Here is a 71,695-nt window from a genome sequence, read left to right on the forward strand (position 1 = left end):
AAAAATAAAAATATATGATAAAAATTTAGCCATAAATATAAATATACTAATTGTAACATTTTTAACATTAAAGGAATATATTTAAAAACAAAAATATTTTATTATTCAAATAATTAATGATAATATATGATAAAAATTTAGCCATAAATATAAATATACTAATTGTAACATTTTTAACATTAAAGGAATATATTTAAAAATAAAAATATTTTATTATTCAAATAATTAATGATGTTATTAATACCCAAGGACCTTGATCAAAAATTGAAAATGAATAGGATTTTAATCAATGAAGTAACAAAAAAAAGGATGTGAACCTAATTTTCCCTTAATACTATTCCAAGTCATGCATGAAACATACACATGTCCCTTCATGCCACCTGATTATAAGCAAACATGCATGAAACCTACACATTTGTCCCTTAATGCCACTTGATTATAAGCAAACATCATGCCTGCACAAGTTATTTACTAATTAGTATTACTACTATTCAGCTATCATGATCGTTTTTTTTTCTGTTACTCATATGCCCAAGACATTGTAAATAATGTTGATTATTCAAAACGAATCAACAACTAGTTACACAGGGTCACAGTCAATGATACTCCCAACTTGATAAAGAAAGAAAAATAAGGAAATCAACTTCCAAACTAAAATAAAATGTATATAAATATAGAAAATTGTTATTAGCACTCCAAAAATCTCATTTGGCACTCCAAACTTTTTATAATTAGAAAGAAAAATACACTTGTGCAAAGTGTAGAATGAGATTATTTGAGCGCTAATAACAGTTCCCTAAATATGTCTTAACAAATATTGTACGTGGCATTGAATTAGACTTTCACGAATAGACTTATAATTTCTAGTATCTAATAAATTTCCAGATTAAAAATATTCATCGATCTACAAAATTTTCTCATAAAGGTACCCATTGTTTTGCCACAGATACCAATATAGAGGCTAAAAGACAATATGATATTAAATTCATAAGTGGTCAAGATATTTATGAATTTAATAATTAAAATGCATAAGCTCAATTATACATTTAAGTTAGATCAATTCCTGGAGTTTTAGTCAACAATAAAACTGCTTACCTATGAGTTCACCTATAAAACGTGCAAAAGCGATATACTTTTTTACCACAGTTCTATGTATTGTGAATTTTTGTCCTCAACTTTTGTGGCATATAGAGGCTAAAAGATACTACGATATTAAATCCATATATGGTCGAAATATTTATCAGTTTAATCATTAAAATGCATAAACTCCATTACACATCCAGTTTAGATCAATTACCGAAGTTTTGCTCCACAATAAAAACTGCTTAGCTATGAGTTCGCCTATAAAACATGCAAAGGCGATATACTTTTTAGCCACAGTTCAATGTAATGTGAATTGTTGTCCGCAACTTTTATATCTAATAAATATCCACGGTTAAAAATATTCATTGATCTAATAAATAAGCTCATACCGATTATTAAGCTAATTAGCGCTCTAGAAATTTAGAGATGTCAAATGATGAAGAAAAGGAAAAGGGAGAGGTTTGGATGACTACAGAGGAGTAGATGGGGGTGCAGAATGACAACCATGGGAGATGGAAGGATTTTTTAAAGAGAGAGAAGGGGATTTGCTCTATGGAAAGATGATGGACTGGGTAGGGTTTTATTTTTTATTTTTAAGTAGATTGAGTTGAGTGTAAAAAGAAGTTTGATTAAGTTAAGTTTTGATAAGTAAGGACGGTTTCGGAAATGATGTTGGGTGTAAATAGATAGAAAAATCAAATACAATGTGGATATAAAAAGTAAGTTGGATGTTGAGATACAAAATATGGGTTCAAATAAAATTTCCCTTTCAACAACTAGTTTCTTAAAAAAAGAACAGTAATGCTATTCTTACCATGTTTTTATATCACATTTATATATCACCTTATATGGCATTTGATGTGGACAACCACATCATTTAAATTAGAATTTAATTTAAATTAAAAATCATTTAATAAATCAATAATTAAAATAAAAGCTAGAATTAAATGGTGATTATGGCATACGAGGAGTCTTCTCATTCCTTTCCCATTCAATCATGCTTCTTCTCCCGTTTCTTCTTCAACACCCGTTCTTTCACGTCATAATTTTTTCGCTCCCCTATCTGGATTATTAGTACGCATCTATCATTTTTTTTTTCAATGAATTTAATTTTTTTGTCTGTTTATTTCTTCTTCTTTCTCTCAATCTCCATTGTGTAGCAAGATAAATTCTTCTTCGGGTCTTGATCAGAGTCGACGTTAATGGTGTCGTGGTGAGGGATGTAGGTTTCTTGACGATACGTACTTGAGATTCCTTTAATTTGATTATAAGTAGGAACAAGATGGAGTCCTTAATGATTCAAAGTGTTAAATCTTCAACCCCCAGTGTCATTTTTCTATGAACAAAAAGGTTTAGGTAAATAGTCCAATGGAGATCGAGAGAAAGAAGAAGAATAAACTGACTACAAAAATGTAAATTCATTGAAAAATAATGGTAAATGCTTACCAATAATCCAAATAGGGGAGCGTTGATGAACCTTTGCCGTATGTATGAGAATTAGTTGAGATTGTAGTAGTCCACACTAACGTAAAAAAAACTGGAGCGAAAAAATATGGCATGAAAGAACTGGCAGAAGAAGAAACGGGAGAAGAAGCATGATTGAATGGGGAAGGAAGGAGAAGATTCCTCATATACCACAATCACCATTTAATTCCAGCTTTTGTTTTAATTATTGATTATAAAAACATGGTAAGAAACTCCGCCTATGTAAGTTTATCTTACATTGCCGGTCCCAAGCCCGGATAAAGGAGAAGGGGGAGGGCGTCTGGTAGTCGACAGCCGGCACTCCACAGTTACGTCGAATCCTTATGACAATGAATCCAGAACGAAATCGCGCTAAAGCTAGGACGTCACCCATAAGTGGCGCGCTGTGTGGCCCGAGCACAGTGATAAGTGAGCAAGGGTCGCTGTATCTCCATCGGCACCCGGATGCAGTGTTAAATGAGCAAGGGGGCCATAGAAACTTCTTTTCGAACGACTCCACTCAAAGTTGTTTGGGAGCATATGCTTCTATCAACTTTACACAGGACACACAAAAGAAGTACTTTGATCCTATTAGACGGGGGATGGTGAAGAAGCTAGGACAGAAGGGTAGAGTTCAAGAGAGTAGAATGCGTTTAGGAACGTGGAATATAGGAACCTTAACGGGAAAATCTATGGAAGTAGTGGAAGTTATGGTGAGGAGAAGGATAAATATTATGTGCTTACAAGAAACTAAGTGGGTTGGTCTTAAGGCAAAGGATCTAGAAAACTCAGGGTTTAAGCTTTGGTATTCGGGCACAAATAGAACGAGAAACGGTGTTGGCATCATTGTGGACAAGACCTTGACACAAGATGTTGTAGATGTCAAGAGGGTAGGAGATAGAATCATGGCAATCAAGATTGTAATAGGACAAGAACTCATCAATGTGATTAGTGCGTACGCACCTCAAGTAGGGTTGGATACGAGTTCGAAGGAGAAATTTTGGGAAGACCTTGGAGACTTGGTGCAAGGAATTGCTCAGACGAAGAAGTTATTTATAGGAGGAGATTTAAATGGACACGTGGGCAGGGAGACAGGCAACTATGGAGGTTTTCATGGTGGCCATGGTTTTGGGGAGAGAAATGAGGATGGGGAAGCTATCTTGGATTTTGCAATGGCATATGATCTCTTCTTAGCCAACACCTTCTTTAAGAAGAGAGAAGAACATGTGATCACCTACAAGAGTGGGTCGTCAAAAACACAAATAGATTTTCTTCTAATGAGGAAAGGGGATCGTATAACTTGTAAGGATTGCAAAGTTATACCGGGGGAGAGCTTGGCTAATCATCGCTTGTTGGTGATGGATGTACATATCAAAAGAGTGAGAAAAAAGAACAAGACTTGGAAATGCCCAAAGACTAGATGGTGGAATCTAAAAGGAGAAAAACAAGTCATTTTCAAAGAGCAAGTAATCACCCAGTGTGTGTGGGATAGAGAGGGGGAAGCTAGCCAAATGTGGGATTCCATGGCTAGCTGTATCCGAAAAGTAGCAAAAGAGGTATTAGGAGAGTCCAAGGGCTTTGCTCCACACCAAAAGGAATTTTGGTGGTGGAATGAGGAGGTACAAACAAAGGTGAAGGCTAAGAAGGAATGTTGTAAAGCCTTATACAAGGATAGGACTGATGAAAATGGTGAAAGGTATAGAAGAGCGAAGCAAGAGGCGAAGAAAGCTGTGAGAGAAGCTAAGTTAGCAGCTTACGACGATATGTATAAGCGACTAGATACCAAAGAAGGAGAGTTGGATATCTATAAACTAGCTAGAGCAAGGGAAAAGAAGACAAGGGACCTAAACCAAGTGAGGTGCATCAAGGATGAGGATGGAAAGGTTCTTGCTCAGAGAACGCGGTCAAAGACAGATGGAGAGGTTTTTTTCATAATCTTTTCAATGAAGGACATGAAAGGAGTACTCCTTTAGGGGAGTTGAATAACTCAGAAGAGTGTAGAAACTACTCCTTTTATCGTCGAATCAGGAAGGAAGAAGTGGTTGTAGCTTTGAAGAAGATGAAGCATAGAAAAACAGTGGGCCCAGACGATATACCGATTGAAGTGTGGAAAGCCTTGGGAGAGACAGGTATAGCATGGCTCACTGACCTTTTCAATAGGATTTTGAAAACGAAGAAGATGCCAAACGAGTGGCGAAAGAGCACCTTGGTGCCTATTTACAAGAATAAGGGCGACGTACAAAATTGCATGAACTATAGGGGTATTAAGCTAATGAGTCATACAATGAAGCTCTGGGAGAGAGTCATTGAGCATAGATTGAGGCAAGAGACACGGGTTTCGGACAACCAATTCGGGTTCATGCCAGGGCGCTCAACCATGGAGGCAATCTATCTTTTACGAAGATGGATGGAAAGATATAGAGATGGGAAAAAGGATTTACACATGGTCTTTATAGATTTGGAAAAAGCGTATGATAGGGTCCCAAGAGACATTCTTTGGAGGATTTTAGAGAAGAAAGGAGTACGAGTAGCATATATCCAAGCTATAAAGGATATGTATGAAGGAGCAAAGACTGCCGTAAGAACTCATGAAGGACAAACCGAAAGCTTCCCCATAACTATAGGATTACATCAAGGCTCATCCTTAAGTCCTTACCTTTTTACGTTGGTAATGGATGAGTTAACAGGACATATTCAAGATGATATTCCTTGGTGTATGCTTTTCGCAGACGATATAGTGTTGATAGATGAAACTCAGGAATGGGTAAATGCGAAGCTTAACCTTTGGAGAGAAGTGTTGGAATCTAAAGGTCTTCGCCTAAGCCGATCAAAGACAGAATATATGGAGTGCAAGTTCAGTGCAAATGGAGGCCAAAATAAGTTAGGGGTGAGGATCGGAGATCAGGAAATACCAAAAAGTGACCGTTTTCGCTACCTAGGATCTATCTTGCAAAAGAACGGAGAATTAGATGGAGATCTCAACCATAGAATACAAGCTGGATGGATGAAGTAGAAGAGTGCATCCGGCGTGTTGTGTGATCGTCGTATGCCACTGAAGCTTAAGGGAAAATTTTATAGGACGGCAATAAGGCCGGCGATGCTGTATAGCACAGAATGTTGGGCGGTAAAGCACCAACACGTACACAAAATGGGTGTAGCGGAGATGAGGATGCTTCGTTGGATGTGTGGGCACACGAGAAAGGATAAGATTAGGAATGAGGATATCCGAGGTAAAGTAGGAGTAGCCGAAATTGAAGGAAAACTGAGAGAAAATCGGTTACGGTGGTTTGGACATGTACAAAGAAGGCCTACTGACGCTCCGGTTAGAAGATGCGACTACGGGACAGAGGTTCAGGGCCGAAGGGGTAGAGGAAGACCTAAGAAAACTTTTGAAGAGACTCTAAGAAAAGACTTAGAGTACTTGGATCTAACGGAGGACATGACACAAGATCGAGCACAATGGTGTTCTAAGATTCATATAGCCGACCCGACTCAATGACTTGGATTTTTCAAGTCTCCAATCGAGAAGTTTTCCCCACTCGGGAAATTAAGGGAACACTAGCTCAACCTACATGCTCCACTCACAAAGCTTTAACATACAAGCTTCAACAAAAGAAAAATTCAAAGAACTTAGTGAAGAAGGCTTTGATGTATTTAACACCATACGTTGAAATGAAACAAAGCTTATTTATTGATATCTCTAAGAAGTTACAAATATGTACATATACACGAGTCAAAATAAACAAACAAGAGGGAGCTTTCACAAAGGTTGCTTAGGAGAAGTCTCAGCAGTCGGCAGAGCCCTAGAAAGAGAAGGCACCGGAGAGGGATCATTCGGAGCCTCAGTACTGGACAGCACCCTAGAAGGATGAGGCATCGGAGGTTGATCATTTGGAGCTTCATTACGCGGTACAGCCCCAGAAGACGAAGGCAATAAATGCCTTTGGAACAAACCCACAAACCTCTGATGATCATGTAAAATCTGACCATCAGATTCCTTCATCTGGTCAAGCTTCCTCTTCATGTTTGTAGCATAGTCATGAGCGAGCCGGTGCAACTGTTTATTCTCATGCTTGAGCCCTCTAATCTCCTGTTTGAGACTCATCACTTCAGCCGCCAATGATTCAACTTGGCGGGTTCGAGCAAATAGGCGTTGAACCATATTAGACACAGAACCTGCACACTGAACACTGAGAGCCAGAGAATCCTTAACAGCCAACTCATCAGACCGTTTGGAAAGTAGCCTGTTATCTTTGGGAGTGAGAAGGTTCCTGGCCACCACCGCAGCGGTCATATCATTCTTCATCACGGAATCCCCAACGGTAAGAGGACCAGTAGGGGATAAGAAAGATGGGCGCCATATGTTGTCTGGAGAAGGCGTGGCTGCCTCTTCAACAAGGTTCAAGTCAAAACGACGGTCGGAGGGGCCACACATTTTCAAAGGTGTTGAAGAGAAAAGAGGTCGGACAAATCAAGATCTTAGAAATGCAAGAAGGGAGCTTCTACTGGTGGAGATTCAAGTGTGCTTTGGAACTTAATACCAGCCTCTATAAAAATCCGCACTCGATGGAGCTTCAGAAATCGAAGAGGCGCCTGCTCAGAAATCGAAAAGGCGTTTGCTTTCTCAAAAGCTGGGCTGCTAAGAGACCACGAGGCCGATCTCAGGAATCGAAGAGGCGTTTGCTTTCTCAAAAGCTGGGCTGCTCAAAGACCACGAAGGTCGATGGCAGAAATCGAAGAGGCGCTTGCTTTCTCAAAAGCTGGGCTGCTCAGAGACCACGAGGGCCGATCTCAGAAATCGAAGAGGCACCTGCTTTTTCAGCCTTGTCAGCACCTGTCACATGCACACTCAACTTTACGGAAATTATGGGCATTCTGTCGAAGATTTCTAGTGAAGTAGAAAGCACGTGAATGTTACTGTTTAATCATTCACTTTCCACACGCAACATCAACTCACGGGTACCACAGATAACTTTGCCAAAAATCTCTGACAAAGTTAGACACGTGAAGCTTGCAGCTCCCATTACATCGCTATGACCAAGAAGGGTAAAAGAATAGCAAAGAAACAGCACTAACAAAGTTTAGACACATAAATTTTGAAGGTCTAGCTACCATATTATTACCCACAAGGGTAAAGGAACAGGACCATTGCTGGATAATTGGAAAGTCCCTGTGAGTCAACCTCTGTGCTCCGTGGCAAGGTAGACTAGCAAACAGGCCTAACCTTTACTCACATTCGAGAATACACTCCCAACAAGATTGCTTGCTTCAAGATCGAAGAGGCACCGTCCTCCGAATCTCGAGAGCCAGACTCCCAACATGATTACTTTCTCAAAAAACAACGAGACACTGCTATCCGAATCTTGAGAGCCAGACTCCTAGCAGGATTGCTTTCTCAAAAATCGAAGAGGCACCGTTCTCTGAATCTCGAGAGACAGATCCTCAACAGGATTGCTTGTTCGAAAATCGAAGAGGCACCGCTTTCTCAACTTCGAGAGCCCCTTAAATAAAGCTTGTCTGTAATCCTCACACCGTTTTCCCAACTTCGAGAGCCAGATCTCCTTGGATAAAGCTTGTCTGTAATCTTCACACATAACATCAGCTTTCCAGATACCACATACCACTTTTTCAAAGTGCGCTGACAGAGTTAAAACATGTGAAGCTGGCAGCTCCCACTACCGTGCTATGACCAAACAGGGTAAAAGAATAATATTACTCCTTGTTAGGGAGACTCCTATATATGTCGACCTCCATCCTCAACGGACAGGCAGACTTGCAAAAATGCTCAACCCTTCCTCATATCTGAGAGGGCACTCCCAACGAAGCCTCTCGAAATACTCAGCTTTCTTTCCCCCCGAGAATACCTCTGCAAACAAGCTACACTAGAGCAAGAATATCTCATATCATCAGGGTTAAAAGCAAGAGTATCCCATATCATGCTTTTTCCCTGTCTTTTCCTTTGGCCTTGTTCTTACCTGCAAGACAAGGAGAAAGAGAGCAATCAGTCAGCATTTGGAATCAAGCTTCCAGTCCGGAACTGACTGCCTGGAACCCCATTGCTCTCGAGTACTCATTTTCAACATCTTATGCTTCCCGAGAAGATACCACATCTGCCTGAGGAACAAATAGGGCAAGTGAGAAGGATACAAGGAAGCATGTGGAGACAAGCGCAACAGAACACGTGCCCATACATCCACTACTTTGTCAACAGCAAAAGTATCCCATATCAGCAGGGTCGAACGTACTCTAGATTTGATGGACTTGTTTTGACCCTCAAATTCTTCAGTCGGCCTTATACTCTGACGGAAACAAGAAAACCCTCCAGCCCAGTTCAAGAATAAGCCTGTGGAAAGTTACTTCTTCAAAAGCAAAAGTATCTCATATCACATTTTCTCCTTTTCTTCTCTATATCCTTCATGCTACCTGCAAGATAAGGAGAAGGATAACAATCAGCCGGAACTCGAAATCAAACTTTTGATCTGGGACTGATTGCTTGGAGCTCTGATTGCTTACCTTGTCTGTCACCTCTTTCAGCAGATCCCCTAGCTCGGCGACTTGGGGGACTCCTACTACATGGTTTTTATCGCGCTTGACCAAGCCTGAAACTACAAGTAAGCGTCAGGTGAAATTGATACATTACCTTGTGCATCTCCACCAGTTAAAGATATCACCCCTGGAGGGAGGAAGAGTACTCCCAAAGAAGATGCCACATCTACCTATGAGACAGATAAGGCAAGTGAAGACGATACCACACTTCGGTACTTAAAAGTTTCGTGATTACGAGATCATTCTTCCACAATATTTCCTAATGTCATTTATACTAAATCATTCACTTGTACTCACTAAAGGAGAGCTTGAACCTATATACTGTGTAAACCCTTCACAATAAATGAGAACTCCTTTACTCCGTGGACGTAGCCAATCTGGGTGAACCACGTACATCTTGTGTTTGCTTCCTGTCTCTATCCATTTACATACTTATCCACACTAATGACCGGAGCAATCTAGCGAAGATCACAAACTTAATATTTAAGATGATATTCTTTGGTGTATGCTTTTCGCAAACGATATAGTGTTGATAGATGAAACGCAGGAAGGGGTAAACGCGAAGCTTAACCTTTAGAGAGAAGTGTTGGAATCTAAAGGTCCTCGCCTAAGCCGATCAAAGACAGAATATATGGAGTACAAGTTCAGTGCAAACGGAGGCCAAAATGAGTTAGGGGTGAGGATCGGAGATCAGGAAATACCAAAGAGCGACCGTTTTCGCTACCTAGGATCTATCTTGCAAAAGAACAGAAAATTTGATGGAGATCTCACCCATAGAATACAAGCTGGATGGATGAAGTGGAAGAGTGCATCCGGCGTGTTGTGTGACCGTCGTAGGCCACTGAAGCTCAAGGGAAAATTTTATAGGACGACAATAAGGCTGGCAATGCTGTATGGCATAGAATGTTGGGCGGTGAAGCATCAACACGTAGGTGTAGTGGAGATGAGGATGCTTCGTTGGATGTGGGGGCACACGAGAAAGGATAAGATTAGGAATAAGGATATCCGAGGTAAAGTAGGAGTAGCAGAAATTGAAGGAAAGAGGAGAGAAAATCGGTTACGGTGGTTTGGACATGTGCAAAGAAGGCCTAATGACGCTCCGGTTCGAAGATGTGACCACGGGACAGAGGTTCAGGGCCGAAGGGGTAGAGGAAGACCTAGGAAAACTTTGGAAGAGACCCTAAGAAAAGACTTAGAGTACTTGGATCTAACGGAGGACATGACACAAAACCGATCGCAATGGCGTTCTAGGATTCATATAGCCGACCCCACTTAGTGGGAAAAAGCTTTGTTGTTATTGTTGTTGTATAAAAACATATTAAGAGTATCATTACTGAAAAAAAGAAAGAAAATAATCAATAAATTCACTTCAGGTGTAAATACATAGATTCACATCGCTTTATTTATTTGTTTATTTGTATATTCCAAGTTGATTAAGGTAATTAAGTAATCTTTCTTGATTGCCCAATAGTGAGGTCCAATGACAGCTCTCGCCAACTACGGATTTTGAATGAACAACAGCACCAAACTCTATGAAAACTGTTGGGTCGATGCAGGCAAACTTGTGGAAAGACCCACCTCCGTTATGCCATTGTTGGAATTCTGGATGAACGGTCGGAGCATCGCCCTCTCATCTTGAAATACAGAGCAGGTGCAGAAATGGTTAGTGACAAAACAGGTGTAGTCTCAGAGACATTTTCACAAGCACGTTCAGGGCATACCAGACGAAACAGACGACACAAGGGAACTCTATCTATTTCCAAAGCGCAACGGAAGCAAGCTTTGAACGCATTGAGGATGTGGCGAGTAGCCGAATGCCGCTGCAAGTCTTCTCAGAGCGACTGCCATTGACTGAGGACCGGAGGTCCGAGGAGTGACTCGGCGAGGAGGGAAATCCCGTTTGTATTTGAACCTTCGTATCCAGAATCCACCGTGTTTGACCGGAAGGGCTTTTGTAATGGAGGGCATCTTCGTCTCCTAAATTTACGTTGGGCCAACATACATAGGTGTTGGGCTTTGGGCTTGAAAGTCCAAGCCAATAGATTATTGAGAACAAGTGCAAGTTGCATTGGAAATTTCGATTTTGATCAGTTCTGACCAAACTGGTGACGAAAACTTTCAATTTTGGTGCACCCGAATGGAATTTGACATTCAAAATTCTGAAATAATATGGATAGTAACTGGGATGTACATCTAAAAACTTTAATAATCTCAATATATTTTATACGAACGTATTAAAGTTTCAACTTGTGAATCTCAATATACTTTAATATGGATCGTAACTAGGATGACCAAGTTGAAACGTAAGTTCCCAACTTTTCTGAATTTTTTATTGTTTGTTTTTTTTTTAATTTTTTTGTTTACGACAGAATTGAATGAAAATGAAACTCATAATTTCAACTAGATTTTTTTTTTAAAATCAGGCATGCATACATGGAGAGTAGGCTAGGCAATGAAGTTTAATTCTTGTTGTGTGACCTATCGGACATGCTAATCTCGCATGTATATATATATAAATAAATAAACCACAGAAAACATGTGTGACTATTATATTATTTGATGGTTCGTGGAAGTCTCTATTGTCTATTAGTTTTGAGTTATATCTTTCAACTTGTGGCGTCGCATTGACTGAATTAGGGGCAAAACCATGACCAACTGTGAACAATTTCCAGGAAAATACAGCCAGTCGAAGGCTTTGTTTTCTTAGAATTTTTACTGATGTGATGTTAACTAATTTAATTAAACAAGTCTTCCAAGAAACTACCTATCAATTCACAAAAATTCAATGGTGCTCGTCCTCCGAGATTTTTAACCATTTTTCGAGCAGGAAGGAGAAGACTTAAGAGCTATATATAAAATTTCCCTAATCTTTTTCTATGATTAGAGATCAAAACATGGTTAATTTCCCTAGTGCTCCGAAAACAATCTCTCTTTTTTTGCTTTGTTTTCTCATCACCCTCCTTTTTGATCTTGCTTATGCTGATCCTGATCCTCCATACAAGTTGTGCTCAGATGTTCGCGGTTATGTCGAAAATGGTACGTTTCAGAAAAACCTCCAGAGCCTGCTCAATTCATTGCCTTCAAATGCTTCTGTTTCCAAGCTGTACAATACTTCCGCCGGAAATCAACCAGATAGAGTTTATGGCCTTTATATGTGCCTCAATTATTTTACGAATGAGATATGTCACAACTGCATCAACACCGCGCATTTAGACATTGTTAGGATTTGTCCCAACTCAACAGAATCAGTTGTGTGGGAGGAAACGTGCCAACTGCGCTACTCCGACGTGAAGTTCTATGGTGAATTGAATGTGGCAGACAACATTGTGTCCGCTAACAAGAAAAACGTTTCAGACCCAAAAAAGGTCGAGAATACTGTAAAGGAGAAGCTGAGGGAGTTTGCGAAGCAAGCAGCATATGATGCTTCAGCGAAAATGTATGCTACTGGAGATGTACCATTTGAAGATAAAGTGATATATGCTCTTGTGCAGTGCACTAGAGACTTATCTGGAGATGACTGTGACAAATGCCTTCAGCACGCCATAGAAGACGTTTTGAGAAAGTATTATTTCTCCGTTGGCGCGGCTTATGAGCCGGAGTTGCTATCTGAGGTACGAGTTGTATGGCTTCTATAATGGTGCAACTGAAGCTTCTATTTCCAGCTCTCCAAATAACAACAAAGGGGACGGTGAGTACTTTTAAGGTGTATGTCTATTTTGACGCTACAATGTTAAAAATTAACTGCAAATACATAGTTGTTTCCAATGAAGGTGTAGGATGGAGGATCACGATCCTTACGGTTGTGTCAGCATGTCTAGCCATACTACTTTTGGGTTCCTGTGTCTATCTTGCAATAAGAAAAAGAAACAAAAAGGGTAATAATAATGCGTTTGGAAATGCTTTAAAGCTGATCATCACTGTAATATATTTTCTGAAAGCAGCTTTTCTTTCGATCTGTTCAGGGAGTAGTGAGATTTTAAGACAACATGTATTGTTCCCGGACCGAAGTTTTCAAGGCAGAAACCAGAAAGCTGAGGAGTACCCCTATATCAGTTTGGCATCTATACATGCAGCTACGGATAAATTTTCTGATTCAAATAAGCTCGGAGAAGGTGGTTTTGGGCCTGTTTACAAGGTATAAAGTAAAAGAAAATTGTTTCTTGAGCAAACCATGGACAAAAAGTTCACATATGCGAAGATTAAATCGATATTTGTATTACTATCTTCCACTTGGTTAGTATTTCCTGTGGTTTGATTTAAAATCTGGTTTTTCGCAGGGTGTACTGAGTGACGGTAAAGAAGTGGCGATCAAGAGGCTTTCAAGCTGTTCTGAGCAAGGCTCAGAGGAATTCACAAATGAAGTTCGGCTGCTAATGAAACTTCAACATAAAAATCTTGTTAGGCTTTTGGGTTTTTGTGTTGAGGGAAAGGAAAAACTGCTTGTCTATGAATACCTGCCAAACAGCAGCCTAAATGTCTTCCTCTTTGGTATGTTTTCTCTTGATCTCTCAAAAATTTCTGTATGTGGGATTTAACTTCAACTGTTTCATACTATTGCTAAGATTTTCTTGTCAGAAATATTTTAGTCTGTAAATTCTCCTCCAATGATGCTTAGATTCAGAGAAACGAGCGCAGCTTGATTGGAGCAGACGTGTAAACATTATAAGTGGAATTGCACGGGGAATTCTTTATTTACACGAGGACTCTCGACTTCAAATCATCCATAGAGACTTCAAATCATCCATTAGTAATGCTCATTGATTTGAATTCACTGTTAAGATGGCTGTAATTATAATAACTTCAACCGTTAGATCAAATTTTAACGACACGAATTTCCTGATTTAATGAATTAGAAGGAAATGATCCTGATTATATCCTATCTTCCTATAGCACTCATCACGTCGTTAACCTCACCTCCAATTTTTTCTGCCAAATTATGCATATATTAAAATCCAGTTGTCTGATACTGTTTATTACAAGTGAAAGGACGAAAATACCCTTGATTTCTTCTTTGCTCTGCATACTGTTCCATTTTTCTACAGTGGAAAGTCGGCTATGCCCTTCCCAGCCGCACGTCTTTCATCTTTTGTTTCTCTGCTTCGACCGCATCTTTTTCGCTTTTACCCTTCCTCTTCGTTTTTCACCTTCATTAGTTTGCGATTTTCTCCCTCTTCGTCAGCCCGTCTTTTGCCCTCAATTCCTTTCTTTTTCTTTCGCATTTATGGCGCGTTTACGTAACGGTAATGAAAATATGAGAAATTGAATTGAGGAGGAGTTGGAATGAGGAGAAGTCAGAATCGGATTCTTGTTAAAGTTGTTTACTTAAATGTTCTGGAATCGAAATAGAATTTCATAAAGCTGTTTACTAATTCAGCAGAATCGGAATATAAACATGTATGATTACTAAAATGCCCTTGTCCCAAATCAAATATTTTATATACTTTAATGGGTTTATAAAGGATAGTCTTGGAAATAGAAAAAGTAAGTGAGGGCATAAAGGAAACAAAAGTATCATTCCGATTACCCAAACAATAAGGAATTGGATTACCACCTATATCTAGGGAATCCAATTCCACCAACACAAGGAATTGAATTCCAAAATTTGTGTGGGTCCACTGCTTTTTTGATTCCTCCATGTTTAGTAAACACCGGAATACTCCGTAATCAGAATTTAATTCCACATTCTCATTCCGATTACGGATACGTAAACACGCCCTTAGTTTCCAGTCTCTCCCGGTATTGAATCATTTGTTATTCGGCGTTTTGTTCTCATCTTGCGATCGTCGGGGCAAGAACTTTAAGGTTAGTTTGTTCTCAATGTTTTATCCTTATTTTGCTATCTCTAGGCCGATAAATTTAAGGTCTTTGTTTTTGTTTTTGCTGCGGATCTGCAGGTTGGGACAATTTTTTTATGAAATTGGTGACTAATCGCATGCTGCCTCTTCAGATTATTGACAAAGAAATTATATTGAACTTGGGTAAGTTTTATAACAACTACGTGTAATTTTCGATTCTCAGTTTGTATTTGTTTGAAAGAAACCCTGAAAATTGGTTTTCTTTCTGTGTTCTCAATTGATTCAATGCGTAGCATTAGAAAAAACATGTAATTATTGGGGGTTTTTGTTTTTGGTGGATTTAGAGTTTTGTTAAAGTTTGATTATATTGGAGTTGAATTTGGTTGCTCCTTGGCTGTGGGGAGAGAGGTCGGGTTCGTCATTTGGTGAAGAAGGGTTGAGGAAAGAGACAGGGGGTGTAAGTGTGGTTGCAGATGAGAACTATCAAATTTTCTATCTTTTCAATTTCTGCAGAGCACCCGTTTCCTTCCTGCAAATGGGTCTTACAAACTTTCACTCGGTTCTATCAATTTTGTTAGAATCAACAATTCTGCGGAGCATTTTTGCATTGAATTTCAGCGACCCATTTGCCTAATTAGTTTGCAATTATATGGTATTTTAAAAAAGTTCAAAAATTAACTCACACATTCTCCACAAGCACCTGATTCTTCAAAATTTTCCAAAAATGGAGAACTGAATCACCCAATTTTCTTAATTAAAGAAAAAAAAAAATCAGTTTTCTTTTTGGTCAAATTTGAATACCCAAAGAAGAAGTAAGTGAATTTTCTCAGAGGGGGGAGAGAGAGAGAGCGCAGCGGGGGACTGACCTCTAAACAGCAAAAGCAGAAACGAATCACTTGATTTTTAAACTGCAATGATCAGGGATCTTAAAAACTTAGCAGTTTTTCTGAATTTGTTTTCTTTATCTTTTGGTTAAAAAACATATTAAAATTATATCTTTGTTAATCAATGTTATGAGGGTTATCCACTGAGTGGTGTAATGTGTTTATATCTTTTTTTTTCATTACTTTTGCCTATTCTTTTTCACTTTCTTTGTATCACTTAATTTTTAAGGTGTATTGATCAGGAAGGAAAAAAACTTTAACATTTTTTGTTGCTGTATTCTTTCGTTTTGATTAAGAGATATATCTCTGTTTATCAATGTTATTGCCATGGGGTAATGGTTTTGCTGTTATAAATTCTTGAAACTGTAATTCCCTCTGTCTTTGTCGTGTTAAAACTATATATTGTGATTGCAGGTTTTTAAAAACTTGACCTTTGCAGATTGTTCAAACAAACAATGAACCTATAATAAGTGGGACTTGGATTGTCTGCCCTCCTAGTTGTGGTGCCCTTCCATGCCCTCCTATTTTGTACGGTCACGGTTAAGCCACGTCAATATTTTATATTAATTTTTTAATAAGATAATAAAACAAAAAATAATAAAAATATAAAATATTGACGTAGCTTAACCGTGACCGCACAAAATAGAAGGGCATGGAAGAGCACCACAACTAGGAGGGCAGAGAATCCAAATCCTAATAAGTGAGGGATAACTCACTTCGACCCTACCACTATTATTTGTCTAGCATATTCTCATCTCAAAAGAATAATAATTACAGTTACATAATTATCAGATTAAAGTTTTCAACACTTTTCTCACTAAATGAGGTCGCTATCAGATTAAAGTTTAAGATGAAGAATTCCACTTTACTCAGAATCCGACAATTGTTTCTTCCACGACACCCAACTTTAAAAGTCTTAGTGTGAATTGTCTAACTTTTGATTTTGAGATAAGATTCCTTCTTAAAAGATAATAATTGTTCAAAAAGTGAGTGTGAGATTTTAAAAGTCTGTGTGAATTGTCTATCTAACTTATGATTTTGAGATAAGATTCCTACTACAGATATACCCTCTCCACATGCCATAATGAGCCAAAGTACACCTTAATGATACAGAAAAGAAGAAAGTTTTTATCTATGCTTTTAGATATCCATCTTAAACTTCTCAATAAACAGTTGAATACTTGATTATGTATATAGAGCAACCCAAAAGAAGAAAGTTTTTATCTATTTATTGGTAACAACCAATTCCTCTGAAGAAAAAAAAAGATGAAAATGATGACATCTGAAATGCTTGATCAAATTACATCTCTATATTTTGCAGAGAAACCAAACCAAAGATATCTGATCCATCTTTAGCACGTATTATATCCCATTCTTATATGGAAACTTTTTTCAGATTAATCACTCCACAAATTTTAGACAAATTTATATTCACAATTTCCAATTTGACAAAATACTTTATTGCCCTGTGTTATCTTTTGTGATAAACATATGAATGCACAAAAACAACCACACATGCCTTACCCATTTAGATAGCCATTTGTATCCATGTTTATACATCTATCTTAAATGCTCAATAAACTTGGCTTGACTTTGCACACTCCCCTCGCTTATTGACCAATGACTCAGTACCAAGTCTTTTTTTTTTTTTTGGTCATAACTCAGTACTAAGTGAGATCGATATTTTCTTGTGCTCGTCCTGGAAACAAACCGGACAAAGCCTAATGGTGGCCTAAAACAATAACAGACAAATCAGCCAAGATGAGGAACACAAAATATGCAACCATGCGTTCTAATCCCCTCCTTTTATATTAATTCCTAGAGAAGGCCAACCATGCTCAAGGCAACGCGTATCGACTAATGACCAATACTAAGTCAGGTGGATGTTTTCTTGTGCATTTCCTGGAAATAAATGGGACAAAGCCTAATTGTGGACTACAACAATAACAGACAATTAAGAGTAGGGACACATTTTCCCCCAACCCAAAATATTCCACCACGCCTTTTAATCCCTTCCATATATATATATATATATATATATATATATATATATATATTCCTACGGAAGGCCAACCTTCTTAATTAGCAGTTCCTTAATTTCTTGGATCCATCACCTGCTTGGATTTTATTCTCTGCTACTGCTAGGATCTGCTCGACCCCTTTCAGTTAATACTATATGGCGTTACTTAGGAGGATGCATATTTTGCATCTCTCTTTAGTAATGGTGGTGGTAGTTACAATTTTACTAGGAATTCCAACTCCAACCACAGCTCAATCTCTCCTTCCGCCTCAGGCACTGCCTGGCTGCCCTGACCATTGTGGTAATCTCACAATTCCATACCCATTTGGCATAGGCGATGGTTGCTACCTCAACGACCGGTTTAACATCACTTATAACATTTCCACTCAACCGCCAACAGCATTTATGATGACGAGCAATCTCGAAATTACCAACATTTCTCTTTATGACGGTGAGCTCCAAATACTACAGTTCACATCCAGTGATTGTTATGATGCCCAAGGCAACAGGACCCGACGGAACCGTCCCAAGCTCTGGGTGCCTCCTCCTTACACCATCTCCAAAACCAAAAACGTGTTCGTTGCAGTTGGATGCGACACATATGCGTTTTTTATAGGTTACCGGGGTGAAGAAAAGTACACAACTGGGTGTATGTCCATATGTGACAATCTTGGCAAAGCTATCGATCAGCGGGATACTTGCTCTGGCTTTGGATGTTGCCAAACTAAAATCCCCGGTGGGCTGCAAAATCAGACTGTGACCTTGGGAAGTTTAGACAATTATACGGATGTGCAGGACTCCCACCGATGCAGCTACGCGTTCCTTGTGCAAGAAGGCGAGTTCAACTTTACCAGCACGAGTTTTCGAGAACTAAACGAAACAACCAAGCTTCCGGCAATTATTGATTGGGTAATTGGGAATAAGTCATGTGATATTGCAGCTAAAAACGAGAGCACTTTTGCATGCAAGGCAAATAGCTCCTGCCATACTCGGTCTTCAGGCTACATATGCCGGTGCTGGTCAGGTTACGAAGGGAACCCATACCTCCCAGGTGGTTGCCAAGGTAAATAAATCTAGACAGCATTTGACCATTTGATTATTATCATAAAAAAAATTGCGTTCATCAATATGTATACGTGCATGTATGTATGTATGTAGGTCTACTTTTTTTTTATTATGGTTAAACAAATAAATTTCCAATTTGCTCGACTTTTTTGCATATATAATGTAATAGAAGCAGGAGTTAAATCCCTTAAATAGTGTGCTAGGAACCTCAATCAAAATATTTAAATAAACAAGGTTTTAATATAACAATTAGGTTGACTAGAGACCAGAATCAAAATGACCCTTATCATTAAAATAACATGTAAGCTTAGCTGACGATGCCAAAGTAGCCACCAATTAGCCACGGATTATCAAATCTGTGGGTTCATGAACTGTCTCCTTCAGCATTTTTTTAGTAGCAAGTTGTTAACAAAAAGTCTCAAAAGTGGGAATTAATTTTTACCTATTGTTCATGGATTTAATTCATTCTCTTTCTGTTCAGATATTGATGAGTGCAAGGCTCCAAACCCCTGCAGTATGGGAACCTGCATAAATACACCGGGAAATTATACTTGCAAATGTCCAAAAGGGTACAAAAATGACGATCCGGATAAAATAAGATGCATCAAGGCCAACAGTCGGGCAAAGCTCAGTCTCCTGCTTATTATCTCACTAGGTATGCATATGTTAGTTTTATTTTACTTTTTCTTTAGGCGCGTGTTTTTGCATATACAATGGATATTGGGTGAAGGGAAAAGTTGAACTCGGGTCTTGTGTGCGAACTTAGTTACAAATCTCTTACTTGGATTGTTAGTTTATTACTAGAATCAGTGTCAATTTATCCATGTTATAGCAATACCTCATAACAAATCGTCGGCAAACAAAATCAGTTTTAAGTTTTTTGAATTAAAAAAGCCAAAACACATTTTCAGAGAGTCCATTAGCCAGACAAAATCATAATAGCCAACCACAGACAAATCCAGAAAAACATAGAAACAAAATAGAATCATTTAAATTTTGTAGGCTGTTAGTTTCTCAAGTAACCTATACATATTCATTCAAATTATGCATGTATTGGGGCGCTTTAAGCAGAATGGTAGTGTAGTATTCAAAATTTATTTTCAAATGATCACAAATGAATCTCCCACTATTCTACTCAAAACTTAGTGAAAATTGCATTGTTTTTATAAAAACATTGAAAAACATATGAACTCATGCCCAACTTTGATTAATCCATAATTAATAGCTGACTATTTCAATACTAAAAGTTGATAAGAGAACATTGGAAAACATATGAACATGCCCACCTATTATCATATCTGACATTGCAGTTGATTAATCTCACATAAATCCACATCAAAAGAACCCAGAAATTTAATGAAGAATTTTCCAAAACCCACAATTTAAACTAAAACCCACAAATTTAAACGAAAAACTCTATAAAATCATGAAAAATTTAATAAAATCCAAGTATATTAATCACAAATTCGATCATACAAATCTTCACATCCAATAAGTCTAGAAGGTACCTAGCTTCCTTGCAAAATCGTATCTCTACAGGCCAAGGCTCAAATTTCCTTGCAGCTGCCTTGATTCGATAAGTCCTGATTCAAGCAGTCACACACACACATATATATATATATATATATTTAAGTTGATGGGTTCAACGGGCATATACACTTATCAGAAATTATGATACCGATTGAACACGTTAGAGTAATGTCCGTGATTAAACAATGAGCATGAAAATGACTAACCGGGTAACACAAACTGCTCAAATTTGGGGGGCTTGAATTTGAAGAACCCAGATGGAATTTACACACAATCTGAAAAGAATGAAAGCAACTGTATTATATAGGAAGAGTTGTTACAATCAAGAAAATATAAGATATTGCGTCGTTGCACTATATGATCTCGGGATCCAAACAAAAAATAAGTAAACAGAGAGAGAACTATTGGAAAGCAATTACCTTTCAGAATCTTCTCAGTTCTCTTCTAGAGCGAGGAGACAGAAGTTTTCTAAAACAATCAAAACCTTGCTTTGTGTTAACTAATGAATGGTCTGAATTGTGAAAAAAAAAAATCGAATTCAAATCCTCCTTCAGCAACCTAATAATTAAGCCTATAAAAATTTAAAAACTCTAAAATGAGAAGAATAATAAAACAATGTGTATTCAAATCACAGGAAATAAATCAAAATATAAACCATCAGAAACAAAGCTTCGATCCATTCAAACTCCATATTAAATTTTGTTATCAAATATAAGAAACTATCATGAATCCCTGCACTTCATTATATAAAAACCCATCATAAGAAACGCTGCTATTTTGTCAACCGTGGACTGGAAGCATACCAAATCATACACCCACAATCAAAACCCAAAAAAAAAAAAATGTTCAACAAAAAATTCAATACGAAAAACAAAAATTATATACCTTGATCACAAAGGGCTTGCACACAAAAACCCCAATATTCGAAGACCAACGTTTCCTGACAGAAAAAATCAAACCAGATCAGACAGCCACACGCAAATCACCAAAAAAATTTAAATCAGGAACACTAAAAAAGCCGCAAAACTCACCAGAAAACGTTAGGTTATGTGGGTTAAAAACGGATTCCAATCGAATTCAAAAAGGCACGAAAAACTCACCAGGAAACCCTAGCTTTTTTGGGTAAAAAAGTTCCTTCAAATCAACCTGAAAAACTGAAGAAGCATTCTTGAGTTCAATAAAAATCGAAATTTAAGCAAGCTTTCTGACCTGAAAAGGTTGGATTAGATCAGCCCAGAACAAATTCTATTCGGATTAAAAATGGGTAGAAGCTTCTAACCCCTTATTGATTTTCAAGAAATCAACTTTGATAACCAATTCGCGAACAACAAAACAAGAGGCTGATTAATTTGAACAACCAAAAAGATGAAGCGGTACGGGTAGAGAAAACAAATCGGAGACGGAAGGAAGGAACTCCATGTATGCGCGAGAGGAAAGTGAAAAGCTAAAAGAAAGGTCCAGAACGACTAAAGCCAAACCGTGCACCGATGACGGACAGGTGGAATAAAAGGGCATAACCGTCATAAAACGCTGACAGAAAAAATTTGGAGGGTATTTTCCCCTGTTTGTGTGGTTAGGGTTAAGTCATATCAATATTTTATATTAATTTTTTAATAAAGATAATAAAATAAAAAACAATAATAATATAAAATATTGACTTGGTTTAACCGTAACCACATAAATAGGAGAGGATGGAAGTGTATGGGAAGTGGAAGAGTAGAAAATCCATCTCCTTTTTGCCACTCCACTGTTAGTGAACAGTAACCAAGAGTTTGGGTTTTAGGGAGGAGGATTCTCTCTCTCTCTCTCCCCCCCCCCATCTCTTTCCCCTTTCCTCCCCTCCTATTTGAACTGTCACGGTTAAGCCACGTCAACATCTTATATTAACTAATCTCTCTCCCCTTCCCTCCCCTCCTATTTGAATGGTCACGGTTAAGTCACGCCAACATCTTAGTATAATAAGACAAAAAACAATGTGTAAGAGGAGGAGAGGGAAGATGATGAGAATAGGATGGGAGAGAATCCTAATCCAGATTTTAGTATAGAAATAATTTACATATGTCACATCATACAGTCCTAGTCTAAAATTCTAAACTTGCTAATTTTCCTTTGAACAATTGCACTCAAATTTTACCCACTTTCAGAACCAAAACTTTCAAACATATATCAGAAATGCTCTTTGGAAGACAGGTTTTCAAATCAATATTATCAAGAATGTAACAATCGAAAATGGTACGTACACTTTGTTATTGACATGATATTAAAACTGATATCGGCACATTGTCAATAACATATATATGAAGAGTTTGTCTTGCCCAAAGAATGATTAATACTTACATATATGTGGCTTAGAAAGATCCATGCATGTACATAATGATTAAATATTCTCATTGTGTAGCATATGTCATTTTTTGTTACAAATTATCACTTTGCTCTAAAACAAGAAAAGTACTCACCAGACGACAAAAACAAGATTAATACATTGATGATTTGCTATGTATAATTTCTTGTAATTCATGTAATCATCTTTGCAGGTGCCAGTGGAGGCTTCTTGCTTTTACTAAGTGGATCTTGGATATATTGGGGAATGCAGAGAAGAAAGTTCCTCAAACTCAAAGAAAAATACTTTAAAGAAAATGGTGGCTTATTGTTACAACAAAAAATCGCTAGTCAAGGAGGCTCTATGGAGACAACAAAAATTTTCACGGCAGAAGAACTTGAGAAGGCAACAAACAATTACCATGAAAGTGGAATCCTTGGTGAAGGAGGCTATGGAATAGTTTACAAAGGAATATTAGCAGCAAATAACAATAAAGTGGTTGCCATAAAAAAGTCTAAAATTTGTGTCCTAACGCAGAAGGAGCAGTTTGTCAACGAGTTGCTTGTTCTTTCTCAAATCAACCATAGAAATGTGGTGAGGTTATTGGGTTGTTGTTTGGAGTTAGAAGTTCCTCTACTAGTTTACGAGTTTGTCGCTCACGGCACTCTCTTTGAGCACATACATGGCAAAAAGAGGAAAGGATCATCATTTTCATTGGAATTACGACTCAAGATAGCAGCTGAAATTGCTGGAGCACTAGCATACTTACACTCCTCAGCTATGATGCAAATCATACATCGAGATGTGAAACTGACAAATATACTGTTAGATGAAAATTACACGGCAAAAGTGTCAGACTTTGGAGCTTCACGATTGATTCCTCTTGATCAAGCCCAACTTGCAACTTTAGTGCAAGGAATAGTCGGATACTTAGACCCTGAATACTTCCTCACGAGTCAACTAACAGATAAGAGTGACGTCTATAGCTTTGGAGTTGTCCTTATGGAGCTACTAACAAGTAAACTGGCACTTGATTCTGACAGGCCTGGGGCAGATAGAAGCCTAGCAAGGTTCTTTGTTTGTTTAATGGAGGAGGATCGCCTGAATGAAATTCTCGATGATGACATGCTCAACGAGAGAAACATCGAGACACTAAAAACAGTGGCCAATCTAGCAAAAAGATGTGTAAGGGTAAAAGGGAAGGACAGGCCAACAATGAAAGAAGTTGCCATGGAGCTGGAAGGGATGAGAATTACAGAAAAGCATCCATGGGGAAAAGCTGAAACTTGTTCAAAAGAGATTGAGTGCTTACTTGGGCCAGGTAACTCAGATGCTTATCATATGGATGTTAGAGCTGATTGTGGTCCTAGTACTGGTACAACTATTGGGTATGACAGCATGCATATCCAGTTTACTCCATATGATGATGGACGATAATTCATTGCATGAAATAATCAACTCAACAATGTTTATCATTCTAGCCATAGTGAAGGATGTACCAACATCAAGTAGAAGCCGCTGCTAGTTGGAAATAACTCAACATCTATATACAACGTTCTAAAGTTTAAGTATGTTTTATCACAGTCGTCAGTGTGATCACATTTGCCATAGCGGATGTGCTTCCTCTATACACTCGAGTTTGAATTTTTCTTTTGTTGTAGTTTAGATTTAGTTGAAAGTAAAGTATCGCTTGTATAAAATAAAATCTCTTTTTCATCATTTTGAAAACGTTTTTATTTAGGGTATGTATCAGAACATTAGGTGGTGGAGATCCCAACCTTGCATGTAAGAAGTGGCCCAACACCACAAACTATAGCTAATTTCTTCTTCAAAATAAGTATGAGTTTGGAAGATCCTGAGTTATGTGTACTAGCCTCCCCTATTTAATTAGTGTGTATGATTATTAATTGTTAATATGTTAGTGAGAAATATTTCATAAATAAGGTTGTAGAAAGAAAAAAAATCCCCTTATATTATATATATACTAAAACTTAAGCAAAAAGCACTATTCACCAGTAGTGAACCGCCGAAAATGTCCTTGGATTCCCTTGTTACTAGCCATTTTTTCCAACTTGGCACAGCAAAAAGACGCATTTGCCCTCATTCGTGTGCTTTTTGGTTCCATCCTCTTATACACGTGTTGCTCACCGTTCCCCTTTTAGGCTACCAAAAACTTTGATTGTTCCTAAAAATAATTTTCAAATAACATCACTTAAAAACAATTTTCTTTTAAATCTCAAAATTTCAAAAATTTGTTTGGTTGAGTTTTTAAAAATAAATTTTTTAGTTTGAATTCAAACTACTTTGAGCAAAAATTGAAGAAGAGAGACAATTGGGAAAGAGGAGAGAGGAAATAGTTGGCGAGGAGGTGAGGGAGAGAGCAAAAAATTACGGTGAGAAGATGAGGAGTGAGAAGAAAGAGAGGGTGATGAGACAAAGGCTGAGGAGAGAAAGAAGACATGTGTGACGTGAGGAGAGAGGAAAGAGAGGGTTAGGAGAGAAAAAAAGAAAGAATTAGGAGAGAGGGGGAAAAAAAGATGTTGAGAAGAAAGCAGAAAAAACTCTAAAAATTCACTTGGTGTATTCAATTGAGAATTTGAGAGACTTTAATAAATTTATAAATTCATGGATTTTTATAGAGTTTAATTGATTTGTAGAGATTTCATATAAAATTTAGATTCAATTCCCTTGAAATCTCATGAGAAGATGGGAGATTTGTGGATGCTTAAAATACACTACGAAATCTCTCAAATTCCCTTTAATTCCTCAACTTTCTCAAATTCTTTAAAATTAATTTTTAATTTAATACACCTGGAATGTTATAAACTTCTTTAAAATCCTAATTGAATACAGCCGAATTTCCAATGATTTTAATAAAATATCTTAAAATTATAATTGACTACACCTTGAATTTCATATAATCACTTAAAATCTTGATTGAATACCCCTAGATTCATTAAAAGAATTAAAATCCCTCAAAATCCCAATTGAATACACCCCATGTGTTTTTAAGAAATTGATATGTTTTTAAGTTAGTTTTGAATCCAATTTAAAAAAAAAAGGTCATACCAAACAAGAATTCAACTCCTAAAACTCATAAAGTGTTTTTCAGTTAAAAAAGTTGAACTCAAGTAGAATACCAAACAAGCCCTTAATTGTTTTGATTTCTTTTGAATTTGGCTTTTATTTTATTTTCAAGCTTTGAGCCTTTGAAATTGTTTCTAATTTCTCCATTAGTAAACTAAGGATGAAATTTATTCTTTCTTAACATTATTTGACTGCAGATTCTAGGTTCCAACCTCCAGTTACGCAACATACTTGATTCCAATTCTTAGTAAGGGAGATGATGCAAAACCCAGAATTTCTTCGTCAGTTGGCTTCTCCCGAGACTATGCTGGTATATTTATTTAGGATGCCTAAGGTTTTGAGTTTTGATGTTTGTGTTTGACTAATTGAGCATTGATATAGCCGTCATATATGACACCGCTAAGATTCTCAATTCTTAGTCATTCATATTTACAATTTGATTTGTGGTCTTTTGACCTCTCTACTGCCTTACCAAGCACAGCTCGACAATCCCCAGCATTAGCAACTATCAGGGTCCTGCAAAAAGTACAAAGTATGTATGACTAAGACATGAAACCTAATTAAGATTCACAAATTCTAAATACTTTGTATTTAGAAAGCAATTCCAGGCAAACTCAATGCTCATCATTCATTTTCTGTCTCTTTCATAATTTAACTTTTGCTTCTTATTGCCTTTGTTTTTTCTTTTCTATCTTACCGATGCTCTTAACTTTGCAGCAATCACTTCTGTCTCAACTTGGTCGGCAACAGTAACAGTCAGCCCAGTAAGAAGTGACATAATTTTTTCTTTGATATGTCTGATAGAAATAGCCTGAATTATTTCTCCCTTAGATCCCTGCGGAATCCATATTGATCACTATGGATTAATTATGCAACTCGATTGAAGTTTGAAGGTAATTTCATAATGTTAAAAGCCTTTAAATGGATGATAAAATATTGTTAAACTCCTCAAACTTTATTCGAGCTCTACTTTCAATTTAATTTCATATCAGTGAGAGAATATAATTTTACTTGAAAGCTTGGAAAAAACTAATAATTTTTGGTAAAATGTCTTTACGTCATAGACAAGCAAACATTATCAAAACTATGTGTTTGAGTTGCAAAGATATGTGTGCAAAAGAATAGGTGACCTCTGTATTCTATATTTCTAACATTTTTTTTTCCAAAATCCATGATGAGCAATTTATGTTTCTCTTTCTTTTAACATTTTTTCCTTCAATTTTGCTGGCTTAATAATTTGACTGACACCTACTTTTCAGAATTAGAATAGAATATGGTTATAATTTTATGCAATTGTGGGGTAATTGGCAAACCTTGAGTCCCTTTTATGCGTGTTTGAAGGAACAAACAGAGTTTGTAAACCCCTACCTTGCTCATACATGTTTTACTCTTTTATTGTCGTCTAATTTATTTTCCTGTTTTGGTTTAGGCTTTTAGTTTTGTTAATCTGGTAAGAATTACGTTTTGTCTGATAGCTTGGATTTAGAATTTGACTAGGAAATAAGCCCGCACGTTGTTGCGGGAACCAACTGTTTCAGGTGTAGCTGCATGAAGAAGACATATTTCAAGCGTAACTGCATGAATAAGACACAAAGTCAGTAAGTAAAGCTCATATTCTTAACAGTGTTATTTTAACAACAATTTTGAGTCTTACTGCATTTTATGTCCAATAGGAATTTAATTGTCTTTCTATACCATGGAGTGGTGCCAAAAGATTATTTTATGGAGTTATTGATGAAAGATCTGGAAAATACTCAGTGGTGTTTTTTGCAACAGGCGTGCAGCAGCCAAAAGTAAGGTTATATTTCTATCTATTTAAATGGCTGCCATATTGTTGTTTTTATACATGTCTACATTTCTTTTCACTATTTCTAGTTCCTTGATGGGTTTCGTTCCTTCATGTTCTGTATTTCCAATTGCCTTAAGCTACGGCGGGATGGATGATGATTACAACACGTTTAAGTTGATGTCTTCTCATATTCGTGTAGAAGAATAATATTTGCAACATCGTTTGTCATTCTTGAAGAAAGAGGAAAATATTAGTTTTAAAAAAGGGAAAATTTCTAGTGCTCAGAGTTATATGTTGATGGGAACCACTGATCCAACAGGGACTCTAGAAAAGAATAAAGTTTGTGTTCTTCTGTATGTACAATTTCTGCCATTTTTTTAATCCCTCCTGTTACACAATTAGTAGGATGAAACTGAATGTTCAAGTACTTGTTTAAGTAGCTAACTTCCGAAGCACAAATGTTCAAAGCAAAAAATATGCAAAAAGGTTGTTCCCATAAGAAACTGAAGAAACAAAAACAACAACATGCAGTTAACACTTTGTTTGCTTTTGCAGTTAAGATGGTTAAATATATGTGTTGCAAGCTAGCCAATTGTTTTAGCATTAAGAAAAAACATTTCCGAAGCACAAATGTTAAAAGAAAAAAAAAATGCAAAAGGATTGTTCCCATAAGAAACTGAAGAAACAAAAGCAATATGTAGTTGACAGTTCCGCAGTTAAGATGGTTAAATATATGTCTTGCAAGCTAGCCACTTGTTTTAGCACTAACAAAAAACATTAAAAAGTGTTTCGTTCTTGTTCCAGCACCTAAGTTTTTAAGCACAAATTTTCAACGCAAAAAACATGTAGCACATCCTGTAGCACTCGATGACGAAGATTGTGGGTGTTCACTTTTTCTGAGATCGGACATCTTCCACACTATAGCAAAAAAACATAAATAATCATTTAACAGACACTGCCATCATTGATATTGTGTAGATGTGGGTGTGAAAAACAAATTATAATTTACCTATCTTTGGTTTTTTTGGCCTGAGTTTTTATCTTGAGTGCGGCTATCGGCACTTTGTCGGCGGGTTCAATTTTGGGGACAACCAGATTGTGGAATTCTCTAGCAATTCTTGTAGAATTGGTTGTGTCTGTTTGCTGGGGGCAAGGTTTTTTGCTGTTAACGAAGGTAAATTTTATAAGGTTAAAGAGAAACATGATAGCCATGGAGAAGAGTGCGAAAGAGTGGTGCAAAAAGTTTTGTAAACAGTTTTTCATGATTGACTAAATTTACACTGAAGATAAGCAAGTATAGTTATTAAGATTGACACATGACAACATTTATCGTCAGGAAAACTTTACCTGTCAGGTTTGTTCGTTTGATCAGGGAACAATACTCTCTTTGAAGTTATGGCGGGTGCAACTGATTTGGGTTGTTGATCTGGTTGTTGGGAAAGTGTCAATGGGGCGGGGGTTGCTTGACTGGTAATTTGTTTGCCTACACTGGTAGCGGGTGTTTGTGGTATGACTGAGGCAATCGTTGGGTTGGAGAGCGGTTGGTCTTCAACCAGTCCATTAACGATGAAGTCTGTTTTTGCAAAGTCGCTGTTTTTCTTTCCAAAAGATAGTTGAAAGGTTTTTGACTTGCCGACCAAATTGTTAAGAATTGGCGGCACCACGAAAGGGTCCTCGTGTCCGTTCTCTATCACCAAAGTGTAGCAAGAAATGCCAAGCCTCTTTTCGGCTTGCCTTCCTATCATGAGGAAGTTGTGTTGGTTCGTGTTATCTTCGACAATCAGATTGATCTTGAACCTGTGCAAGAGGAGGATATTTTGTGTTAGACAATCATACATTCTAAGCGAAAGTTGGTAACCAAAATGGAGAGGTCCTACAATATCCATTTCGTCACTGAACTTATTGAATTCAACATACCAGTTAACTTTAAACTAAAGAAAGTGTGCTACAATATTTAAAAGCGGTCATATGACAATAGCTAAGAAAACAGCCATTCCTCCTAAGCGATGTAAATTTTATTGACTTATTACATCAAAGCAGCATTCACGTATCATCATTATGGTTGTTTTGGAAACTCTTAAGTTTCTTCTTTAAAGGTGGGAAAAAGACTATAGGTGTAGACTATCCTAAACACATTATAGCAGGAATATTTACGATAATGTCACTAATACACTCCCAAGGGTCAAACAGTAGTCAAAGTATAATGGAGATGGAGACCACTGTAAATTTATTTGTATGCACGCATTTTAGATCATGAATCAAAGACCAACATATGCATGAGAGTGAATGCAAAAATATATGCTGGCTGAAGAAAGCTGTGTGCTCGTCACATGTTCTACCTTCTTGTCGCATAAAATATCGTAGATATAAAAGCATTATTATGTGTGAATTTGATAATCATAAGAATTTCAAAAAGGACTCAACAACTTAATATAACCGTTAGACGTAAAATAGATGCAAAAGATTATTACCATGGCTCGGGTAATTTGTTTATCAAACCATGTTCGTTGCACTGAAATGATCCACACATCTTCTTTACAACTTTATGACAGGATGGGCAAGAGTTGTACCACCAACCTCTGGCCAAATCGAAGTCAACAACAGTCGCTTTGCATGTGAAACTTGCATTCTGTTATTGAAACATAGGTTTTAAAATGATCATCGACATTTAATCATCACCTTGGAAACATGGTGTATAAACGAATACACACTCTGTCATACTTTTAATATCTTGGTTATTGGAAGTTATCAACAACATATTTGTGGACTGCTTGTTCACTTTGATTGTTTCTCCTATTCATGTTAGTTATTATTCTAAAGCCTATGTTTACATTAATATTAAGCGTGATAACCATAAAGAAAAGGTATCTAATAGCTTAATGAACTTTACATGTTGCATTTGACTTTTCTTTTGAGATGTCTTAGGGGTATCATATCTTCATTAATCATTTAAGCATCGCCTTGGAAACATGGAGTAAAAACGAATAGGCGCTCTGTCATACTTTTAATATCCTGGGTATTGCAGGTTGGCAACAGCATATTGGTCGACTGCTTGTTCAGTTTGATTGTACTTCCCATTCATGTTAGTTATTATTCTAAAGCCTATGCTTACATAAATATTAAGCATAATAACCATAAAGAAAAGGCATCTAATAGCTTAATGAATTTTACATCTTATATTTGACTTTCCTTTTGAGATATCTTAGGGATATCATATCTTCATTGATCTTGATATTAAATAATTGATTTCATTCCGGGGCATTATAATTATTGGTGCCTTTTTTTTTGTAACAGTTTGAATTTTTTTTAACAGGTTGGTAATGAGAGACTAACCTTGTGCAACGTAGGATCAAGTAAAAGCAACTCGTCTATCGTTTTTGGTTCAGAATCAGCACCAATAACATGCCCCGTATACATGTCAGTTAAGCTGGGCAAGATCCGAATAGGTGATTTTAGATGCTCAAACCTATTTTTTGCATGTTTTGGGTGAGAAAGATTAAACTAAGAAATATAAATGTAAAAGTTCTTAAAGAAGGGTTGTTTATTTACCTGCGCTTGTATTCAGAGAGTTGTGGAATGTCCGGATTGAAAATATAAATGGTTGATCCTGTGCTTCCAAGAACAGGCTTTCCTATAAATAAAAAGAGAATAATGAACAAATTTAAACTTTAAGCAGTTTAATAAAGCATGTCGAGGTATGACCTTGGTATTGTTTAGCTTTGAGGCCTGTCAAAGCAACAAACACGGGTGGCAATAACGATTGTATTCCACTGTCCTCAAAATTTGTCGCAGTCTCTCCCCATAAGGTGATTCTCACTGTTTCACCCCTGTAAATAATTAAGAAGGTGTCAGTCAGTTATACGTTACGCCTACGGTGTCATATGTGAAAATTGTAATCAAAGTTTAACGCATATAGAAATTACCTGATATTTTGGAGGTTAAGATTTCTCTTCTTTGCAATTCTTGTGCGTTGGATGGTTACCTCTTCAATCGGCTGCACAGCCTTCAAGCAACCAAATATATCTATAGACGATGTTCATTAGCGAGAATGAGTGTGCACCAAAGCCAACAAAAAAATTTAAATGATTCTTAAAAAAAAAAAAAAGGCCTATTAGCTCAGCTGGTTAGAGCGTCGTGCTAATAACGCGAAGGTCGCAGGTTCGAGACCTGCATGGGCCATTTCTCCCCTTTTCAAAAGAGTGAGAAAAAAGAACAAGACTTGGAAGTGCCCAAGGACTAGATGGTGGAATCTAAAAGAAGAAAAACAAGCCATTTTCAAAGAGAAAATAATCACTCAGTGTGTGTGGGATAGAGAGGGGGAAGCTAACCAAATGTGGGATTCCATGGCTAGTTGTATCCGAAAAGTAGCAAAAGAGGTATTAGGAGAGTCCAAGGGCTTTGCCCCACACCAAAAGGAATCTTGGTGGTGGAATGAGGAGGTACAAACAAAGGTGAAGGCTAAGAAGGAATGTTGTAAAGCCTTATACAAGGATAGGACCGATGAAAATGGTGAAAGGTATAGAAAAGCGAAGCAAGAGGCGAAGAAAGCTGTGAGAGAAGCTAAGTTAGCGGCTTATGACGATATGTATAAACGACTAGATACCAAAGAAGGAGAGTTGGATATCTATAAACTAGCTAGAGCAAGGGAAAAGAAGACAAGAGACCTAAACCAAGTGAGGTGCATCAAGGATGAGGATGGAAAGGTTCTTGCTACAGAGAACGCGGTTAAAGACAGATGGAAAGGTTATTTTCATAATCTTTTCAATGAAGGACATGAAATGAGTGCTTCTTTAGGGGAGTTGAGTAACTCAGAAGAGTGTAGAAACTACTCTTTTTATCGTAGAATCCGGAAGGAAGAAGTGGTTGTAGCTTTGAAGAAGATGAAGCATAGAAAAACAGTAGGCCCAGACGATATACCAATCGAAGTGTGGAAAGTTTTGGGAGAGACAGGTATAACATGGCTCACTGACCTTTTCAATAGGATTTTGAAAACGAAGAAGATGCCAAATGAGTGGCGAACGAGCACTTTGGTGCCTATCTACAAGAATAAGGGTGATGTACAAAATTGCATGAACTATAGGGGTATTAAGCTAATGAGTCATACAATGAAGCTCTGGGAGAGAGTCATTGAGCATAGATTGAGGCAAGAGACACGGGTTTCGGACAACCAATTCGGGTTCATGCCAGGGCGCTCAACCATGGAGGCAATCTATCTCTTACGAAGATTGATGGAAAGATATAGAGATGGGAAAAAGGATTTACACATGGTCTTTATAGATTTGGAAAAAGCGTATGATAGGGTCCCAAGAGACATTCTTTGGAGGATTTTAGAGAAGAAAGGAGTACGAGTAGCATATATCCAAGCTATACAGGATATGTATGAAGGAGCAAAGACTGCCGTAAGAACTCATGAAGGACAAACCGAAAGCTTTCCCATAACTGTAGGATTACATCAAGGCTCATCCTTAAGTCCTTACCTTTTTGCGTTGGCAATGGATGAGTTAACAGGACATATTCAAGATGATATTCCTTGGTGTATGCTTTTCGCAGACGATATAGTGTTGATAGATGAAACTCAAGAAGGGGTAAATGCAAAGCTTAACCTTTGGAGATAAGTGTTGGAATCTAAAGGTCTTCGCCTAAGCCGATCAAAGATAGAATATATGGAGTGAAAGTTCAGTGCAAATGGAGGCCAAAACGAGTTAGGGGTGAGGATCGGAGATCAAGAAATACCAAAGAGCGACCGTTTTCGTTACCTAGGATCTATCTTGCAAAAGAACGGAGAATTAGATGGAGATCTCAACCATAGAATACAAGCTGGATGGATGAAGTGGAAGAGTGCATCCGGCGTGTTGTGTGACCGCCGTATGCCACTGAAGCTCAAGGAAAAATTTTATAGGACGACAATAAGGCCGGCGATGCTGTATGGCACAGAATGTTGGGCGGTGAAGCATCAACACGTACACAAAATGGGTGTAGCGGAGATGAGGATGCTTCGTTGGATGTGTGGGCACACGAGAAAGGATAAGATTAGGAATGAGGATATCCGGGGTAAAGTAGGAGTAGCCGAAATTGAAGGAAAGATGAGAGAAAATCGGTTACGGTGGTTTGGACATGTGCAAAGAAGGCCTACTGACGCTCCGATTCGAAGATTCGATTATGGGACAGAGGTTCAGGGCCGAAGGGGTAGAGGAAGACCCAGGAAAACTTTGAGAGATACCCTAAGAAAAGACTTAGAGTACTTGGATCTAACGGAGGACATGACACAGGACAGAACACAATGGCGTTCTAAGATTCATATAGCCGATCCCACTCAGTGACTTGGATTTTCCAAGTCTCCAACCGAGAAGTTGTCCTCGCTCGGGAAATTAAGGGAACACTACCTCAACCTACATGCTCCACTCACAAAGCTCCAACATATAAGCTTCAACAAAAGAAAATTCAAAGAACTTAGCGAATAAGGCTTTGGTGATTTAACACAATACGTTGAAATGAAGGAAAGCTTATTTATTGATATCCCCGATAAATTACAAATATGTACATATACTTGAGTCAAAATAAACAAACAAGAGGGAGCCTTCACAAAGGTTGCTTAGGAGAAGTCTCGGCAGTCGGTAGAGCCCCAGAAAGAGAAGGCACCGGAGGGGGATCATTCGGAGCCTCAGTACTGGACAGAACCCTAGAAGGAGGAGGCATCAGAGGTTGATCATTTGGAGCTTCATTACGCGGTACAGCCCCAGAAGACGAAGGCAATAAATGCCTTTGGAACAAACCCACAAATCTCTGATGATCAAGTAAAACCTGACCATCAGATTCCTTCATCTGGTCAAGCTTCCTCTTCATGTTTGTAGCATAGTCATGTGCGAGCCGGTGCAACTGTTTATTCTTATGCTTGAGCCCTCTAATCTCCTGTTTGAGACTCATCACTTCAGCCACCAATGATTCAACTTGGCGGGTTCGAGCAAATAGGCGTTGGGCCATATTAGACACAGAACCTGCACACTGAACACTAAGAGCCAGAGAATCCTTAACAGCCAACTCATTAGACCGTTTGGAAAGTAGTCTGTTATTTTTGGGAGTGAGAAGGTTCCTGGCCACTACCGCAGCGGTCATATCATTCTTCATCACGGAATCCCCAACGGTAAGAGGACCAGTAGGGGAGACGAAGGATGGGCGCCATATGTTGTCTGGAGAAGGCGGGGCTGCCTCTTCAACAAGGTTCAAGTCAAAACGACGGTCGGAAGGGCCAGACATTTTCAAATGTGTAGAAGAGAGAAGAGGTCGGACAAATCAAGATCTTAGAAGTGCAAGAATGGAGCTTCTACTGGTGGATATTCAAGTGTGCTTTGGAACTTAATGTCAGCCTCTGTAAAAATCTGCACTCGACGAAGCTTCAGAAATCGAAGAGGCGTTTGCTTTCTCAAAAGCTGGGCTGCTCAGAGACCACGAGGGTCGATCTCAGAAATCGAAGAGGCATTTGCTTTCTCAAAAGCTGGGCTACTCAAAGACCATGAAGGCCGATCTCAGAAATCGAAGAGGTTTGCTTTCTCAAAAGCTGGGCTGCTCAGAGACCACGAGGGCCGATCTCAGAAATCGAAAAGGTTTGCTTTCTCAAAAGCTGGGCTGCTCAGAGACCACGAGGGCCGATCTCAGAAATCGAAGAGGCACCTACTTTTCCAGCCTTGTCAGCACCTGTCACATGCACACTCAGCTTTGCGGAAATTATGGGCATTCTGTCGAAGATTTCTGGCGAAGTAGAAAGCACATGAATCGTACTGTTCAATCACCCATTTCCCACACGCAACAGTAGCTCATGGGTACCACATATAACTTTGCCAAAGTTCTCTGACAAAGTTGAGACTACTTTTCCAGCCTTGTCAGCACCTGTCACACGCACACTCAGCTTTGCGGAAATTATGAGCATTCTGTCGAAGATTTCTGGCGAAGTAGAAAGCACATGAATCGTACTGTTCAATCACCCACTTCCCACACGCAACAGTAGCTCATGGGTACCATATATAACTTTGCCAAAGTTCTCTGACAAAGTCGAGACACGTGAAGCTTGCAACTCTCACTACATCGCTCTGACCAAGAAGGGTAAAAGAATAGCAAAGAAACAACACTAACAAAGTTTAGACACATAAATTTTGAAGGCCTAGCTACCATATTATTACCCACAAGGGTAAAGGAACAGTACCACTGCTGGATAATTGGAAAGTCCCGGTGTGTCAACCTTTGTGCTTCATGGCAAGGTAGACTAGCAAACATGCCCAACCTTTACTCACATTCGAGAAAACACTCCCAACAAGATTGCTTGCCCCAAAATCGAAGAGGCATCGCCCTCCGAATCTCAAGAGCCAGACTCCCAACATGATTACTTTCTAAAAAATCGAAGAGAGGGTAAAGGAACAGTACCACTGCTGGATAATTTGAAAGTCCCTCTGTGTCAACCTCTGTGCTTCGTGGCAAGGTAGACTAGCAAACATGCCCAACCTTTACTCACATTCGAGAAAACACCCCCAACAAGATTGCTTGCTCCAAAATCGAAGAGGCACCGCCCTCCGAATCTCGAGAGCCAGACTCCTAACATGATTACTTTCTCAAAAATCGAAGAGAGGGTAAAGGAACAGTACCACTGCTGGATAATTGGAAAGTCCCTGTGTGTCAACCTCTGTGCTTCGTGGCAAGGTAGACTAGCAAACATGCCCAACCTTTACTCATATTCGAGAAAACACTCCCAACAAGATTGCTTGCTCCAAAATCGAAGAGGCACCGCCCTCCGAATCTCGAGAGCCAGACTCCCAACATGATTACTTTCTCAAAAATCGAAGACACCGCTATCCGAATCTCGAGAGCCAGACCCCCAACATGATTGCTTTCTCAAAAATCGAAGAGGCATCGTTCTCCGAATCTCGAGAGCCAGATCCCCGACAGGATTGCTTGTTCGAAAACCGAAGAGGCACCACTTTCCCAACTTCAAGAGCCGGATCTCCTTGGATAAAGCTTGTCTGTAATCTTCACACGCAACATCAGCTTTCCAGATACCACAGACCACTTTTTCAAAGTGCTCTGACAGAGTTAAAACTTGTGAAGCTGGCAGCTCTCACTACCGTGCTATGACCAAGCAGGGTAAAGGAATAGCATTATTACTTGATGTTAGGGAGACTCCTATATATATCGACCTCCATCCCCAACGGACAGGCAGACCTGTAAAAATGCTCAACCCTTCCTCTTATCTGAGAGGGCACTCCCAACGAAGCCTTTCGAAATATTCAGCTTTCTTTCCCCCCGATAATACCTCTGTAAACAAGCTATACTAGAGCAAGAATATCTCATATCATCAGGGTTAAAAGCAAGAGTATCCCATATCATGCTTTTTCCCTGTCTTTTCCTTTGGCCTTGTTCTTACCTGCAAGACAAGGAAAAAGAGAGCAATCAGTCAGCACTTGGAATCAAGCTTCCAGCCAGGAACTGACTGCCTAGAACCCCTTACCCTGGCATTGCTCTCGAGTACTCATCTTCAACATCTTATGCTTCCGGGAAGATACCGCATCTTCCTGAGGAACAGATAGGGCAAGTGAGAAGGATACAAGGAAGCATGTGGAGACAAGCGTAACAGCACACGTGCCGATACATCCACTACTCTGTCAAAAGCAAAAGTATCCCATATCAGCAGGGTCGAACGTACTCTAGATTTGATGGACTTGTTTTGACCCTCAAATTCTTCAGTCGGCCTTATACTTTGGAGGAAACCAGAAAACCCTCCAGCCCAGTTCAAGAATAAGCCTGTGGAAAGTTACTTCTTCAAAAGCAAAAGTATCCCATATCATCTCTTCTCATTTTTCTTCTCTTTATCCTTCATGCTGCTTGCAAGATAGGGAGAATGTGAACAATCAGCCGGAGCTCTGATTGCTTACCTTGTCTGTTACCTCTTTCAGCAGATCCCCTAGCTCGGCGACTTGGGGGACTCCTACTACATGGTTTGTATCGCGCTTGACCAAGCCTGAAACTACAAGTAAGCTTCAAGTGACATTGATACATTACCTTGTGCATCTCCACCAGTTACAGATACCACCCCTGGATGGAGGAAGAGTACTTCCAGAGAAGATTCCACATCTACCTATGAGACAGATAAGGAAAGTCAAGACGATACCACACTCCAGTACTTAGAAGTTTCGTGGTTACGAGATCATTCTCCCACAATATTTCCTAATGTCATTTGTACTAAATCATTCACTTGTACTCCCTAAAGGAGAGCTTGAACCTATGTACTTGTGTAAACCCTTCACAATTAATGAGAACTCCTTTATTCCGTGGACGTAGCCAATCTGGGTGAACCACGTACATCTTGTGTTTGCTTTCCTATCTCTATCCATTTATATACTTATCCACACTAATGACCGGAGCAATCTAGCGAAGATCACAAAAAGTGACCGTTTTCGCTACCTAGGATCTATCTTGCAAGAGAACGGAGAATTAGATGGAGATCTCAACCATAGAATACAAGCTGGATGGATGAAGTGTAAGAGTGTATCCGGTGTGTTGTGTGATCGTCGTAGGCCACTGAAGCTCAAGGGAAAATTTTATAGGACGGCAATAAGGCCAACGATGTTGTATGGCACAGAATCTTGGGCGGTGAAGCATCAACACGTACACAAAATGGGTGTAGCGGAGATGAGGATGCTTCGTGGGATGTATGGGCACACGAGAAAGGATAAGATTGGGAATGAAGATATCCAAGGTAAAGTAGGAGTAGCCAAAATTGAAGGAAATATGAAAGAAAATCGGTTCTGGTGGTTTGGACATGTGCAAAGAAGGCCTACTGACGCTCCGGTTCGAAAATGTGACTACGGGACAGAAGTTCAGGGCCGAAGGGGTAGAGGAAGACCTAGGAAAACTTTGGAAGAGACCCTAAGAAAAGACTTGATTACTTGGATCTAACGGAGGACATGACACAAAACCGAGCGCAATGGCGTTCTAGGATTCATATAGCCGACCCCACTTAGTGGGAAAAGGCTTTGTTGTTGTTGTTGTTGTTGTTGATATTTTGGAGTGGCGCTTAAGAGTAAATTTGTTACCTGTAAGTTCAACATCCCTATCGATTCTTTCGTAAAGCTGCTCAAGCTCAATCAAATTGAACCAATGCATCGGGATTTCCTGGCTTGTTTTGTCAATAGGAACGATTGTGGTTTTGCTGTTCAATTCAATTATGGCAGCATGAGGGACAACCTTGTTTGATGTCCTGTTGTGAACAACACGAAATTTGTTGATTTCGTATGCTTCACCAACCCTTAGATGGTTAAAAAAATATTGCATGTCTCGACTGTTAATGGTTGCATGAACCGCATCCCCCTTTTAGAAGAAGAAAAATAAAATCAGATAGTATACTAATTGAGCAGGAGAACATTTAACGCAAAAGGTTATGGAACCACGTAAGAAGTAAGCGAAGCATAGTGGTTCCTATAGAGATAACATGTAAGATCATATGGAAGATAATAGAGAAGATTACTTTAAGAATGAAATTCGCAGCAATTGAAGCAACTTTGTAAATATATATTTAGTTTCATTTGTATAGGTAGGAAAAAAGAAGAAAATAAATTAAGGAAAAGAATAGTTGGTAGTTGATACTCAGCTTCGTTTGTTCAGTTAAAAAATCTTCCTCAAAAATAACAAAATATAATCTCTCTAGTGAAATATAAAGAGAGCCGAACTGTGTATGGTGCAACATGAATATTTTTGTTAATAATGCAATTTATCTTAAGCCATGCTATTATACGGAAAAAATGGAATTTTGATTTGTTGTCCACCTGCATGAACTGGTTAAATGCAGCCTCTAAATGAATGTCAAGGCCTAACATTGAATCTAGCAAAACAATTCGCCAAATATTAATTATGCAGAAATGATGTATAATTGTGTAGAGGATTTGGTTCATGAACTTTAAGATAAGTTTGATCACAAAAGTGAGTTGTAATAATTGTGTGGACATTTTGATACACGAAAATAGTAGTGTTTGACGATAGGTTAAAAGGTGTAAGAATCTTACTTGTTTATCAACGAATACACAATCAAGACTTGTTGGTTGAGGATCATTTCCGATGCTCTTCGTGACCCATATCCTACAAACCCTGATCTGGAGTTTGTTTCCTGGTTGGTACGGCGTCAGAAAACTAATTGGCATCACATCCATTAATCTAGCAAAAGATGAAAAATTTAGAACCAAATTAAATTCAACATTGAATAGGGTGATTTATCAAAGAAATGGTGGAGCCATGTTTACAAACAAAAAAAAATAACAAAGGGACAAAATGTGAACATAAACGTATACCTGTATGTAAATGTTTCAATACATCTTTATAAACAATGTTTTTTGTATAACCGTAAGGCATGTCACTATTGTGAGCAATAACAATTTTGAGACCCTTTTTTGAGGTGACCCTGGATAGCGCAACATAGAGTTGTCCATGAGAAAAAACAGTCTGCGATAGAAACAAACCAACAATTTTCAAGGATTGTCCTTGACTTTTGTTAATTGTCATTGCATAACAAATTTTTAGAGGGAATTGTCGTCTTCGCACAGTAAAAGGATATTTATGCTGAGATGATTCAGTAATGATCCTGGGGATATAAACTCTTTCGCCAATGTTGCTTCCCGTCATGATTTTTGCTTGTACAACTCTGTCGTTCAATTGTGTTACAACCAATCGTGTTCCATTACACAGCCCTTGACTTTGATTTAAATTTCTGATCAACATCACTGGGGCACCAACTTTCAAAGATAACTTGTGGTGCGGCAAACCAGGTAAATCAAGTTGGTTTAGAAATTCTATTGGATAAAGCATATCTAAATTTTCAGAATTTTCTGTTACAGAAGACACCGAATCAAAACTGAGATAAGTACGACTTTCGCCAGGTACTATACCCAACACAAAATCGTTGATTTCAGTTGCTGTATCATTTCGTGGCGTCACAATAGCTCTTTCTTTCAGATATGAGACATCTCGGAAATTTGTTTTGAAATTTGTATACACAGCTGAAACCATGGCTTTGATGGGATCTTCATCAAAATGGATAAGGAATTGGTTTGGAAATTCGATCCAAGAGCTTTCTTCATCAGTTGAAGATATAGATCTGGCAACAGTACCATTTCCAATATCTAGTATCCACTTTGCAAAATCAGCGAGTTCTTTTTTTTCCACTTCGTTCAGACCTGTTTTTGAAAGCCTCATGTTTTGCTTAAGGAAAAATATAGTTAAATAGGACCAAAGGTATGAACTCGTAAATGAAGCTTGAACGATGTCAGCAACACTTCCGCTTGGAACAACAGGAAGAATTTGCCTGAAATCACCTCCGAAAAGAATTGGTTTACCTCTAAATGGCAAATTGTCAAAGCCTGGTTTTGATCCTTTAAGAACATTACGAAGGGATCTATCTAGAGTTTCAAAACACCGTTTATGATTCATGGGGGCTTCATCCCAAACAATAAGAGTAGCGTCAGTGATTAGTTTTGCAAGATGAGTCCCTTTTTTAATTTCACTAACCGAACAATCAGTGATGTTGATAGGAATTTTAAATCTAGAGTGAGCCGTCCTTCCACCAGGAAGCAAGATGGAGGCAATTCCAGATGAAGCCACCGCTAAAACAATTTGATTTTGGGATCTAATTCTAGTTATGATGGTGTTCCACAAAAAAGTCTTGCATGTTCCACCATGACCATGCACAAAAAATAGGCCAGATCTATTGTTGTCAATCGTCTCCATGACGTTGTCATAAACTAATTTTTGCTCCTTGTTTAATTGGGCAATCAGGAGTGAGTGCTCTTGTTTTAGTGAGTTAACATCATAATTTAACTCTTCTCTCAAACTCCTAGCTTTAAGTCTATCCATCATTAGATTATTTGGTTGTGGTAGGTGATGCTTTGATAGAGAACTATTTGAAGCTGTAAACAACTTTTCTAACTCGTACAAAAGCGAATTTCTAAGTTCATCCTGATATTTAGAAAGATCTTGTAGCCCAAAAACGTTATGCATGTTCTTGGAAATGTCATCGCACATGGTTTTCCAATGTGCTTCAAACAAAGCTAATGGATCAGTAACATCACAAAAGAGTACCAATGTGACAAACAATTGTCTCAATTGGAAAGATGATGCAGTGATAACTGCTTCTAACATAGCGCTATTCCATTCCCTATCATCTCCCAATAAACCAAGGGACATGCATGCAGCTTGGAATGTGGGTTCAAGAACCTCTTTGACGGTTTTTAAATGGTCAAAACTAAAGATGTCTTTCTGGTAGTTTAGCAGCAACCTCAAATAGTATAATTCACCAGCAGCAGGGTGAACATACGCAACCCTACCTAAAGATCTGCCTTGTTTTCTACGGCTCCATTGTTTCTCATCATTTTTCCAAACATACTTTGTCAGAAATTCAACATAAGATAACTTATGTGCATCAGGGTCTTGGACATTGGTTTCAAACCATTGCGTTAACATTGTTCTTTCGAGATTAGGGTGGTTGATAACATAGTTCAGATCATCGGTCTCTCTAAAAACAACGTTTTGGTCAGATGGAAGGTGTACAGACAATCTTTCAACCGATGGTTCCCTAAAATGAATGTGAAACTGTAACAATCTCCAAACAGCTTCGTAAGGGCATAAATATTACAATTTAGATAAGCCACAACCTAATCAAACTTTTCATCTTCAAAAACAACTCTAGCCCGATCAACACCTTTAGTTATGTACTTAAAAAGATACTTGATGAGTGTTGATTGGCAGCATGATTCAACATTGATATGCGCTTGATAATTCAATAATAGCTCACGATTATAAGGGACAACAAATGCGTTATCAAGCTTGATTCCATTTTTTAGAACAAACAAATTTTCTTTATCCCGACGCTTATATGCAACAAAACCATCATCAGAAAAAGTGGTTTCACTTGTGAAAGGTTTTGGAAAATTTTTTGAACATTTGTTTTCTTTCATGCATGGTGAAAATCGATTTGCAAGACCACATGGCCCATGGATCATGTATTGTGAAACTGCATCGTACCCAACTTTGTCAACATCTGCATCAGGAATCTCAGCCGAAATGATAGAATCAACATCGTAGGGAGAATGACATTTATAATGTTTGTTCACCCAGACCAAGATATGACAATGAGGAAGACCCTGTTTTTGGAACTCCACCGTGTAAATCACTGTTTTTAAATAAAGAATGCAAAGACATCAAAACAAAACACTTTAGATATGTAATGATTAGATAGATAAACAAAGAAAGGGAAAATTTTGGCGAAGAGCGATTAACTAACCTGATTCAACATCGCCAAAAGGTTTCCCTGATTTGATGAATTTAATCATATGGTTAAGCTTTGCTTTAAAAATTCGGGAGACTATATCAGGCCTACAACCAGGTTTATCACGTAGATCTTCAATAATTTCAGGTCATTTAGCATTGCAGGTGAAAGTGATAAATAAATCAGGATTTCCAAAGTGACGGCATATGGCCATAGCATCCTGATAATTATTTATCATATATCTAACGCTACCAGTAAACGAAGTTGGCAAAATGACTCTCTTGCCAACACCAGAACTGCTTGTATTTCCTGCTTTGAGTGCTTCATGAATTGCTTTAAGATTTTCTGTTCTAAAAGAATCTTGATTTGCCCTAATAAAATCTAACCTATCTTCTTCAAGCGTGGCATATGCATCAACTAAATATTGTTGAAACAGTCTACCACCTTTCAATAGGGTGTCATTTTGTCCTGGTCTATCCTGAATTTGATAACCTAGAAACGCTCTCAGTGATACTCCCCCAATTTTTGGTTTTTTCCCTTTATAATCTGGATTCCAAGGAAGGCCTTTCTTATACCCATCTTCACCGTAGGGGAAAAGAAGAGGGTATTGTAGTGCCATGTACTTAGGATGTAACTTTGTGATTCTTTGTAGGCCATGCGTCCTATGCTCCACAATGATATCTCTTTCAGTGTGGAATTCGCCGATATCCCCAACTATCAAGCCACCTATCTCGTCACACGCCGGCAAATTATATTGTGCATCATGGTTAGCCTGTGCATCGTATAAATGCAAACGTAAATGACTTCCTTCATCAATCATATCTCTAGCGAGCCTAAAAAGCTTAACAACCTCATTACACTCGTCTAGCATTTTAATGAGGCCATCAACAACATGATGGTCGAGTTTTTCAACCGTTTCTGATCCACTAAAACAACCAATACGATTACTGACTTCATTTTGAGTATCATGAATGTATAGTTGTGCAAATTTAGGATTTTCGCCCTCCAGAGGCAATAAAGAACCCATCAAATGATGCACTTGACCATTAATTTTAAAAACATAAGGACCCCGACCCTTGTTGATCGATGCATCAACTTTGGCTCCCATTGATGTTAATGCCATCATTGAATTATATGATCTAATATTTGTTTTAAATTGCAAGTTGTTTCGAGAATTTTTGGGATTCAACAAATCATCCAAATAAGGAGGGGTGGGTTTAACGCGTGGGAATTTTACTTTTTGACTCATGCAACAGGTGGTGAACTGCAAGGTAGAAGATGAAGCATTCTTCGCAGACTGTTCTGTAGACCAAAACAGAGCACCGCAATATTGACATTGACAATTTCTTAAGCCAAAATCAACATATTCTGGATCAATCCCTATAAAAACAAAGATTAACAGAAGCATTCATCAAATCGACAACCTTAAGTTAACTGATGGAGGAAACTTAACTTTTGAAATTAGTAAGAATGAGAATAGAGTTATGTTGAAAGATTGCATACTTTTTCTTTTTTTTTGATAGTTGGCTTGTCCGGTTATTAGCGGGTTCAAGCCAGAATGATTGGTTTGAGCATGAATGGCTAACAAACTGTGCACATTGGCACGATCAGCAAGGAAAACCGGTACAGAAATCTGATGAGAACTTGTCCCAGGTTCGAAATGTGGGTTAAAAACACCACGGATGGGAATATTTTGTTTTAAAGCTGATGCAAATGTTTGGGGAGGGCTGTCTTGGCTGTTCAAAGATGTTGAAACATCATTATCTTGATCGTCGTAAGCGGTGGGAACATCTTGCAACTCTGAATTATTGAGATCACCATCCGCAACAACCGCATCCAAATAGGCACGTTGAATTTCAACGGCCCTTCTAGGTCGCCTTATTCGTTTAGACATAAAACTATACAAAGTGAAAAAAAAACAGAAACAGTAGCGGTTCACTCTTTAATAAAAGCAACACATCAACGAAAGAAACCATCTAAACCAAATGAAATTAGCAGCGAGATATAACCCATTAAAGCAAGAGGTCATTGAAAACACAAACACATTCTAAACATAACAGTAAAAACACAATCATAATGAGATTAGATTAGAACAAAGAATAGAGAAACTTAATATGCGGCTGTCTTCTTGAACAGCATTGTTTCCCGTTGAAATGGTAAAATATATGAATAAAGCATGCAACGATTGCTAAAAAACATAGCGATAAAGAAGACCAACATAAAGATCAAACAACAAAGCAACCATAAGGTCTCAAAAGAGCAAACAGAAATGAAGAAGGTAATGTTCCTTAAAGGTGCAGAAAACTAACCGATATAGAGACGGGATTGTAGCTGGGCACAAATCCTAGTGAGCAGTAATGCAAGATTGTAACGATTAAAACAAAAGTTGTAGAACCTACAAAAAGGAAGAGAAAATATAAACGCATATATAATTGGAACGACGTATGTTTTAATACTTTAAAGAAATGACATGCATAAAAAGCCTTTAGGTTAGCAAAAGCTTTTAGGTTAGCAAAAAAAAAAATGCATTGCTTGAAATAGAGATGATCAGGATTTAAAACGTTTAAATTTTGTCCTAAGTTGACTAATTAGATGCAAAAGTGAGACAGCATGAACAATTTAACACCGAGAAAGACTAACAATACTAAAGCACAATCGAGCTAACAATAAAAAAAACATATAATGCAAAAGAATAACAACAGGGCAAAACACTTTTGGTTGATCTTACAACAGGCTAACAGGATAAGATAAATCACCAGATATTGCAACCATGACAAAGTCCGGAAGGCAAGATAATGGACTTTTGCTCTAGTTAAAAAAATATTAGCATGTGTTACAAGCAATGTAATGTTGTGATGTAGTTTCATTATTTTTCACAAAGCTCTCAATTTGGACTCTTATGAAATGTTGAGTTTGATACAAATTATTAATGATAGAAATACTCTAGCATGTTTTGAGTTTAAGCGCATGACTTAACGATGCCAGCTCATCTATAGATTGACCAATTGTAATTAGCTTCATGACGCAGTTTTTATATACTTACACGAATAAAAACCGACAAAGCATGTAAAATCAAATTGATAGTAAAAGAATTAGGTAAATCTATTCAACAACTACTAATCTAATTGTAAAGTGAGATATGCGTTTTTCTAGGTTTAATAAAAGCACCAAAGTCAAAGGTTTTTATATGCGTTATGAGAAAAATTCATTACGGCACCAAAAATCGTTGCTCAAAGCAAAGGCAAAAAAAAGCAAGAGCCACACAACTGATGCTCTTCATCATCGTGGGGTAAAACTCTAGCTAAAGAACATGCCGCATCTACTTGGGAGATAGGCAAGGCAGGAGAAGATACCACTCCAGCATACGAACAAATACTGGTAGAGAAGATACCGTATCTGTTTGGGGGAAAAGTGGAGAAGCCACCATTTCTGCCTGGGAGACAAGTAAAGCAAGTGAAAATGATACACCAGCCGTGGTGATTTTGAACAATATGCTCCAGGATCAAATGATTCAGGTGTTGAATCCTCGTAAATGTGGATATGAGATCCATAGGCATTTGAATAGAACACTAATGGGGCGGGTCGTGTGGAATTATGATGTGTTTGTAGTACTATTTACAAATACAATGACACTTGTAGACCCTCCGGCTATTTTTGAGTTCGTGTTGGTTTGTGTCCGTAGTCTGTAACGTATGCATTTATAGTTTAATCCATATATTTTCACATGCTGCTATTAAATTTTAAAGATGGAGACATGCAACATGAAAGCTACAATTAGATCTCGATCACAAAATGGCAAAAAAAAAAAATCCTAACCTAAACATTTGTATACTAAAACCCCATTTAAGCAGCCATTAACATCTGATTTAGTACTTCAGCGACTCACTAACCCGCCATACCGTCATGTCTCATCCCCTCTCCACCACTGACTAAACAAACTATAGGCGCAATTGGATAACAAATCCACTCAATTTTAGCAACCTCGCTACTTCAATTGGCTTTGTTCAGCATGAGACGATATAAGCAAAGGAAAAAGTCGATGACAAGAGCAGCCAGCTCACTATGAAAACTAAAACATCAAGATAGCAACGGCTTTAAAAGTGTAGAACCAGCAAAGAAGCATCAGCTAAAAGATCCTATCAACAACAACATAAATGGCATAAAAAATAAAAGGAGAGAAAACAAATCCCAGCACGATAAGGTCATTGCTAGGAAAAATCATTTATCAGTGAGATAGAAGTCTACCAAAAAGGTGCAAAAAAGACTATGAATAACAGTTTATCCTTAAAAGAATATAACGGTCAGCAAAATACATTTATCAGCAAGATAGAAGTTGACCAAAAAGGTGCAAAAAAGAGTATTAACAACAGTTTATCCTTAAAACGGTTAAAGGCTTATCTGTTTACATTATTGCCCTTATGACCGAACAAAAAAAGTTTACATTGCCCTTATCTTATCTAAAGACCCACCCCTTCTCTAGACATTTAAAACTCCAAAGGCCGTTGCGGCGGAGGCAAGCAAGAGCAACAAAACTCCAACCTTTTTCCAGCTAGCAAACCTGTGGATGCCATTGGAAAACCCCAAAAAGCGTTGTGAAAGTGTTTTATCGAGCGGAACTTTTTCTTTCGGCGGATTACTACGATTTGCAGGTGGATACATAGTATGGACCACCAATTTGTTTCGGTTTGCACCCCTACCATAAACACGCAAACCCATCCTTGTTTTTGCTATTTTCACTGATTTCTTTGTACCAGGTCCCGGGGCAGTGTCAGAAAATCTCACTAATGTCCCTCAATTTTGTTCATCGATTCGAGCCTTAACCAGTTGCCTTAAATTTTTGGCAAAAACTCCTCCTAGAATCTGTTGTTCTCTTCGATTGATCTCTTGTACCATTTTATTTACCCTGAATCAAAATTTAAATATAGCGTCAAAATTTCTGTTTTTTTTAAGTATCTTTAAGCTTGTGAGTTGAAGAATAACACCATGAAAAACTTAACAACTCACATTAATAAAGTAAAAATATAAGATTACCAAAAGTTACATATAAATTAAAAAAAAACACAGTCAAAAAGCATTTTGACATTGTTTTAGATCAAATTTTGAAGTTGTAGCCGATAAAGAAAATACATAACTTAAGTATTAATGAGTTAATGATACTTGTAGTTTTAATGTTAATATCCATGAATTTTTCTGAACATCTTAGTTGCATTCATGCATTGTTAAAAGGTTACTCATTTTCCTAAGTATAGAAGTTGTGAATTTTTTTTTTAAAAATGTCTAGTTCGTTGAGAGAGCGCAGTTGTGAACAGCACATGTTAAAGAACTTCGGGAGGATGAGATAGTTCACTATTAGAAAACCTAACGAAAACACCAACCAACCAATAACAGAATCACAGACTGAATTGTACAAACAAAATTTTAAAAAAAACAAACAAACCATCCAACCTCTGGACAATGAGAGGATTACAAAGACAACCAAGAATGAGAGCAAAGCAGACAGCAGACAAATAACATAAAGCGATCGAACCAAACAGTTAATTAAAAAAGAATCATAAAGATAAGAAGTCTGAAACGGAAAGAATGGGAAAAGACCATATTTAAGTTCAGGTGACATATGAAAGGCTTGATTCAAATGTGATTTAAATATAAGCAAAAGAATAGACGCATATCATTTGTATACACACACCACCATCTGCATAACCAACAACTTCAATGAATTTGCACAGAATTCCAAACTCTAACCCTAAACCACACCCACCTTCTAAAATCTCGAAATAATAGAATGAAAGTGGAAATTAAATTTCAAAAACTCTCATTTCCACATCACAATTAACCACTGCAACTATATATTTTGCAACCAGAAAAACGATAATAGTTTCTTATTTTATACTTGTATAAATCTCTTAGGAGAAATGGAGTTAAAATAATATAAATTAAATGAAAACTTGAACAAATATTTCAAACCAACGAAAGTTTTTTTTCACCTGTCAACACAGATTACATAGTAATGCATTAGCTAATTGTAACAATTGGGAAAAACCACTTGAACAACTCAAAAAATCAGTTTGGTCCAAAGCTATAACACAAATCCTAATTTGTTCTTTGCTGATGTTGCTAATTCTATGATCAAGATGGGGAATATTAGTCCTCTTACAGGTACAACCCAAAGTATGTGACGACTGGTGAGTGTGTGTGTGTATGTGTGTGTAGTGAAGCGTTCACTTGAGATGCTTAAGATAATATTCGAGCAAACTCTGGCCTCAAGGTTTTACTTACCTCAAACCTAGCCTTGATCTTCTCTTAATTCACTGTTTATTAACATGGCTAAAATCATTTTCATTTGCAAATGCAATATGATATTAAGTGTGCTGCTACGTCTACTCATATGTTCTATGTAGCATATGAATTCTACTCAATACCCTAACATTACAGCGAAAATTAATTGATATTATAAAGAAGTTGAGACTTTACCAAAGCAGCAAGGTAGCGGTTGCAAAATTCAGAGGCTAAAGCTTTCACTTTGTTTCGATTTGCAAAATACCAAAAAAGATATTTACAATCGAGGAAAGAAAACACATTTCACTAAAGAATGCACTTCAGCCATTATCAAATTGTCAACTGAGCGAAACGCATAAAACCATACACATATACACAGCCGAATTCTATTCTTTTCAGCAGTTCCAGGTAAAAAAACCAATCCCCCTACAGAAAATCAACGAAAACAAACCCTGGTCGTATGACTCTTAGGCCTAGTCAAATGATCCTATTCCATATCCAAATGGGTTTTCTTAAAAAAACCAATCTCTCAGTTATCCTTTTCTTTTCTTCTTTCAAAAAGTCAAATCAAGACCAAAGTTTCACAGATAATGTATACCCAGAAAAATAAAAAGCAAAATTAATGTATTTCAGAAATGGACATCGGGTGGATGTTGAACCTTTAAAATCTGTAAACCCAGCGAATCAAATGAGTAAAGAAAAAGAAATCGAAATCCTACTGTTCTGAATTCATTCTTCTGTTTGCTAATCTAAAGATGAAGGGAAAGTTATCATAATTTCACTATGCAAGATTTCGCTATGCCAGATTTCATTTGCAGGCACCAAAAAACGTGCAAAATTAAAGTTGGGGTGTTCATACTCTATTGGGTATCTGAAGTCATGTGAAAGCTCGGAAATAACCAAACCAACATCCAATTTAGCACACACCTAAGAAAAACTTAAGCAAGAAAATATATCCAACTGCTCAATCAATAATCAAACACGGTAATACAATCATTGAAAAATTTTCAATCATTTATCAAAATTGAATTAATAAAATTGAATGTTGGGGTCAAAATAAAAAAAAATTAATTTAATTATAGTTAACTAATCAAGGTTAAGATTAATGAAAAAGCTTGAAAGTCTCATATCTAAAGTTACACCTCAGGCTGCAAGTAGAATCAAAACCATGGAAGATCAAAACCACTAACCATAAACACAGAGGTCTTCGTAGGCTTCAAAGAAAAGTCACCAACTCGAAAAACCCAATCTCCTGAAATCGAAAACAAAATCATATTAACCATCATCACCCAGAATCCAAAGCTCAACAGCTTGAATCAACGTTCGAATCATATATGACATCTTGTTTCAATTTCCATACATGAGTTCATTACATGCACAAATGCAGCGTTTGGTGTGTGAGAAAAACAAAAGAAAACCCTTTTGAAAAGGTTTTCTTTCATTGAACAGAAAGATGAAAGTAACATTTCACCACGACTATGTTAATTGAATACAAAATTATTTTTGTGATTATTAATTTAGTATGGATAAGGATTAAGGGTTGCCAGTACATGCAAACTTTCAAGCATGACTTTGTTGTCGGAGAGGTTATGTCATGGAACCAAGTTTTAGTTTTATAGATTATGCCATGCAATCAAGTTTTAGAAATACGTTAATCACACAAAAAAAATAAAAAAATCTAACTTGTTCTCAACCTTGGGCCTAGTGCTATATCGTTTCAACATTCACAAAATATCGGTAAGGATCTGAGTCGGAACATAAGTGCTTACAAACTCTCTATTGGTAGTAAGTTTTTGCGACGCTAAGTTGAAGGCCTAACTCTTGTTCAGTGCTGCATCATTTAGATAATCGTAGGCCTAGAGTAAAAATTATTAAAAAAAAGAGAGGGATTTTCTCCCTGATTGTTGTGATAAGAATCACTCAAAGACAATAGGAACCACTCCAATTCATAATAGCATTTCACTGAGTTCAATACTGTAATGGAAAAACGCAAGAATATAGAAACATAAAGTGAGGAAGCACACTTCCTATATTTCATGAAACCTCGCACAAAGTTACAGTTTTCAATCTAAAATGTTCCCAGATAAAAGAATCCAACAACCTAGTTTAGAAAAGAGCAAAACTTTCCTAGTATTATCTCAAATTTCCTACCAAATTTATCAGGCATCGTCTCTAAATCAAAACTCTAAAATCTTGAATTTGCTCACCTTAAATACACAGTGCTTTGAAGGCTGCAAACAAAATGCCCAAATCTGAAGAACCACGATTTCCTAAAGCAAAAAACAAAACAAAACAAAATTAAACACGACAACAGATGAGCAAAACAATAACTAAAAGAGCCTTCTAACACCCTTATCACATAAATACAGAAGCAACAAAGTATGGAGAAACAATCTAGTAACAGAAATACATAAGCAACCAAGATTTGCAAAAACAATCTATCAACAGAGGAGCAAAACAACAACTAAAACAGCCTTCTAACACCCTTATCACAAAAATATAGAAGCAACAAAGTATGGAGAAACAACCTAGTAACAGAGAGATATTCAAAGGATGTAAAGCAGAAAGGAACCTCAGTTTGATTTGTTGAGAAGGAAACAGGAGCAAAGCATGAAGAAACAGAGAAATGAGCACAGTGTAACTACCAAAGTTATAAAGACACAAACCTGACTCTAACAGTGCACGAAACAGTGCACTAACCAGATTGATCTTCCTAACACCCAACTAAACGGGCTATAAAATTCCTTTACAACTTAATCGAAACAATAAAATGTTAATCATAGTTTTAACAAAGCAAATGACAAACCAAACAATAAACAATGACTGAAAAACAGTGTTTGAGCTATTGAATCAGAGTACAAAACCTCTAAATATCCCTGCCACTCAATCAAATCATGCTTTCTGCCCTCTCTCTCTCACTCTCTATCCTTCTTTAAAAACATTGGACAAAATCCATAAATGTCTCCCACAACCCCAAAAACTGCATGCAACCATGCCTTCCCCATTAATTGTTGAAGAAATGGCATCCAGCTGGAACCAAAATCCCGAAAGGAACCCTACCCCTAGCCTTCCCAACTTGCCTCGCCGTCTCTCTCCGCACCCTTTGTTGTCGACCCTTCAAACCAAACTCTCAGGCACCCCTACCCTTGATTCGCTCATCCTACCCCTCTCTCTCTCTCCTCCCGTCTTTCCTCACATCCCGTTTGAAACGCACGACTCTTCCCTCTCTCCTCTTCTCTCACCCACGACTCTTCCATCTCTACTCTACTCCCTGCCATTCTGCAAGCTACACTGGATGACTCACGGCATTCACCTCACCGCTTTCCTATCCCTACCGAAACCAACCAAATAAAACCCATCCATAGGCCAAACCAGCAAAAGGCCATCTGCCCAAACCCAAAAAACAATCCCCCAAGCCGAACCCAAAACTTCCACAAAGCCCACTCATTAAACCAATGGTATAGATGTAATTAAACTGAAATTCAGGTGCAATGAACAGTAAGGAACAATGCCAATTGCAATGCTTTCTTTAGACTAAAGTAATTATAATTTCTTCTTTTTCAACATAATGGTTAATCCGGATAAGGATGTAGTTTGGATGCAGGTGAGGTGGGGAGACTTTTTCTCAAAGAACCTCTTGGTGGAGTCCCCGGAGGAAAGAATAGTAACTATTCAATGACTTGGAGCGGAGAGCCCAATTTCATTACAATTTCTTCTTTTCAACTTAATGGTTATCGAATTAATTGCTTTTCCTCTAAGGGTACCAAAAGCAGGCTGAACTCAGCACTCATACCTTTCCATTGTTTCTTCCAAATTCCCCAAGCAATACCAATGTTATTCCGTTTTTTCAAATTATAAATTTTCTATATGCAATTCGATTTTTTTTTTTTTTTTGCTCGGAATTCATAAGTGCAATGTTTTCAATTTGTAAAAAAGGCAGAATAATATTTCCATTTAGTTTAATGTCATTTTAACTTGGTGTTGGTTTACACATAATTTTCAGCATTTTCCACATAGGTTATGATTTTAATTTTGTTGAAACCTATAGATTGTTAAACTAATGACAAGCTATTACTATATATTGTTCATATCAAGGAGGAATACATTTTTAGATTACCCTGAAATATAGCTAGGAAAACATCTTTTCTTTCTTATTACGGCGAACATTTATGCCCTACATTGTTGACTTTCTTTAATGCTTGCTCTGGATTCTACAGGTTCTTTTTAAAGTTTATTTGGTTGCTGGAAAAAAAAACTGAGAAATGAAGGGCTTCAGATTTTGATCATTTGTGCCTCAAATTTGGTACGGTTTCTTTCCCCTATATAATTTTGATTGGTAATTGTAGATTTTCATCATAAATTATTGTATTCTCTTGCAATGTTGTTCATTTTTTACACTTATTTACTCAATTTCAGTTAGAGAAAGAAAAAGAGGAGCATAGAAGTTTGCCCAGTACTTCTCTGTTTCATCAGTAATATCCACAAACCCAATTCTCAAGTTTTAGGGTTTTTTTTTTACATCAATTAATTTTGCCCATCATGTTAGAGCATGATATTTTAGGGAATTTTTTGCTCACAATTTTTTTGGGTGAAATAAATAGATATGGGTCTTCAATAAGTTATTTTTATGTATTGTAGTTTTATTATTTCAGAACTAAATGACATCTTGCTGCTTTTGGTAGGTTTTGTGCAAGCTTACCTGCATTGCATACTTTGTTTACAAACAATGTTTGGTTTAATTGGGTGATAATATATTTGGTAAATCATTTCAGAATTAGTCTTTCCAACCTCCATAAGTTTACAATATTACTCTTGTAAAGCTTAATTTCGGATTGCATGTATTTTTTTTTCGTCGAACGGATTGCATGTGGGAAAAGGCGTGGAATGAAGTTTTAGGATTCATACAGTCGACCCCACTTAGTGGGAAAATGCTTTGTTGTTGTTGTCAAACGGATTGCATGTTTGAAAGTTTAGTCTTTTGTTTAGAATTTGAATTGCGTGTCTCAAAATTTATAGTATTTTCTTTAATTGCCAGCTTAGAGCACAAAGGAAGAGGTAGCAGGCATCGATCAAATTCAAGTTCAAATATGAGTTCATACCTGATTTCAAATCCTATATTTGAGCCCTTTGTTTCTTCGGTAATCACGTAAAGCTCAAATATTTCGTACATGTCTTAATTTTGGATTAGTCTCTATATCTACGCACATACATGAAACAAATATTCATTGGTCCTTTACAATGACGATCCAACGGTTATCAATTAGTGTAGTTCATCATCTAATTTTTGGCATATATAATCCATGCATATTAAATGACTTCGGTGTTTGTGACCTTTTACCCAAATTTTATATATTTTCTCCTTTCAAATTTGTGTTTTTTGCTTTTTTTAGAAGATTAATTTTTGTATAAAATATAAATTTTAGAAACATTCTACCCATAGTTTAGTTTCTTTCACGACTTTTGTAGTGTTAGTTCTGCATCATTTCAATTTGGCTTTGATTGGATAAATAATAGCATTGTTTAGCTAATTTGCAAATTTCCTCATATTTATAAGTTCTTTGTAAGCAGTATTCTGGTGCCTTTTATTCAAGGTTTTGAAGACACTGAGGACTTCACCGTGAAAAAGAAATTGAAGACTTGGGTTGTAAATATATTTTTACATGCACGTAAAAATATATGTAAAACTATCTACATAGTTTATACAATTTTTAAACCCTCGCAGCATCGCGCGGGCAGCGTTTCTAGTCAACTACTAAATTCAGTGAAATAATAGGTAAGTGTAAGAACAGTTGAGTGCAGAAGTGATTTTTTTCTTCCTTTGAACGGCTTTTTAAGTGTTTTTTTTATTATCTGATACCAAAGTAAGTAAATGGTGGCTTCTTGTTTCAACAACGACTAGCGAGTCAACGAGGAGGGATCGACGGAGACAACAACAATCTTTACAGCAGAAGAACTTGAGAAGGCCACAGACTGCCACCATGAGAGCAGAAGAACTTAATGAAGTGGTTGCCATAAAAAAGTCGAAAATTGGAGCTTCAACCCAAATGAGCAGTTTATCAATGAAGTTATCGTTCTTTCTCACAGCCATAGAAATATGGTGAAGCTATTGGGTTGCTGTTTAGAGACACCGGTGCCATTACCAGTTTACGAGTTCATCACCAGGGCAACTCTTTTTTATCATCTTCATAGCATAAAGAGCAAAGAATCATCGCTTTCATGGGAGTTATGACTGAAGATCGCAGCAGAGTCCGCCGGAGCACTGGCGTACTTGCACTCCACCTCCATGGCAATCATACACCGAGATGTGAATATAATTAGCAGAAAGTCACTCAGGCACACGAGAAATGAGATACATTGCTAACACAACATATTCAAAATCCCAGGCAGATTGACATTCCTCAGATGGAATTCAAAAACGAGTTTTAACACGAAAATGGTGTCTACAATATATGAAATTTCAAAGTTACAAATATCAGGAAAATCAAGTAATTTGCCAACTCAATCTAATTTGTTTATTTTCAGATGTCACAAGAATCACCTAGACCAAAATGGTCAACCTGTTCTTACAGCGAAATGACCACGTACCTTGAAATAAAATTTGAAATACAAATACAAGAGAAGCACAACCTAATTAAATCGCGATCTTTAACATAGAAACCCTGCTCAAGGAGATGAGACAATCCACATAACCGTTGTCGTACTTGAAGGTTGAAAAAATTGCTCCCACTTGAGCAGCAGGAGATCATCTTATCTGGGTAGGAGAACAGAGCAAACCAGACGCATCTGATCCAACCACTGAAAGATCACAAACAGTACAGAGCTTCCCTTCCTGGTCGGGAACTAACCGAGAACTGCAGTACGGGCATGACACATCCTTCTGTCCACGGTAAATAGACACGTATGTTGCCCCACAAACCACAAATGGGTTTCTGAAATCATAGTTTAGCTGGGTTGCATCAGTCATGTTCTTTTCGGCAGCTTGCAGGATTTGTCTTGCAGTCTTTGCATGGTTTTCAACAGTGGGGTTGGTCTCCAAAAGTCGCCTGGCAAAGTTAGCTGCCGTGTTGAGATTACCAGCCTTATAGCAAACACTCATGGCATTTAGTAATGCAAGTCTCAAGTGAGGCATCTGAAGGTTGCAGTGGGTGAAGTAAGCCGCTAGCTCCTGTTGGCAAACAGGATCGCCTTTAAGTTCCTTCCTCTTAATCTCCATCTTCAAACCCAGCACATACTCCTTTACAATGATAATTAATTCTTTTACTTCATCAACCTCTCTCTTTGAATCAACTACGATCAGAGGAATAGTATACAGAATACCAAGGAGAAGACGTAAAGCATCAGCAAATTTCCCTTGGGTTGTGGCCTTGTAACCCGCCTTAAGCTTCTCTTCTAGCTCTGAGAATTTAAATACAAGAGCAGCAGGACCCCTAACATTAGATACGTATGACTGCCCATGTGTAAATCGAGAAATAATTGTCTCAAGGGATCAAAGTTCTTTACACCCAGCTCCCTGCTCAACAAACGCATTGCAATATCGAAATTCCCAGCAGCAGCATGTTCAGCAACAAGAGATGATTTCTGTGACCAGATTTGGCTTACAGGCATACCTGGAGTTGGGGCAACAAACACAGAAGAACGGGCATTGCTCGCAGTTTTTGGAGTATCAATCTCAGGTGGAAGTTCAAGATCTCATCCTCCCTCCTCATTTTCCTCGTGTGCTTCCTCATCATCCAGCACTGCACTGATGTCTCCATTTGGAATATTGTCCACGTCAACAAGATTCAACTCCTCTCCCCAATCAGCATCTGCAGCCTCTCCATAATCTTCCTCAATATTCTTGCCCACATTATCAAGACCACCCTCAAATATTCCTCTCATGACCGTCAACAAGGGCCAATCTCCTCCGCAGATGATTGGCATTGGTGGTAACAATAGAGACGGAGATTTCACCTTGGGTAAAACAGGAACATTATCTCCCAGTTCAGCCGCCAAACGTTCGGCAATATCATGGAGCCCATGAATTTGCATTACCCTGACGAAGGGCCTCCACTCCCAATCGATACCAGTGATCTTTCTCATCAATCTCCTTGGCAGAAGCAACAGCAATCTGGATGTTCCCGCTCCCTAGTGCCAAGTTGAAGCGAGTCCTCTCATCCTTCACAAAATGAAGGGCAACCTCAGGGAAACCTTTCTGCTGTAGATATGCAATCATGGCCTGGCCACAGAGCTCAGAACTCCTTATCATGCTCATAACCTGGTCATACCTCTTCTTCAGTAAGGATAACTTGAAAACATATTCTGTTGCATCAACAACAATGGCACGGTTCTTCCCATCTCGATCCAAGCAATGTATGGGTTTTCCATACACTTTGGTTATATATACGGGAACGTCGAGGGTCCTGATGATTCTACTATCCCCATTAGGAAGGCAGTATTTGATGTGGTTCAAGGTTGTATATATGAAGACGCCATTGTCATCCCTAGCTCCCCAACAATAATTCTCTGCTGCAGGTAAAAAATAATGACTCTGTCCTCTGCCTTGCAGAGCAAGTTTCCAGTTCCAGCATAAAATATTGCATCAGCAACAATAGGTAGGGCACTCTTCTTGACAATCTCATTTTTCAGATTTTTAGCTATAACTTGGTTGGTGCTCTTTTCAAGCACTGCAAACCTATTTCGAGCCACGAACACAGCTGGGCCTCCGATACCTCTTTTTGCCTCCTGCGCAGTATCACCCCGACCAAAGCTATCTTTGGGTATAACGTATAGTTCATAAGACCCCCCTTCCATATCTGAACATATCAAAGCAGCATTTTCTGTAGGGCTGTAAGATAGTGTCTTTGCCCCTTGATTCAAGTTGGAAGAACCACGCCTTCGAATAGGGATAATCATAGTGCATTGAATCACCGCTAACAGAAAAGGCAGGACGCTCCCTCTCCAATTTAAAGACAATCATGCCACCATCATGGCCAGCAGCCAAGAGGTTCATTTCAGGATGTGCTGAAAGAATCCAGAATCTATCATGGCCAGCAATCAAGAGCAGCCGGCTCAACAAAATCATTTCTACTTGAATAATTTTCCCCTAACTAACAAAATAAGCAATCTCTTCCCGTAGCACATTTAGTCATCCATCTTAGCATTCATCTCATTACTATCACAGAAATGTCTTAAATTTCATTACTATATGCAGCATTCATTTCTCGAATACAGAGAGGATTGTGGTCGACGGCACGGTGCGCCGGCGTTTGTACAGAAACAGCTCGCTGGTATTGGAAGACCCAGACCCAGACCCTAACTTTTTTACGGTACAAAAATATTCAGATGCAAAGACAGAGCACCACCATTGAAGAGGAATCCTCCTGGAGCATCAATTGCCGCATATTCAAATCTAAAACGTTTTTACTCTTCAGAAAATCACTGAACATATACACTGCAAACAACAGGCTTGGTGAATGCCTTGGATTTGTGCTGAGCATGCAGAGCAGTCTGCAGTTGAGAATCCAGAAGAAAAAACAATCTCAATGGAGATTACATAAATAAGGGTACGGTTGAAATCTAGGCTTGATCTTTGGGTTTGGCTAGGATAGCAGAAAAATGAGAGAGAGCCTCTCGGGTTTTTCAGATAGAAGAGGAGCACCTAGGTTTTATCGTGGATGTCATGGACGGAGGAAGAGAGAGTGGGACAGATACAATCCCCCAAATCGTGCACCCACATTCACCCTGTGCAAACTCTAGAACGCAGCCGCTCACTTTCTCGAAACCCACTCTCAAACCTTAGAACGCAGCACTCTCACTCTCTCAAAACCCACTCTGAATAACACGGATGCAACAACCCGCCCTCTCTCCCGCCGTCAGCTTCGGTTCGACGCCGCTTTGTTTTCACCTAAACTCCAAATCGCGCTCTCCCTCTCTCCCCAAAGAAAGCATCACCGCTCAATCCCCTCTCTTTTGTTAGGAATGTCGGTACTACAAGATAGAGAATGCACAAGGTAAAGTAGAAAATGGACGCCAAGAATTTATGTGGTTCGGCAATTTATGCCTACGTCCACCAAACAAGGAATCTTCACTATATGAAAAAGATGAATACAACAAGAGTAGTCTTACCAAGCCAAAGACAAGGCTTGATGGATACAAGAAAGTATAACACACACTTTCTATCACTCTAAACTTCACTCACACAATGTGTAGTGGAACACTCTCACTCTCACTCTTGGAGTGGAACTCTAGCTTTGGACTTGATCCTTTGCTACTCACTCTTGGTTCTCAATTGGTTACATCACACCCATATTTATAGGTGAGGGCTTGGCATTCTACTAGTTTCTAGTTCCTTCTTCAAACCTCTAGTATAGAAAAATCTAGACTAGCCACATACTTGTAGCTTCTAGATCTTTCCATTTGCAACCAAGGAAGCTAGTACTCTCTAGCTTCTTCCATCAACTTAATAACATGCTAGAATTGTCTAGCAAGCTCCAGCCTCATCTCTTGCTTACTAGAATAATCTAGAACATTGATCATGGGCTGGACCATATACCAACAATCTCCCCCTCCAGTCCATGAGGGAGGAATTCCGATCATGACTCCAAGTTACCTGGAGTTCATCCCAGCAGCCTTAATGCAGAATTCCAACTTTGATTTTGTGACTACCTTTGTCAACATGTCTGAAGAATTATTATCGGTATGAATCTTCTTTAGCTGTAGCAACTTGTTCTCGATAGCGTCTCTAATCCAGTGATAACGAATATCAATGTGCTTAGTGCGTGAATGATATGTAGTGTTCTTGCTCAAATCCAGAGCACTCTGACTATCACAATAAACGCCATAATCACTTTGCTTCAAACCCAACTCTTGGAGAAACCGCTTCAGCCACAACAACTCCTTGCATGCTTCTGTAGCGGCTATGTATTCAGCCTCGGTTGTGGACAAAGCAATGCACTTTTGTAACTTGGATTGCCAAGACACGGCTCCCCCTGCAAAAGTAAACAAGTACCCAGACGTAGATTTTCTACCATCCAGGTCACCTCCCATGTCAGCATCTGTAAATCCTTCCAAGATTGGTTTGGAACCGCCAAAGCACAAGCACATCTTAGAAGTCCCCTTCAAATATCTGAGAATCCACTTAACGGCTTCCCAGTGGTCCTTCCCTGGATTAGAGAGAAACCTGCTCACCACACCTACTGCATGAGCAATATCTGGTCGTGTGCACACCATTGCATACATGATACTTCCTACTGCTGAAGAGTAGGGAACAACTGCCATTTTCTCCTTTTCTTCATATGTTTTTGGACACGACTCTTTGCTCAACTTGATATGATTGGCTAAAGGTGAGCTTACCGGTTTGGCTGCTTTCATGTTGAACCTTTCAAGCACCCGTTCAACATACTTTTCTTGTGACAGCCACAACTTCTTGGATTTTCTGTCACGAATTATCTCCATGCCCAAAATCTGCTTGGCTGGCCCTAAGTCCTTCATGTCAAAGGACTTAGATAACTCTTCTTTGAGCTTTTTAATCATAGAAGCATCTTGTCCGACAATCAACATGTCATCAACATAAAGCAATAAGATGATGAATGTACCTCCAGAAAATTGTTTGATATAGACACAAGAGTCAGCATGAGTTCTCTTGTACCCATTACTCACCATGAATGAGTTGAACTTCTTATTCCACTGTCTCGGAGCCTGCTTAAGACCATATAAACTTTTCTTGAGCTTGCACACCAAATTTTCTTTACCTTTGACTTCAAAGCCTTTGGGTTGCTCCATGTATATCTCCTCTTCTAAATTGCCGTGGAGAAATGCAGTTTTAACGTCTAACTGCTCGAGCTCAAGATCCATGCTTGCTGCCATACCAAGGATAACTCGAATGGAAGTCATCTTCACCACCGGTGAGAAAATCTCATCAAAGTCAACTCCTTTCTTTTGACCAAAACCTTTGACAACCAAACGAGCCTTGTACCTTGTCATGTTGTCGTCATTTTTCAATTTGAACACCCACTTGTTTTTCAATGCTTTTCTGCCCTTTGGAAGCTCCACCAGCTCATAGGTATTATTCTTTAATAAGGAATCCATCTCTGACTCCATTGCCTTCATCCATTTATCACTGTCGTTATGAGCTCTGGCCTCCTCATAAGTTTCGGGCTCTCCATAATTAGTCAACATGATATACTCTGATGAAGAATACTTGGTAGACGGTCTTCGACTTCTGCTGGATCTTCTGACCTGATCTTCATTCTCTTGCGGGGCTAGAGGCTCCCCCTGATTGGATTCTCCTTGAATCTGCTCTTCTTGACTAGGCTCCCCCTGATCAGCAATCTCATGGTCTGGCACATCTTGATCAGGCTCCTCTTGATCAGCATTATCTGATTCTGCAGGCACTTCATTGGCAGTTGCTTCAGGGATGTCATCGTGACTTTCTTCATCTAAAGCTAATGGATCAACTCCTCTGACTGCGCCATCTGGTTGTGCCTCTTTATCCGAATCCCCAATTGTTTGATCTTCATAAAAGACCACATCTCTACTTCGGATAAACTTCTTCTGGTATGGGTCCCATAATCTGTAACCAAAATCTTCACCGCCATAACCAAGAAAGATGCACGGTGTAGCTTTGTAGTCTAACTTCGATCTCTGCTCTTTGGGCACATGCACAAAAGCTTTGCAACCAAACATCTTCAGATGAGAGTAAGACACATCATTACCAGTCCATACTCTCTCTGGAACATCAAGACCTAATGGTACTGATGGAGATCGGTTGATCAAATAGCAGGCTGTCCTTACAGCTTCACCCCAGAACTGCTTAGATAACTTTGCAGTCCTCAACATACACCTGACTTTCTCCATGATGGTTCGGTTCATTCTTTCAGCAACACCGTTATGTTGTGGAGTTCCAGGAACTGTCTTCTCATGACGTATGCCATGTTTTACACAATACTCTCTAAACTGGTGAGATGTGTACTCGCCGCCGTTGTCGCTACGAAGGCACTTGAGAGGTTTCCCAGTTTCCCTCTCCACCATGGCATGGAACTCCTGGAATGTCTGAAACACCTGGTCTTTGGATTTCAACAAATACACCCACACCCTTCGTGAAGCATCATCAATATAAGTAACAAAATATTTATTTCTTCCAAGTGACTCGACTTCCATGGGACCACACACATCTGAATAAACAAGATCTAACAAGTTTCCTTTCTTTGTAGATGGAACAGAAAAACTAACTCTTCTTTGTTTTCCGAATAAACAATGCTCACAAGAGTTTAACGACGTACCTTTGGCAAAGGGAATGTGAGACTTCTTTGCCAAAACCTGTAGGCCTTTCTCGCTCATGTGACCTAGCCTCTTATGCCACAAGTCTAGAGATGAGTCCTCCACAGCATTCAACTCACCTTTCAAAACCTTGGCATTTGACCGGTACAACGTACAACAAAGTCGTGCTCTTGCTACCACCATTAAGCCTTTAGTAAGCTTCAATTTTCCTTCGCCAATATGGTGATAATATCCTTGTCGATCAAGGGTACCGATGGATATCAGATTGAGACGTATATCAGGAATATGTCTCACATCTTTCAACATCAATTGGCAGCCGAGATTAGTTCTTAAGCAGATATCACCAATTCCAAGAATTTTGGAATAGCTTTCATTCCCCATCTTCACTATGCCAAAGTCACCTTCTTTGTATGTACTGAAGAACTCCCGTTTGGACGTAGCATGGAAGGAAGCTCCATTATCAAAGATCCATTCAATGTCTCTGTCAGAGTTGCCTATATGCAGACATTCACCAACAGACAATATTTCTGGTACATCACCACATATGACAGCGGTGGTATTGCCAGTATCATCTTTCTTCTGATTGTTTCCTTCCCTTTGCTCTCTCTTCCAAACTCGACAATTTTTCTTCATATGGCCTTCTTTGCCACAGTGGTGGCATGCACCCCTGAACCTTGACTTGGATCGGCTAGGACTCCTGCCATGACCTCTAGGCCCTCTACTCTTGCTTCTTCCGCGGTTCTCTGTGACAAATACTTGGCTGCTATCTGTGCCAGAAGTCTTTCTCCTTGTTTCTTCATTGAGCATGCTATTTTTAACATTATCAAGAGTAAGAACACCATTAGAAGCAGAGTTACTTATACTCACCACAAAGGTCTCCCAACTGTCTGGCAAGGATCCAAGTAACAAGAGCGCTTGTAGCTCGTCCTCGATCGTCATTTTCATAGTAGCCAACTGGTTGATGATATTCTGGAAATTGTTCAAGTGTTCTGCTACACTTAAACCATCCTTGTACTTCACATTGATGAGCTCTTTGATCAAGAAGGCTTTCTTGGCTGGGGTCTTCTTCTCGAACAAGGACTCAAGCTTCGTCCAAAACTCGCGAGCATTGGTTTCATTAGACACATGGTGAAAAACACTATCATCCACCCATTGTCTAATTGTGCCAATAGCCTTGCGATTCATCTTCTTCCACTCGGCATCGGACATGCTCTCGGGCTTAGCGGCATCTCCTTCAATTGGCTCATGCAAATCCTTGCAATAGAGAATGTCCTCCATCCTTGGCTTCCATGTTACCCAATTGGAGTTGGTGAGTTTGATCATAGTGCCACTTCCTTCCATCTCGTAGTACGAGCCAACCGGGCTCTGATACCACTTGTTAGGAATGTCGGTACTACAAGATAGAGAATGCACAAGGTAAAGTAGAAAATGGACGCCAAGAATTTATGTGGTTCGGCAATTTATGCCTACGTCCACCAAACAAGGAATCTTCACTATATGAAAAAGATGAATACAACAAGAGTAGTCTTACCAAGCCAAAGACAAGGCTTGATGGATACAAGAAAGTATAACACACACTTTCTATCACTCTAAACTTCACTCACACAATGTGTAGTGGAACACTCTCACTCTCACTCTTGGAGTGGAACTCTAGCTTTGGACTTGATCCTTTGCTACTCACTCTTGGTTCTCAATTGGTTACATCACACCCATATTTATAGGTGAGGGCTTGGCATTCTACTAGTTTCTAGTTCCTTCTTCAAACCTCTAGTATAGAAAAATCTAGACTAGCCACATACTTGTAGCTTCTAGATCTTTCCATTTGCAACCAAGGAAGCTAGTACTCTCTAGCTTCTTCCATCAACTTAATAACATGCTAGAATTGTCTAGCAAGCTCCAGCCTCATCTCTTGCTTACTAGAATAATCTAGAACATTGATCATGGGCTGGACCATATACCAACATCTTTCTCTCCCTCGAAACGTACAGCCCCATGTGACTCTGTCTACATGCAAACCCTCTCCTCAACCACTCGGAATGACACCAACACCAGCCACCCACCCCCCAAGCGCATTCGCAGAAATCCTCCCATAACGAACACCCTTGCCCCCATCTCTCTCTGCAAATCCCTGAATCTCGTAGCCATCGAAATCCCGCCATATCTCTCTCTTCGGGTTTCAGTAGGAAAAGGCCGGCTTTTCCATCCCTTCTTCCTTTTCCACGATTATCAACACGTGTGCATCAAGAGCAGCGGTAGAGAGAGTCCAAAACGCTGTCCATTCCCAGAGTGCAATTTCATCCCCTACTCTCTCTCTCTGCAAGCAGGACCGCTGTCCATTTGCAGGGAGGCAGCCCTCTACTTGCGGTGCCTACATGCCAGCTATATATCGTGCGATGACGGTTAAGCCACGTCAACATTTTATATTTTTATTATTTTTTATCTTATTATCTCATTAAAAGATTAATATAAAATATTAACGTAATTTAATCGTAACCGCACAAAATAGGAAGGCGCACCACAACTAGGAGGGCAGACAATCTGCCTCCCATTTGCAGCTCTCGTCTCTTTCCAATCCGTCAATGCTTCTGTCCTTCTTCCCCCAACAACAACAGGCCTACCGAAGCCGAAGCAAAAGCAAAAGCCCAGATGCAGCCCAAACGCTCAAAACCGGTTCTTAAGGTGATGGCAAAACCGTAAATGTAACCAAATTTACACAGTGGCATAGACGTAAATATATCAAAAAGAACATGCGGTGGCAATTTTGTAAATAAAGTGAAATCCGGCCAAATTCACTGTTCAGTTGAACAGTGCAATTGGATTTCTTACTTTAGACTAAAGTAATGATTTATTAAGGATGTACTATCCACACACCTCTTTTTACTTCTCTCACATCTCTTGTTAATTTGTGTCCTTTGATCTTCTTCAATTCATCTGATCCGACGACCGAATTAAACGGGTGTGAGAGAAGTAAAAAGAGGTGTGTGGATATCACATCCCTTTATTTAACTTCTTAATGTGAGGAGAAATTTTTCATTGTCGCGGAAACATGAGGGGTACATCAAGTGTTTTTATGCAAGTGGTGAAATTTTTTATTTTTTAAGTTATTAATTTTTTAATACACATATCACACCATTAGTATAGTGACAAGTGGTGTATCATCCCGTATTCCGATCACATTGAAAAATCTCTCTGAGAACGGTGTAAGTATGTGTTTTAAGATTAAAAACAAGAAGGAAAAGTTAGATCGTAGTACAAAGACCTTATCAACCTTCTATACGTTCCTAGAAAACAAGAAAACAATATCTTCAATTTCATTTTTTCAGAAACCAATAAAACTTTGATAAGTTTTTGCTCCACCATCTATCATTTCTTTCCTGTTTTTACTCAAAATACGCAGACTATGCAGCCCTCACAAAAGTATTTCAACAACGGAAATTTTATTTGAACCCATATTTTGTATCTCAACATCCAGCTTATTTTTTATACCCATATTGTATTTAATTTATCTATCATTATCTCTTTTCACTCAATATTATTTCCAAAACCGTCCTTACTTATCAAAATTCAACTCAATCAAACTTCTTTTTACACCCAACTCAATCTACTTAAAAATAAAAAAATAAAACTCTAACCAGTCCATCATCTCCAGGGAGAAAAGGCCCTTCTCTATCTTTAAAAAAATTATTCCATCTCCTATGGTTGTCATTCTGCACCCCCATATACTCCTCCATAGTCGTCCAAACCTCTTCATCTTCCTTTTCTTCATCATTTGACATCTCTAAATTTCTAGAGCACTAATTAGCTTAATAATTGGTATGTGTTCAATCAATTGGTTCAATTTTTACGTATTGATTCCTTTTTCTTTTCAATTAAATGAGCTTCTAGTTGGAGTGTTTAATGAGTTTGGTATGCTTCAATTAAATGACGGCGTGAGTTTGAATTTTATTGGTGACTAGTCTACCATCTAACTTACTAATGCTATCGCTCGACTAAAAAAAAAAACATTTGAAATGTATGTAATGGATAAACACAATCTCAAAATTTAATTAAAGTTATATAAGAACGATAAATAAAGGCATTATCACAACTTAGGGGTGGTGGGCAATCTCATTAAAATAGAACTTAATATATACATATTAAAAACAAAAACAAATTAATGCAAAATCTCCCGACGACTAATACTATTCCAAGTCATGCATGAAACATACACATTTGTCCCTTCATGCCACTTGGTTATAAGCAAACATCATGCATTTACTAATACCATTCAAAGTCATGCATGAAACCTACACATTTGTCCCTTCATGCTACTTGGTTATAAGCAAACATCATGCACAAGTTGTTTACTAATTAGTATTACTACTATTTAGCTTGTATCATGACTGTTTTCTTTCCGTTATTCATACGCCCAAAACTTTGTAAGAAATAATATTGATTATTCAAAACGAATCAACAACTAGTTGCACAGTGTCACAGTCAGTGATACTCCCAACCTGATAAAGAAAGAAGAAAAAAAAAATGAAGTCGACTTCCAAACTAAAATAAAATGTATATAAATATAGAAAATTATTATTAGCATTCCAAAAATCTCATTTGGCACTCCAAACTTTCTATAATTAGAAAGAAAAATACATTTGTGTGAAGTGTAAAATGAGATTTTTGGAGTGCTAATAACAATTCCCTAAATATGTCTTAACAAATATTGTACGTGACATTGACTTAGACTTTCGCGAATAGACTTATAATTTCTGGTATCTAATAAATATCCAGATTGAAAATATTCATCGATTTACAAAATTTTCTCATGGAGGTACCCATTTTTTTGTCACAGATACTAATATAGAGGCTAAAAGACAATACAATATTAAATTCATATGTGGTTGAGATATTTATGAATTTAATCATTAAAATGCATAAGCTCAATTATACATTCAAGTTAGATAAATTCCTAAAATTTTGGTCAACAATAAAACTGCTTACGTATGAGTTCACCTATAAAACGTGCAAATGCGATATACTTTTTAACCACAGTTCTATGTATTGTGAATTTTTGTTTACAACTTTTGTGGCATATAGAGGCTAAAAGATACTACATATTAAATCCATATATGGTCGAAATATTTATCAGTTTAATTATTAAAATCTATAAACTCAATTACACATCCAGGTTAGATCAATTCCCGAAGGTTTGCTCCACAATAAAAACTGCTTAGCTATGAGTTTGCCTATAAAACGTGCAAATGTGATATACTTTTTAGCCATAGTTCAATGGAAAGTGAATTGTTGCCCGCAACTTTTATATCTAATAAATATCCACGGTTAAAATATTCATTGATCTACCAAAAATTATCATGGACGTACCCATTTTTCTACCACAGATAGGAATATAGAGGCTAGAAGATTCTCATTTAATTGAAACATGCCAAACTTATTAAACACTCTAACCAGAAGCTCATACTGATTTTTAAGCTAATTAGTGTTCTAGAAATTTAGAGATGTTAAATGATGAAGAAAAGGAAGAGGAGGAGGTTTGGATGACTACGGAGGAGTAGATGGGGGTGCATAATGATAACCATGGGAGATGGAAGGATTTTTTTTTAAAGAGAGAGAATGAGATTTGCTCCATGGAGATGATGGACTGGTTAGGGTTTTATTTTTAAGTAGATTGAGTTGGGTGTAAAAAGAAGTTTGATTGAGTTGAGTTTTGATAAGTAGGGGCGGTTTCGGAAATAATGTTGGGTGTAAATAGATAATGATAGATAAATAAAATACAATGTAGATATAAAAAGTAAACTGAGTGTTGAGATACAAAATATATGTTCAAATAAGATTTCTCTTTCAACAACTAGTTTCTTAAAAAAAAGAACAATAATGTTATTCTTACTATGTTTTTATACCACATTTATATATCACCTTATGTGGTATTTTATGTGGACGACCATATCATTAAATTAATCAGAATTTAATATAAATTAAAAATCATTTAATAAATCAATAATTAAAATAAAAGCTGGAATTAAATGGTGATTATGGCATACGAGGAGTTTTCTTCTTCCTTCCCCATTCAATCATGCTTCTTCTCCTATTTCTTCTTCCACGCCAATTCTTTCATGCCATATTTTTTCGCTCCCTTATTTGGATTATTAGTACGCATCTATCATTTTTTTCAATGAATTTAATTTTTTTAGTCTGTTTATTTCTTCTTCTTTCTCTCAATCTCCATTGTGTAGCAAGATAAATTCTTCTTCGGGTCTTGATCAGAGTTGACGTTAGTGGTGTTGTGGTGAGGGATGAAGGTTTCCTGACAATACGTAATTGAGATTCCTTTAATTTGATTATAAGTAGGAACAAGATGGAGTCCTTAATGACTCATAGTGTTAAATCTTCAACCCCCAAGTGTCATTTTTCTATGAACAAAAAGGTTTAGGTAAATAGTCCAATGGAGATCGAAAGAAAGAAAGAAGAAGAATAAACAGACTAAAAAAATATAAATTCATTGAAAAATAATGGTAAATGCTTACCAATAATCCAAACAGGGGAGCTTCGATGAACCTTTGCCGTAGGAGAATTAGTTGAGATTGTGGTAGTCCGCACTAACGGGAAAAAAACTTGAGTGAAAAAATATGGCGAAGAAACGGAAGAAGAAGCATGATTGAACGGGGAAGGGAGGACAAGATTCCTCGTATGCCACAATCACCGTTTAATTCCAGCTTTTGTTTTAATTATTGATTTATTAAATGGTTTTTAATTTAAATTAAATACTGATTAATTTAAATGATGTGGTTGTCCACATCAAATACCACATAATGTGGTATATTAATGTGATATAAAAACATGGTAAGAGTATCATTACTGAAAAAAAAGAAAGAAAATAATCAATAAATTCACTTTAGGTGTAAATACATAGATTCACATCGCTTTATTTATTTATTTATTTGTATATTCCAAGTTGATTAAGGTAATTAAGTAATCTTTCTTGACTTAACTTTAAATAATTAAATAAACTTGGCTTGACTTTGCACACTCCCCTCGCTTATTGACCAATGACTCAGTACTAAGTCTTTTTTTTTTGTTTGGTCATAACTCAGTACTAAGTGAGATCGATAATTTCTTGTGCTCGTCCTGGAAATAAACCGGACAAAGCCTAATGGTGGCCTAAAACAATAACAGACAAATCAGCCAAGATGAGGAACACAAAATATGCAACCATGCGTTTTAATCCCCTCCTTTTATATTAATTCCTAGAGAAGGCCAACCATGCTCAAGGCAACGCGTATCGACTAATGACCAATACTAAGTCAGGTGGCTGTTTTCTTGTGCATTTCCTGGAAATAAATGGGACAAAGCCTAATTGTGGACTAAAACAATAACAGTCAATTAAGAGTAGGGACACATTTTCCCCCAACCGAAAATATTCCACCACGCCTTTTAATCCCTTCCATATATATATATATATATATATATATATATATATATATATATATATATATATATATATTCCACATTAAATGCCACATAAAATGGGACTAAGTCAGGTGGATGTTTTCTTGTGCATTTCCTGGAAATAAATGGGACAAAGCATAATTGTGGACTAAAACAATAACAGACAAATTAAGAGTAGGGACACATATATAATATATTCCACCATGCGTTTTAATCCCTTCCATATATAATATATTCCTACAGAAGGCCAACCTTCTTAATTAGCAGTTCCTTAATTTCTTGGATCCATCACCTGCTTGGATTTTATTCTCTGCTACTGCTAGGATCTGCTCGACCCTTTTCAGTTAATACTATATGGCGTTACATAGGAGGATGCATATTTTGCATCTCTCTTTAGTAATGGTGGTAGAAGTTACAATTTTACTAGCAACTCCAACAACAGCTCAATCTCAACTGGCACTGCCTGACTGCCCTGACCGTTGTGGTAATCTCACAATTCCATACCCATTTGGCATAGGCGATGGTTGCTACCTCGACGACCGGTTTAACATCACTTGTGACAGTTCCACTCAACAGCCAACAACATTTTTGTTGACGACCAATATCGAAATTACCAACATATCTCTTTATGACGGTGAGCTCCAAATACATAAGTTCACATGCAGTGATTGTTATGATGCTGTTGACCCTAGAAACTACAAAGGCCTACGTGGCGCGCAGGCCGAGTATTTTCTAAGCTAACTACGTCCTTCGGTGATTGCGGGGCGTGCCAACTCGTCGGCCGAGCTCGGCCGAGGAGTAAATTTGATGATGTTGCGTCGAGCGCGCTGCTGACTTCTGTGTCTTGCGATTGCGGCCGAGGAAGGAACAATTCTCAGCCTCTTGGGTTCTAGAGCCTGAAGACAAGGCTGCTAATTTGCGAAGTTCAATCTCAAATTCGGCTGTCAATGTGCCGAATACAGTAACCTGGTAACACCTCACTTCGCCGAGAAGGCTGATGAGATGACCTCGACCAATAGGGATTCGGAAATCCTTCTCGACCGAGACTTGGATAGGTAACCAGTCGTCCTCGCCGCAGTGCTGTTGATGCCAACGAAAGATACTGCGAGACCGACTGACTCTACGGTGACAGAGCTATCTATGCCGACTTAAGATATCACCGGTTGCTTCCACAGTGCTGTTGATGCCAACGGAAGATGTGTCAGCGAAGAAAGGAAAAAGAAAAATCACAAGTTGTGAGAGTTTGCGCAGGGCAATTTTGTATTGATTTTGTAGGGGCTTTTCCTGATGCACAGCGTCCCCTATTTATAGTACTGAACCTTGAGTCCGAGTTTACATCCTACTCGGACTAGGTTTCCCTCTCCGGATCACCTCGACCAGTCCTACACCTATTAGGACTATGAACCTAGTCCTTAGCTAAGCTGGATTAATTTCCTGGATATCCGATCCCGTCGAGACTCCCCATTGCACTAGGATTCGTCTTAACCGCCATAGGTTTGGACTCCCACGGGTTGACCGATCCATGGTCCTTTTGCCGCCCGGCCTCCTGGGCCGAGAGTGATCCTACCCTCGGCCCAAACTATTATTTTGGGCCCAAACATTGCCCCCTCGCTTCTGAGGTCCTCGGCTTGAAACCTTCGGCCGAGTTTCGGCCTTGAAGAAGCGAATCTACCACTCAGGATCCTAATACCTGAGTTCCAAGGCGCATTTATTGAGCACGATCGCACGATCTTGATCCTGCTAACCCACTCGCCACGTGGCGTCCTCTAACATGGCCAATCCCCCATAATGACGTCTAAGGCGTGCGGCAGCCTGAACCGTCTTGCCATCATGACCACTAT

The 71,695-nt window shown here is 38.2% G+C and overlaps 4 protein-coding genes, 3 long non-coding RNA genes, 1 other non-coding gene and 1 pseudogene across 22 annotated transcripts; 6 read left to right on the top strand and 3 right to left on the bottom strand.

The window, feature by feature from the left end:
- Positions 1 to 7,938: 7,938 nt before the first annotated feature.
- Positions 7,939 to 12,990, top strand: LOC139188944 (cysteine-rich repeat secretory protein 38-like). The gene has a single exon (XM_070807063.1). It carries the CDS (start codon positions 11,970 to 11,972, stop codon positions 12,726 to 12,728), a length of 759 nt encoding a protein of 252 aa, XP_070663164.1. The 5' UTR covers positions 7,939 to 11,969; the 3' UTR covers positions 12,729 to 12,990.
- Positions 12,728 to 13,854, top strand: LOC103422512 (cysteine-rich receptor-like protein kinase 10). The gene is made up of 3 exons (XM_029110220.2): positions 12,728 to 13,228; positions 13,371 to 13,581; positions 13,709 to 13,854. Exons 1-3 carry the CDS (start codon positions 12,728 to 12,730, stop codon positions 13,852 to 13,854), a joined length of 858 nt encoding a protein of 285 aa, XP_028966053.2.
- Positions 13,855 to 17,550: 3,696 nt separating this feature from the next.
- LOC103429638 (uncharacterized) lies at positions 17,551 to 22,252 on the bottom strand. Of its 13 annotated transcripts, XR_011572377.1 has the most exons (7): positions 21,488 to 22,252; positions 21,273 to 21,327; positions 20,807 to 20,898; positions 20,594 to 20,662; positions 20,366 to 20,440; positions 19,300 to 19,381; positions 18,986 to 19,213 (listed from the first exon to the last, which is right to left on the bottom strand). It is a non-coding gene; the product is annotated as an uncharacterized lncRNA (long non-coding RNA). The 13 variants fall into 13 exon arrangements; XR_003776997.2 differs by lacking the exons at positions 18,986 to 19,213; positions 20,807 to 20,898 and adding an exon at positions 17,551 to 18,865; XR_003776998.2 differs by lacking the exon at positions 20,807 to 20,898.
- LOC103446854 (wall-associated receptor kinase 2-like) lies at positions 17,949 to 24,558 on the top strand. 3 transcript variants are annotated; one of them, XR_011572371.1, is made up of 4 exons: positions 17,949 to 18,855; positions 19,339 to 19,512; positions 22,922 to 24,202; positions 24,277 to 24,558. XR_011572371.1 is itself a non-coding variant. In XM_029110216.2 (3 exons), exons 1-3 carry the CDS (start codon positions 17,949 to 17,951, stop codon positions 24,142 to 24,144), a joined length of 2,304 nt encoding a protein of 767 aa, XP_028966049.1. In that variant the 3' UTR covers positions 24,145 to 24,558. The 3 variants fall into 3 exon arrangements, 1 of the variants encoding a protein (XP_028966049.1); XR_011572372.1 differs by having other exon boundaries at positions 24,299 to 24,558; XM_029110216.2 differs by having other exon boundaries at positions 22,922 to 24,558.
- Positions 24,559 to 26,700: 2,142 nt separating this feature from the next.
- On the top strand, positions 26,701 to 28,042 carry LOC114827754 (uncharacterized). Its single transcript, XR_011572383.1, has 3 exons — positions 26,701 to 27,388; positions 27,468 to 27,587; positions 27,670 to 28,042. It is a non-coding gene; the product is annotated as an uncharacterized lncRNA (long non-coding RNA).
- Positions 28,043 to 28,470: 428 nt separating this feature from the next.
- On the bottom strand, positions 28,471 to 47,594 carry LOC103441415 (uncharacterized). Its single transcript, XM_029109291.1, has 17 exons — positions 47,437 to 47,594; positions 44,469 to 44,776; positions 43,131 to 44,258; positions 42,894 to 43,010; positions 42,275 to 42,782; positions 40,160 to 42,185; positions 39,910 to 40,060; positions 39,391 to 39,446; positions 38,662 to 38,935; positions 31,507 to 31,606; positions 31,286 to 31,410; positions 31,133 to 31,214; positions 30,917 to 31,049; positions 30,161 to 30,212; positions 28,931 to 29,456; positions 28,593 to 28,745; positions 28,471 to 28,501 (listed from the first exon to the last, which is right to left on the bottom strand). The coding sequence occupies exons 1-17, from the start codon at positions 47,592 to 47,594 to the stop codon at positions 28,471 to 28,473; spliced, it is 5,928 nt and encodes a 1,975-aa protein (XP_028965124.1).
- TRNAI-AAU (transfer RNA isoleucine (anticodon AAU)) lies at positions 31,689 to 31,762 on the top strand. The gene has a single exon. It is a non-coding gene; the product is annotated as a tRNA-Ile (tRNA).
- Positions 47,595 to 52,702: 5,108 nt separating the features above from the next.
- On the top strand, positions 52,703 to 54,977 carry LOC108174325 (uncharacterized). The gene is made up of 3 exons (XR_011572384.1): positions 52,703 to 53,457; positions 53,571 to 53,626; positions 54,190 to 54,977. It is a non-coding gene; the product is annotated as an uncharacterized lncRNA (long non-coding RNA).
- Positions 54,978 to 55,279: 302 nt separating this feature from the next.
- Positions 55,280 to 58,383, bottom strand: LOC103441775 (coatomer subunit alpha-2-like; annotated as a pseudogene).
- Positions 58,384 to 71,695: the final 13,312 nt, after the last annotated feature.

The sequence above is a fragment of the Malus domestica genome, chromosome 10, assembly GCF_042453785.1.
Source record: "Malus domestica chromosome 10, GDT2T_hap1".
NCBI lineage: Eukaryota > Viridiplantae > Streptophyta > Magnoliopsida > Rosales > Rosaceae > Malus > Malus domestica.

Coding starts and splice junctions, on each gene's coding strand:
- LOC139188944 (XM_070807063.1), top strand. CDS start 11,970: ATGATTAGAGATCAAAACATGGTTAATTTCCCTAGTGCTCCGAAAACA.
- LOC103441415 (XM_029109291.1), bottom strand. CDS start 47,594: ATGGGTTTGCGTGTTTATGGTAGGGGTGCAAACCGAAACAAATTGGTG. Junction 44,777..47,436: donor TTTTCCAATGGCATCCACAG/GTTTGCTAGCTG, acceptor CACTTTGTATAG/TTTTATGTCTAAACGAATAA. Junction 39,447..39,909: donor ATTGAAACATTTACATACAG/GTATACGTTTAT, acceptor TTGTTTTGCTAG/ATTCAATGTTAGGCCTTGAC.
- LOC103422512 (XM_029110220.2), top strand. CDS start 12,728: ATGGTGCAACTGAAGCTTCTATTTCCAGCTCTCCAAATAACAACAAAG. Junction 13,229..13,370: donor GTTTTGGGCCTGTTTACAAG/GTATAAAGTAAA, acceptor GGTTTTTCGCAG/GGTGTACTGAGTGACGGTAA. Junction 13,582..13,708: donor CCTAAATGTCTTCCTCTTTG/GTATGTTTTCTC, acceptor AATGATGCTTAG/ATTCAGAGAAACGAGCGCAG.
- LOC103446854 (XM_029110216.2), top strand. CDS start 17,949: ATGGCGTTACTTAGGAGGATGCATATTTTGCATCTCTCTTTAGTAATG. Junction 18,856..19,338: donor CCTCCCAGGTGGTTGCCAAG/GTAAATAAATCT, acceptor CTTTCTGTTCAG/ATATTGATGAGTGCAAGGCT. Junction 19,513..22,921: donor CCTGCTTATTATCTCACTAG/GTATGCATATGT, acceptor TCATCTTTGCAG/GTGCCAGTGGAGGCTTCTTG.